At 41.5% G+C, this 72,089-nt stretch overlaps 2 protein-coding genes across 2 annotated transcripts; both read left to right on the top strand.

Annotated features, from left to right (window-relative positions):
* Nucleotides 1–7,909: 7,909 nt before the first annotated feature.
* Nucleotides 7,910–14,295, top strand: LOC147901504 (pentatricopeptide repeat-containing protein At4g39530-like). The gene has a single exon (XM_087375244.1). The coding sequence runs from the start codon at nt 8,786–8,788 to the stop codon at nt 12,959–12,961; it is 4,176 nt and encodes a 1,391-aa protein (XP_087231370.1). The 5' UTR covers nt 7,910–8,785; the 3' UTR covers nt 12,962–14,295.
* A 16,164-nt stretch (nt 14,296–30,459) lies between these two features.
* LOC147901505 (pentatricopeptide repeat-containing protein At3g16610-like) lies at nt 30,460–33,297 on the top strand. The gene is made up of 2 exons (XM_087375153.1): nt 30,460–30,495; nt 30,591–33,297. The coding sequence occupies exons 1-2, from the start codon at nt 30,460–30,462 to the stop codon at nt 32,703–32,705; spliced, it is 2,151 nt and encodes a 716-aa protein (XP_087231279.1). The 3' UTR covers nt 32,706–33,297.
* Nucleotides 33,298–72,089: the final 38,792 nt, after the last annotated feature.

Raw genomic sequence — 72,089 nt, forward strand, 5'->3', positions numbered from 1 at the left:
AACCAAGTTTTGTCGACTTATCAGGATTACTGGACCTACCACATTAATAAATGTTTATGGATAGAAATGGCTTACCAAATCTTTTTGCTTGTCCGAAGTGGATAAGTTCACAATGTTCAATGCTCCAGAAGTGAAGCCATGAAATGGGTTCAGTTTGTTACTTGGTCTTGCTACGCCTTAAGGTACTACATATGATTGTTTTTGTGCTAGCCTCTCCTTTTGCCTTTGTTCAGCCTAATCTAGCTTTTCGTGGAGGGTAATGGTTTCAGTTCATCCTTGGGTTGACACTAGATTCGGATACCATAAACTACTATGGGTATTGCTAAACTATTGATTGTTGTTGGATTCTTTAGCTACTACCGCCTCAGCTATGGGTTCCAATCCCTCTACAACTGTCATATGATTTTCCTCGTCTTCAAATTATATGGTGGTTGGATTCTTTTGTCCAGTCCTTTATACTTGAAGGAGATCATACCATAATTGATGATTGGTTTGCCACTGAGCCAATGCCACTATTTGGTTGAGCTATATCATGTCGCCTCACTTTGCTCATGCCTCATGACTATTTTGTTCATGCCTCATAACTATATTATGTTGCATCACTTTGTTCATGCCTCATAATTTTTTTTGTTGTTTCAACTCTCTTTGTAAGTGAGCACAAACACACTTTGTCAAGGCTCCTTGTTGTTGTGTATGTTCTTAAAAATGTGTCATACATACGAGCAAAGAACACCCTAGGTGTTAGATTTTACCAACTTGGCATAAATTCTAGACAAAAATACGAGTTGACTTAAAGTAGGCCTTTCTCAACCATTTATCCAAACTTGGCTATAATGGGTATAACATGCTTTTGTATCGTTTAACAAAAAAGAGTGTTTTCATGTGAAGTTGCTAGTCTTGAATTGGTTCTTGCTAGCAGGTCTCCCATGCCTTGCACTTAATGAACTTGAATGCATAGCTGACAGAACACCAAACTTGTTTGTCTCTCATGATAGTTGGTGGGATCTTGCATGGCATTTATGCTATTCATGCAATGGAGTACAAAACATCATGCATGTTTCCTTGAAGGGGATGCATCTTTCTAGGTGAGGGGAGAGAGGTTTCTATTCAAATCCATAAAAATCATGCCAACAATTTGCTTGGCCTGATTCCCCATTTTTCCATCTCCATGGTGAAAGTGCATTTTGTGTCCGCTCTAGGCTCCTAGACACAAAGCCAAACAGAAGCTTCACCATAAACAGTTTTGGTCTTATGATCGTGTTTGAACATAATTCTTGACGTAGAATCTATATTCTGATGATAATGTTGTTTTTCCACTTTTTGAAAGAAGGTTTTGTTTTGTTTAAAATGGAGGATATTTGAACAAGTTGACATTGAAGGCATCATACACACTCAACGAGAAAGCTTATACACTAGGTTAAGTCCCAAATATCTATTTCACAATTTCATGGGGCTAGCTACAAGACAAGTGATTCAAGACGTGCCTTGATAATCTCCCCCATGATACAATTATCTCTATACTAAAAAGTGCCAAAATAGTGCTAGAAAAGCACCCAAAAAGTGCTAAACTTATCATGGTCAAATAGTTTAAAGAGTGGTCAAATAGTGCTAGAAAAGCGGTACAAACGTGCTCAAAAAAATCTTAAGTAACCTTGAATCCAAGCGCTAAACAAGTTCTCCAAAAAAGTCTTAGATAACCCTAAATTCTAGTGAATCACTTAACTTGTACAACTATCATGCTGGCTGTAGTTAGTCCTAGACCACTTATATTTTACAACCATAATGATGGTTGGAGTGGATCCTAAAACAACTTGTATAAAGGATTTATTGTTGTAAGGTTACATTGTATGTACTTTCCTCACTTCATATTAAGATTGCCTTACTACATTTGCAAAAAACTTTCACATTCAATGGCTTGATTGCATTGTATGCATTTGTTGTTTTCTCATTAAACCTATCATAGCCACATTTGCACGTATGTCCATACACAATTAGGACATGACATCTTATGATTGAGAATGATGGATCCAAATGGGCATCTGCATGTTCACAAGAAGATTTGATTTGATTAAAAAAATGCATGAAATGCAAGGTCTTGAAATGCCTCTTGAAATTTTACCCGACTTTTACTTTATGACTCAATGTTTCAAGCCTTTGCCATCCTAATTTCAATGGGCCCAGACCTTAATGGTGCACCTTGACACCTCCTTGCTTCAAGATCTAGCCACATGCAATGCCATGCACTATCAGAAGAGCAACTCATTAATAGTGCTTCCATTTCTCGTTAAACAATACACTCTCCAAGAGATTGCTAACAAGATATATAGAATGAGTGCTTCAATGAGAGACTCCCATCTCTTGAAATTGATCTTGCTGTTCTCACACCATCACAAATATCTACTAGAGGACACAGTAGTTCATGAGAGGGAATCAACCAAGCTAAAATTAGAGTGAGTGCTACAATGAGAGAATGGTGCTATTATATACAATTAGAATTAGTGCTTCAATGAGAGAATCCATCTCATGAAACTGCTATTGCTGTCCTCACAATAGCATAAATATCTGCTAGAGGACACATCGATTCACAAGAGGCAATTGACCAAGCATAACAAACAACAAGGTCTTCCAAAAGAAAAAGACTTACAAACTCCACACAAGTGTTTTATGCAAGGAAAATTGAGGACTCTCTAAAATATCCATATCTCTGTTGTGGTTTCTTGATAGTCTCTTAAAGACATCAAATCTTACAACCAAGCTCTGTTTACACCAACATGGTCTCATCCCTCATAACATATCATTAAAACAAAGAAGTGAGTTTTCTCTTTGCTTGAAATAGATAAGAAACACCAAGCTACCAATACTTTCCACCAAGAACATGGCAATGCCAACAAAAAACACCTATGGACTTTATGACATTGAATCTAGCTAGTAGCAATCAGTATCCCTTTCTCTCAAATCTAGGAATTGACCTATGAAGGCCAACCAGGTTGCACAATAGTGTTGTGAATGTGCTTGCGGATGTTGATAGGGCCTAATGAGTGCTCCCATTATTGTTGTTAGAAGATGCAATGGTCACGATTGTGATAAAGTGTAGACTTCAATATGCACACAATTACATGAGTAGTCTTGTGCATCTTATCTTGACATTGCGAGCATTGCATCAACTACTTGATAGCCCTCTTTACAAGAAAAACAAGGTAGAGCTAAATCCAATTTGGATAGAGCATATTTTGCAAGCATTAAAACAAGACCAACATATGCACACTTAAACTAAGTCCACAGACACCTCACAAGAAGACTTGCAAATAGATACATTAGTGCATGGAATATGCACCAGTCAATAAGTTGTTGATGTTGAGGACATACCCATATTTGTTGCTCCTTTTGAAGGGTTCTCCCCATTGAGCATATTCAAAAGAGATTCTACAAAGAATTAGCATTCCCCACACTATTCTATAGACAACCACATAGCTACAATATACCTGCATGAATGTCTTACCAAGAAATAGTACATGGGAGTTGACCAACAAGATAGATGATTTGCTATGTCTATAGAAAATATATTCTCCAAAACAATGAAATTTTGGCTCGACAAGGGTTGTCATCCACATGGGTACATGTACAAAAGGGTCAATCGAGAGGTAGGGTGCTTCAAGTGAAAGATGCATTGACACAAACTTTGAGAAACTTTCACAATCCAAAATTGTTATCACAACTTTACTTACCTTAAAAAATCTACAGATTACAAGCAAATATTAAAGAAAAATTATCTTTGCTATGGTCAAATAATTAGGTCCCCACTCTTTGAAACTTTTTCATGTTCGCCATTAAAAAATTATGGCAGCTCTTGCTAGATTGCTTGCATTATCTTCAAATGACTCTGAGCATTGCTAAGGCAGCCAACCTCTCCATTAACATTCAAAACCTAATTAAAACGTTGGCCAACCCCTCCACGTGTTGTTGAGGTAGCCAACCCCTCCATCAACATTCAAAACTGATTCACTCCGATCTAGTTACCACAACACAATACTATGTCCACGAATTCCAATGTCTCAAAAACTTACTCAAGAAAGATGCTAATATTCTAGGTAATATTATTGATGTCTTCATTTTTTTTTGAGTTCCAAAATAGAGGAAGCCAACATGACCATGGATTGCTTTGGGTCAAAGAGGATGTCTTTGAACTAAGAGATAGGAGAACTTAATGATCAATACATCACAATGGTCATCTCACATCTTGAACTCATGTATAAGGACATCCAAACCCATAAAAATAAGAAAACATGCAAGAAAAAGATTTAAGATTTGGCTTCCTATGCCCACCTATGGGTAGAACTCAAATCTTGCTGCCCATACATAGTGTGATAGGTAGCAAAGCTTGTAAAGACAACTTGAAGTGAGTATCCTCTTTCCTCCCCCAATAGTCCATGTTGATACTAGAATTTTACAAGCTCTTTTAGCAACTTGGATTATCTAAAGAGGAGTGCATACTGTTTTAATGCACATGTACTCCTTAGCCAATGTAAAAAATTTTAATCCAACATTGTCAAAACATTGAGGAGCAAACAGAGATGTTCAATTTGTTTGAGCCCATTTGGAGTAGCATCTTATTGCACTTAGAAATCAACAAAGGCACAACCAAAGCAGTTAAAGCTTGCAAACGAATGCCTCTACCCAATGAGCATATATATAAATTGAACAATGCAATACTAAAATGCAACACTTCAAACACACAGCAACCTATTTACTTATCTTTTTCATTGCCTCTTACAAGTAGTAATGGAGGATTTCCCTCTTACAAGTAGTAATGGAGGATTTCTATATATCAACATAAGCCCATGAGATGAACACACTTTGCTATTGAAACAATGCACACAATTAGAGATGACCAAGTACTAACATTTTCTTTTGGTGAGATTATTAGCAAATACCTCCAGTTCAAATAAATCTTGCAAAACATATACCTGGCATCCTTTGCTAGCAAATATGCAATTACCAATGCACAAAAAAGAAAAAGAAAGCACGTGAAGATTATACACTTCAAAACTACAACAAGTCTAAAGACCCTGGGAAACATTACATAGAGCTTTGCTTCCTTTTTTTGTCTTTCATTTCTAAAGAGCACTTCTCAATGATGACTTTGGCATGACATTTACAAGCATGAAGAGGACATAATAGTGACCAATAGAACACACTTCAACAAGCTTATTTCTCCTCCAATTGCATCAAGAAGCACACGTGTCAATGCTTCCACATCATCCACTAATTCAAAACAAAAAATAGAATTGATGCATTGAATCTTGGGAGGGAAATGGACTTGCGAACCAAAGCAAATCAATTCCATCATCCTTAGTAGCTTACATACAACTGCATGCCCAACGCAAAGTACTACACCTTGCTTCAAAGACTAAACTTAGAGCACCGTATTATCTTGAAGGACATTATGCTAAAAACATGCATGGATAACAAACTAGCATTTGCACTTCTTCTTGTTTGGCAATGTAGGAATGGGAAAAAGTTTCACCTTATTGCTTTTAGTTTAGGTGCTACTTTTGACATTACTCGCACAAACTTTAGACATAGACTTGCCTAGGGCACTCCTACTAGCATACATTGGAAAATCAACCTATAACATTGGAGCCACAACTGTACACTTAGTCCTCCATTTCCCCCTCATGATATCCAATAACACAAGCCTCTCAATAGACAAACCTCAAGCACTATCTATACTACACTTAGAGCTAGTGGTCTTTGACAAGGCATCATTGATCATCCATTACCAAAGAAAAACTTAGAGGCTTTTGGAGATGTGGATGTTCTCCTCTATGGTGACTCTACAAAAGACTCATGGATTTTCTTAGAATGGCCTACATCCTTGACAATGCTACCTTCTTTTTGGAGGACCATGTGTGTTACTCTGAGCTCAAAAAACCCATGCACCAAAATAATGGATTCTTCATTGAAGTTCTAAATAGGATCGAGAAGTCCAAATTCCCATGGCAAGTGGACCAAGTGGACTTTGCATTGCAACAATGCACACACCAATCGACATGTTTCATAGTAGTGACAACATTCTTGTCATAATAGTACTTTGTCTCCAAGAAATCATTACTTCTAGTATTCTACAACATCTCGCAAGATCAGGGCTAGAGATTGCCACTTATACAAGCAACAATGCCAGTTTATGAAAGAAACTTACTCCTTCTAGCAAGGATGTAAATGCTTACTCTCCACATTTGACTCCCCAAATCTCAACAGCTAGCAATACTCAATGTGTACAAGTCACGAAGGAAAAAAATGAAAATCCTAATTCAAATGTGACAAACAATTCTACTAAAATTCCCACTGATGACTCCAACGTACATCCTGGGAGACTTCAACATACATTACAACACATCAACCCTTGCATGTCACGACTCCACCAATTTATGTAAAATCAAAAAAGGATCAACTCTCAAGCTACTTGCGAAACCAAAAAAAAAACATGGAATAAAATTCATATATTGGTGCGACCATTCCCTAGTCTACACTGGAGTAACCAACACAGACTCAAACCAACAATGACATAGATTCAAATTAACAATGACACACTCAAACCAATGATGACATAGACCTTAGAGGTGGTTGTTTTGTGTGGTAAAAGAGGCAAATTTGCTTCTTTTTGCCACCCCTGCAATGTTCCTGTGTGTGCCTTCGGTGCCAACCTATGGCAAATGCCTGGCATGGTGGAGACGGAGTTTCGGACTCTCCACCTGACCAGTTCTTGGTTTGAGTTAAGGCTATGATTCTCCTTCTGAAGCCTCATTTATGGCGCTTCTTCCCACGATTCCCACCTTCCCTTCATGGCTACAAAGATAAGGGTCACTGTTCAACCTTGTTTTCCTACATGTTTTGAGACCTCCTCTTCGATCGTTGTTGCCTTCATCGAGGCTTGGTGTGAGTCTTGCTATTCATTAGCCTCAAACCATGAGGCCTCATCTTCGATCCTCAAGGTAACTACTCCTTTGACTTGTGATTCCATGCCACATCTCCCTCTCTCTTCATTTGTTCAAGCCTTCTTTGATGTATTCATTTGCTTGGAAGCGTGCAAGTTTGTTGTGTTGCATGCAAGTCTGTAAGCTCGTTTGGAAGCTTGCAGGTTTGGAAGGTCATTTGCATGCACATTTGCAAGTGAAAGCTAAAGTTTGCAGGTTCATGGACATCTTCTTAGGGTGGCTAGGGTGCAACAAGATAAGAGAGTCCTTTGAAATAGCGTGTTCTTTAGGCAGTGCCAAGCGGGAGAGTGTTTGAGTGATGCTCCCCTCACCATTTGAAGGCACTGTTTTAGAGAGCACATAATTGGTGACGGCGTTTTAGAGAGTACATTGTTGGTGATCAGCATATGACAATGGTAGCTAGCACGTATGATAGTCCCTTTGCTACCGTGGTTGATGATACTGTTTAGGTGAGACTACTTGCATGGAGATGGATAGTGTGCATAGTTTAATTTTCTCCTTTCATTAACATGCATTATGGTGGAGCATGCTTTTGGATGGTTGAAGAACACTTGGAAGGTGTTAATGTGCCGAATCAAGAATGTAGATGTGCCTTGGTTGCCAAAGATCTTGCACAACTTGACTCTAGATTTTGATGAGGAGTGCAATCAAGCTCCAAGAGTTGGATACGAAGGATCCTTTGATTGATTGCATGGAGAAGCGTTTCAAATGCGAGATGAGTTGATGCAGTATGTGCTAGGATTGGCACACTAAGTATGTGTTGGGATGGGCATCTAAGAGATGTGTTGGATTAAAAGGAGCCGTATTTCATTTGTATACTAGTGGTCAATTTGTGTGAATGAGCGGTTAAGGTGGGCAATTTGTGTTAATTTGTACGAAGACGACGGTGGATTTCGTTTCCAACGACAGTTTCGAAATTGATTCCTGGAAAGTTGAGCGATGGCTGCAGCTGAGCTCCACAGGTCCTCGTCGCCACCACGCTGCTTCCTCCTGCCTTTTCCGTCCTCGCGAAGCAAGGTTTTGCCTCTCCCTCCACACCATAGCATAGCTTCTTTGGCTGCACTCATCCATCTTTCAATCCCTCTAATTACACTGCAGGTTGCAACACCTGAGAAACTGTTGACTGCTTCTTTTTGTTTTATCCAATGCGCAAGACTATCAATAGGACCTGAACACAGTTTCGAGAAATCGCGCGTAGGCCATACCGGGATCCCTTCTACCGCTTTTGCAGGCGTAGGCCCTTCGCAGGGACGACTGCCATACGAAGCTTGTCCACGCCAGCCAGGGCGTACGCGGGAATCGACTCTTTCAAAGAAATTCAACACGATCCCCTTTCCTTCACGCATGCCATTCATTATTACAACCAGTGAATATCATTCATCTTATGAAACATGCGAGAAAAGGTGGCTGAGCAACGGTTCGAGCCTTACAAGCTCAAATTGAGCAACGTAGAAAGAAAGCAAGTAATCAGAGTTACCGTCCATGAAGGTGGAGGGGAGCTCAGCCGTTTTGAGCCCTCCATGTTTCGGAAACGAGTTTCTGGTCCGACTTGAACCCTCAACAGCTGACTTGTTAGCACGTGAGTCGGATCCGTTGTCCATCAGCACAGAGACAGTCCTCTGGGTAGATGACGGCATGGAATAATCGTTTTTGTCACTACCGCTTGCTTTCCCATCCTTTCACTCATGTGCTAAGACCCTAAGTCGTAATGCTTACTAGATTAGGACTTCCTGAGGAGATGCGGGATGGGAGATGTACAATATTAAATTTCGGCTGCTCTGTGCTTGGTTATGGGCCCACAGCTGAGGCTGCCTCTCTGCCGCCAATCGTTTGGTGCCGTCAGAGCTGGAAATTCAGTCCATAACAGGCTGCCTCAGTTGAATCAAGTTGAAGAAATATATGCCCATGGGGTAGAACATTTAAATGAGCTTCCAGTATCCGATATAAACAATTTGATGCAAATGTATGTCAAGCGCGGGAACATGGTGGATGCTCGCCATGTATTTGACAATATGCCAAACCGGACTGTCGTCTCATGGAACATCATGATCCTGGGCTATGCCAATCAGGACGAGGGTGAACGGGCTTTGGAATTGTATGCACGGATGAGCATTCGACCGAGTGACCGAACCTTTGTTGCCGCGTTGAAGGCTTGTAGTAGCATGGTAGCAATAGAAGGAGAGAAACAAATTGATGGGAAATATGTAAAGCTAGGATGCTTAGAGAAAGGTAGAGCCATACACTCCCAAGCAATAAAGTGTGGTTTTGAATCAGATGTTTACGTGGGAACCACCTCGGTGGATATGTATGCTAAGTGTGGGAGCTTAAGGGATGCACAGCGTGTCTTTGAGGAATTGCCTTATCGAAATGTAGTTTCTTGGAATGCCATGATCCTTGGTTATGCACAGCGAGAAGAGGGTGCACATGCTTTGGAATTATATGCACGGATGTTCCAGGAAGCTGTCCAACCGAACGACCGAACCTTCATTGTCGCATTGAAGTCTTGCAGTAGCCTGGCGGCACTGGACGAGGGGAAGCAATTTGATCAGAAGTTCATGAAAAGTGGATGGCTGGATAAAGGTAGAGCCATCCATGCCCAAGTAGTAAAGAATGATTATGTTTCAGATCTATTTGTGGCGACTACATTGGTGGATATGTACTTGAAATGTGGAAGCCAGGAGGATGCATGGCGTGTCTTTGATAAATTGCCTCAGCGTGATGTGGTTTCTTGGAATGCCATAATCCTGGGGTGTGCCAATCAGGAGGGTGGCAAACTAGCTTTGGACTCATATGAACAGATGTGTCAAGAAGGTTTCCAGCCAGATGAGCGGACCTTTGTGGGCATATTGAAGGCTTGCAGTAGCCCGGCAGCATTGGAAGGCGGGAATGAAGTTGATAGGGACTTTTCAAAGGTAGAATGCCTGAAGAAAGGTAGAGCCATCCACGACCAAATAGTTAAGCGGGGCTTTGAGTCAGATATATTTGTGGGAAACACATTGGTGGATATGTACACAAAATCTGGGAGATTGGGGGATGCGCAGCATGTCTTTGATGAATTGCCTCATCGTGATGTGGTCTCCTGGAATGCCATGATCCAGGGGTATACCAAGCAGGAAGACTGTCTCCTGGCTTTGGACTTGTATGTGCAAATGTGCAAGGAAGGTGTCCAACCTGATGATCGGACCTTTATTGGGGCATTGAAGGCTTGCAGTACCCTGGCAGCACTCGAAGATGGGAAGCAATTTGATGAGAAATTTGCAAAAGCAGGATGCCTGCATATAGGCAGAGCCATCCACTCACAGGTAGTAAAAACCTGTTTCGAGTTGGATGTGTTTGTGGGAAATATCTTAATTGATATGTACTCAAAAAGTGGGAGCCTAGAGGATGCCCTGTGTGTCTTTGATCATTTGCCTTATCGCGATGTGGTTTCTTGGAATGCCATGATCCTGGGTTATTTGCAGCAGGAAGAGGGTGCACGAGCTTTGGAGTCATATGCACAAATGCACCAGGAAGGCATCCAACCTTGTGAACGAACCTTTGTTGGAGCATTGAAGGCTTGCAGTAGCCTGGCAGCACTGGAGGAGGGGAAGCAAGGTGGCACAAAACTTGACAAAAAGGGATGTTTGGAGAAAGGTAGAGCCATCCACTCCCAAGTAGTAAGATTGGAAATCGAGTCAGATGTATTTGTGTCAACTACTTTGGTGGACATGTATGCAAAATGTGGGAGCCTGGAGGATGCACGGTGTGTCTTTGATGAATTCCCTTATTGTGATGTCGTTTCATGGAATGCTATGATCCTGGGATACGCCAAGCAGGAAGAGGGTGTGCTGGCTTTGGACTTGTATGGGAAAATGTGTAAGGCAGGTGTCCAACTGTCTGAACTAACATTTGTTGGTGCACTAAAGGCTTGCATGAGCCTAGCAGCAATGGAAGAGGGGAAGCAAGTTGCTGGGATGTTTGAGAAAACAAGATGCCTGGAGAAAGGTAGAACCATCCACTCAAAAGTTATTAAGAGTGGCTTCGAGTCAGATTTATTTGTGGGAAACACCTTGGTGGATATGTACATGAAATGCAGGAGCCTGGAAGATGCACAGCGCGTGTTCGAGAAATTGCATCGTCATGATGTGGTTTCCTGGAATGCTATGGTCCTGGGATATGTCAAACAAGAAGAGGGTGATTTAGCTTTGGACTCATTCGCACGGATGTGTCAAGAAGGTATCCAACCAGATGACCAAACCTTTGTTGGTGCAATGAAGGCTTGCAGTAGCCTGGCAGTTCTGGAAGAGGGAAACCAAGTTAACATGAAATGCACAAAAACAGGATCATTAGAGAAAGGTAGAGCCATTCACTTCCATGTAGTAAAGGCTGGGTTTGAGTCAGATGTCTTCGTGGGAACCACCTTGGTGGATATGTATGCAAAATGTGGGAGCCTGGAGGATGCACAATCTGTCTTTCATGAATTGCCTCATCATGATGTGGTTTCATGGAATGCTATGATCCTAGGTTATGCTCAACAGGAAGAAGGTGACCTGGCTTTGTCCTTCTATACACAGATGCACCACGAAGGGGCTCAACCAGATCACCTGACCTTTGTTGGTGCATTAAAAGCTTGCAGTTTCCTGGCAGCACTAGAAGAGGGGAAGCGAGCTGAGGGAAATTTTCATAACTCAGGGTGCCCAGAGAAAGGTAGAGCTATCCACTTTAAAGTAATAAGGAGTGGCTTTGAGTCACATGTGTTTGTGAGAAACACCTTAGTCGATATGTACGCTAAATGTGGGTGCCTAGAGGATGCACAGCGTGTCTTTTACAAATTATCTTGTCCTGATGCGGTTGCCTGCAATGCCATGATTTTGGCGTATGCCCAGCAGGAAGAGGGTGCACGGGCTTTGGAGCTTTATGCATGGATGCAAGATGAAGGTGTTCAACTGTGTGAACGAACCTTTGTTGGTGCATTGAAGGCTTGCAGTAGCCTGGCAGCACTGGAGGAGGGAAATGAACTGGATGAGAAATCTGAGAAAACAATGTGCCTGGAGAAAGGTAGAGCCATCCACTCAAAAATACTAAAGAGCGGGTGTGAATCAGACGTATTTGTGGCAACCACGTTGGTGGATATGTATGCGAAGTGTGGGAGCCTGCAGGATGCTAGGCGTGTCTTTCATGGATTGCATCATCGTGATTTGGTGTCCTGGAATGCAATGATCCAGGGGTATGCTAAGCAAGAAGAAATTGAGGCGGCTTTCAGACTTTATTCACAAATGCAAGAGCAAGGTCTAGTACCAAACAGCTTTACCTTTGTTGCCATCCTGAGAGCATGTGGCAACACAGCTGCTCTTGGAACTGCAAAAAAACTACATTCACAAATTAGCAGGGATGATTTTGCAACTAATTCAATCGTAATGAACAGTCTTATTGACATTTATGGTAAATGTGGGAGCATGGTTGATGCCCAACAGGTGTTTGATGGATTGCTTACAAGGGATGTTGTGCCCTGGAATGCGTTGGTTGCTGGGTATGCCCACCAGGGGGAGACTGAGCTTGTGTTTCATTTGTTTGAGAGAATGAGGCAGGAAGGCATACAGCCCGACAAAGTCACCTTTCTTAGTGTTCTTACTGTATGCAGTCATGCCGGTCTTGTGGACAAGGGCCAGAAGTACTTTCACTGTATGAACAAAGAGTGTGGCATTGTCCCGATCATTGAGCACGTAGCTTGCATGGTTGATCTCCTGGGCCGTGCGGGGCAACTGGATGAGGCAGTGGCAATAGTTGAAAATATGCCTTTCCATCCCAATGTTGTTGTATGGTTGACCATTTTGGGTGCTTGTCAAAAGTGGAAGAATGTAAAGGTGGGATGGCATGCCTTTGAAAATTTGATTAAATTAGATGAAAATCTCCCTGCAGCATATGTCTTGATGGCAAACATATATGCAGATGCTGACCCACTTGAGATTTTGATGGGATTGAGGTAATGACAGTTAATACTCAGGCGTGGGAGAATCCAGGGGAGGGATTGGCTGAAGTTGGCGGACTGGTGCATAGAGTCGTGGTGGGGATAGGAGACACTCCATAGGCAAGGTATATGCCATGGAGTAAGATGCTTGCCTTGACTGTGGGCTCCATTTATTGAAGACGGTGAAAAGGAAAAAACATGTCTGGGATGACCATCATGATTCACGCGTACTCCTTGAGGCACTCGTTGGCACATGAGCCCGCCCTTCTTTCATCTAAGCAAAGTCATTATGCTTCTAACTCAGCAAATCAGCCCGTGTATGTATGAGATTAAGAAGATGGGTTGCATGCATGTTTACATCAGTATCAAAGTTTCAATGAAGGAGAGCAAGTAGGGAGGAGGCTAGAGGTGGAAGCCAGGCAGCCTCTCTCCACACTTCATCGTCAGATCTTTCAGTCACTGTCAAGGAGTTAGAATTGTCCCGCATGTTTTGGGATATTTATCAACACGACATGCCACAGAATAAATGGAGTGTTCTTGTAAGAACATCAAGATCCTTTACTGTTAGCTCTCCCAAAGATTCCTTTGGATGCCTCATATGCCAAGAATGATGATGGCCAGGGTGCAGTGCACAATGCAATTACAATCCCGATAAACTTAGGGTTTGTTCAACAACATGGTGCAGCTACACTGAGAGCAGGATTCCAGCCAGATTAGATGAGAAACTGAGTGCTTGGAAGTGGAAACTTAGCAACCAGTCCATGAAGAAAAATATTGGGACCGGTTGAGAAGAGAAGCTTCCAAGGACCTTGGGAGGAAGAGGAGGAATGAGACAGTGTGTCAAGGGAAGCTTGCAGAGAGTGAGACACAATCTGGCATGGAAAGCCAGAGATGCCCAGGATTGAAGTTTGTTGGTTTCCCTTGGAAGAAAGGGACGTAGGAGGACAAGTTCAGCCACATCATACATCCTTCATCTTAGAGAAAAATCAATTTACAAGATAAAATGGAATATCCAATCCTTTAAAGAACTACACACAAATGGCAACCTAACCACACCAGATTAGATTTACTTTGACTGGGATGGGCTCTAGAACGACATTTGCTCCTCCTTTCTGCCATCTCAACGAAAATCGCAAAGACTAAGAGCAACAGATCCATGGAGGAAAGGATTGAGACCGGCTAAGAAGGGAAGCCCACAAAGACAGAGACCAACATACTTGGGAAGAAAGGGATGAATGGCACCCGTCCAAAAGAGAACCTTGCAAAGAGTGAGACCCTCTGGCATGAGAATAGGAGGATGAGCCCTGTCACATTAGACATTATTCATCCTAGAGAAAAGTCATTTTAATGAAAAAATCCAATGTTTTGATTCTTTTTCATGGTTGAACTAACTTGAGAGGGTGTGTTCATTTGGCAGCAAACTAACTTGAGAGGGTGTGTTCATTTGGCAGCATTTTGTGATGAGTAGGGTGGAGAAAAATGAAGAGAGTGATGTCTCTCTCTTCAGCCTTTTTCTCTTCAAATCTTCTTTATCCGGTCCACTTTAAGGATGCCCCCCCTTCTCTCTGTCTCTGTCTCTCTCTCTCTCTCTCACCCCATCTCAGCCCTGAGCCCTGCGCTAGTAGCTTCTCTCAGCCATCAGTGCAATTTCATTCAACTCATCGCCCAGGCTTGAACGCATCGCCCAGGCCATCGTTCAAGCTAGGCTTGCTTCAGCCGCTGCTCATTAGGTTTGTTCAGGCCATCACTCAGGCTCTTGTGCTCTCGCTCAGGTTAGCTCAAACAACTCATCGTTCCCACAACCCTTCAAGGTGTGAGCTCAGCAGCATCAGCTTCCTTCCCCACTCTTTTCTCAGCCCTGAGCTGGGCTGAACCCCCAGCCCAAGCTCGGGGGTTAGTTCAGCCAGGGGGGTATCTCAGAAATGGCCAGCATGGGACAGCCAGCTTCCACTTCAAAATCCCCCCTCCCAGCCTCTCCAACCAGTAGGTTTCTCTACTCCACAATTGCAGCTAATCCCATGAAACCCAGGAAGCTCGTGAGCACAACGGAATCACAGGAACAGATCTACTATCTAAGGCAGGAAATTCGGGAGCTGAGACTTCACCTTGCAGTTCTGGAGAAGAAGGTTCATGACTTGGAGAGCAACGGAAATTATCTAGGAACTGCTGTTGGAGCATCAGTGGAAATATGGTGTGGACACAAGATGAAAAAAAAGCGTGTTTATTCATATGAGAGATGGCCAATATATAGGCATTGGTTACACTCCATGTATGACATCACATGGGAGCTCAATAGAGCATTTAGATCCACAAATTTCTCCCAGTATCTCTCAATCACACTTACTAGAACCTTCTACCACCTAACTTGGTCATACTAACCACCATGTGGTGACACACAAACTCACACAAACCTTGTACCCCTTGGTACACTCCATTACATGAATTTGTCCTTTATTCCCTCCCACAAATTGAGGACCTCATCCCTCAACAGTTGTACATGGGATGCTCCATGGCTTGCCCACCATCATGTGGCTAGCCCAACCTATGACTCACTCCTAGGACTCTTGGTTTACAGCTGAAGGATTGGACAATGACTATGTATGGAAATCCCCATGGGTCTAACAAGGTAAAACCTCAAACAAAGGACTAACAATCATTTAAGGATGGACTATCCATGGCAGAGAACCATTATTGACCACACACACACCCTAAACCTAATGTGGAATGTCTTCATTAATTTATTGAAGTTGAAAGGTATCCTTTGGGGATGCCTCTCTTGTCCTTTTCAAGAGAACCTGGAGTATCAAACTTGATCATCATCATATCTTCAGCATGTCCTTTGATCACCAGACCTTCTGATGTATTGTCCTTCATAATCTTCTTGTCATGCATCCAAGAACGTATCTCCATAAAAGAATCACTAGCTAGTATAGCTAGTATATCACCAATGAGGCACATAATGTCTTCCTTGATCTTCAGATCTATGCTCATCAAATCACTACTCAAGTGAAGCACATAACCTTTCACCATTACATGCATTTTAGGCAAAGCCAAGGCAGAGAATCTATGAAGAGTATCCATTATAAGATATATTGCATAGACCATTAAGTCATCTCCATAAATGCAAAGTACAATGACACCCATGAGTTCCATAACTGAGTTCTATTTCTCAAGAAGAGTCAATATACTGAAAACTTCTAGTCAAGGTCAAAAGCTCTCATGTTGGTAATCCCAAAGTCTCTTCGCTAGGGTCTTCTTCACTTAATATTTGGCTCTCCTCTTTGTCTTTGTTGTCTTCACATAGTCTTCATTGGAGGATCCACAAAGCAAACACCTCAAGTGAAAGTTTAGCGATGTGAAACTGAGTGGTAATTGACAGTGTGACTGAGTGTGGTTGACTAACAGTCAAACTTTGACTATCTCTTTCAAAAGACAACCAAGAGCACGAGAAGAAACTTGCAGCTCAGCTTTCACCACACACAGCAGCAAAATGAAATCTGAAAGCATCATTTGGAAGCCTAAACCAAGGACTATCAACACCAGGAAGCAAAAGCGCAGCCCTTACGTCGCCCACCATTGGAGCTTGGATTTGTTGGATTGGTTTTTCAATCACTATAGCTCGGGGTCAACACCAATGGCCACCAAACTTCATGGAGAGCTTAGCAGTAAGGTGGCCCAGCTCCTCGTGAAAGCATTTCACAAAAGGTTGAGACAGAGAGTAGAAGCTTGCCATGGCAAAATGGCGGCTTCTTTTCCACATCCCACCGATAAATAGAATCGCCCTAGGCTAAAGATCATGGGGCTGAAAGATCTAGGCAAACTACAAAGTGAAATGGAAGATCAAGCTATTGCAAACTCAAGCTTGAAGTGGGTGAGCATGGTAAGCTTGAGGAAGATGAAGAAGAAGACTGCCACATGGCACCATGTCCCTAGGTAGCTATGCAGGAGACTCTAGCTTTGATACCACATGTTGGAGCATCAATGGAAACATGGTGTGGACACAAGATGAAGAAAAAGCATGTTTATTCATATGAGAGATGGCCAATATATAGGCATTGGTTACACTCCATGTATGACATCATATGTGAGCTCAGTAGAGCATCTAGATCCACATTTCTCCTAGGATCTCTCAATCAGGTCCATGATTCTCTCAATCACACCTACTAGAACCTTCTACCACCTAACCTGGTCACACTAACCACCATGTGGTGACACACAAACTCACACAAACCTTGTACCCCTTGGTACACCCCATTACATCAATTTGTCCTTCAACTGTTACACAAATGTACTTCATATGATCACTATTCAAGTAAGTTCCATCAAGCAGGAGATGAGTGCAAATGTTAGCAGTAAAGTCAATAAAGTTGACCTATATGTGGAGGCCAAAGAGTAGGAAAGTAGAGTACATAATAAGAAAATACTACGCATTGGGGGGCTAGCAGAAGATTGCCTTGGCTGCTTTGATGACGATGAAGGATACAAGAGAAGAGAATCGCAAGGAGATAGCACAAGTTGGATGCAAATGACATTTGTTTCACTAACAAGGAAAACAGATACAAGTTTATTTCAATGAGAGGGCAGGAAGAGTAAAATTCTTGGCTAGACAGACAAGCTAAAGGGTACACGGGTATGGATATCTATGGAGCTCACTCAACTCAGCTCAAACAAAGGAATATCGGACTTCCTAATGTGAAGGATGCACATAAATATGGAGAGTGGGTAGTTTATAGAGATGGATTGGCATTAATTAGAGATTTCAAATCTAAATCTAAAGACCCCCAGTCTTAAATTGATGTAAGGAAGGCCATTGTATGATAGGACTAGAACTTAGATGTGCGCTAGCTATAATAACCTCAAGCTGAGATGCCATGTGCACTCCTTGACTCTGGTTTATCCAGATGTTGCAAGTCATTTTGACATTTTGCATTTTGTCCCATAGGCTCGTGAGGCCTACTGCAGACGTTAAAATGACTTTCTTTTGTTCTTCTCTCTATTGCCCCACCCATAGGGGCTTCACATAGTGCCATTGTATACAATTATACATGTAGAAATGTTATCTTATACAAGGGCTATTATCCCTTTAGTCACCCTCTCCAATCATCCGTGTGTGTGTATCTCTACTCCCTCTCTCTCTCTCTGTCTCTCTCTCTGTGTCTCTGTCTCTCTCTCTCTCTCTCTCACACACACACACACACACACACACACACACACACACACACACACACACACACATTTTTTCCATTTATCATTATATTACAAAAAGCAGTACCAAAGAAGGGGACATCCAGATACAAACATCCAAAAATTTCATCGTCTGACAAGAAGGCATGATAATCCCGATCTCGCACACATAGACAATCATAAAGCGATTGCCTTAAAGCCATTTGGAATAATGGACTTAGCCAGAGAGGGATCACCAAAGACGATTGTGATCTTTCCATAGGATCCACATTGCCTAATAACGAACCCAATAAAGAGGAGATCATATCCTTTCCTTTGAGGATAAAAACCAAACACCCAAAAGTGCTAGCTGGAGGAAGCACTTGGGAAATGAGCCTGTAGCCATGGCTGTAGTAAGAGCAAGAAATCACAAGAGTCAGAGAAATGGTAGAACAATGAGGCATAGACTCTCGTAAGGACAGACATCGTCAACAAGTGGTAGGAGCAATATGACGATGAGCTAAGATCTGTCCAAATGGAAGAACCCCAAGTAAAACTCACCATAAGAAAACTTTTGCCTAAGAGGAAGCTTAGAAAATCCCAAATATGCTGCAATCTTTTTCGCTACCACTAAGAAGAGCCTGTCATGGACTAGATGCGATTGGCATGAAGGAAAATGCAGGGACGAGACAACAAAACCTTAAAGATGCAACCGTGATGTCAGCTAATGTCTAACATGATCATGTGATTGTAGAACCCAATCTTTAAAGTAGTCAAGAGTCTCAAACCAAGGTACTGGATTATAGTCACGGAGCATCTATGACAATACATACCATGGAGGCCTATAATGTTGTCCCAAGGCATACTGTCTGACAATAGCAGGAAAAGAGGTGACCATTTTAGGTGAATCAAGCACATCATCCACAAGAAAGATTCCCTACGACCAACGAAAATAAGAGCCGTGAGGTTCCTGTAAGCCAACGAAGCATGAATGCCTTTGACCCATGAAGGCTCTCAGCACGCAAAGAGTTTCATGCAAGAGTATCCTTGGCTTCTAGTAAAAAAGCAAGCGAGTATCCTTGGGAAAGGATGTGTTACTAGTAAAAAAGCAGGCGAGTAACAAAAGGGCCAATGACCAAAAGTCGGAGAAGATAAGTGCAAAATCAAATGTCGCATCATACATATCCATGGTTGATCACTATGCATAATTTGTAGCATCATATATATTCCACTTGTGAGCTTAAATATGCATGTGAATGTTGAGATATTCAGTCCTCCATGCATTTTAGGAGAGCACACTACTCAGGCGATCCACTGAAACCAACCTAAGGGATTTTCGGTAGCGTGATTCTCGGCAAAAGCGTGATGTCCAGAAAAGCTTCATAATAATACACATCAAACAAGCGATGTCTTGCTTGGCAAACACCATCAAGGGTAAACTAGATTTGTGGCAAGTAGCCTTTTTGTCATCAAGCACGTAATCACTACTCGAAATTGAAGTTGAATCCCAGTATTTTATCGAAATTTTAAGGAAAAAGCGAATGAGTAAATTGGTGGACATGAGACGCAACACATGGTCTATTAGGACCCAATCTTCCCTGCAAATGTCAGGGGTGGTGATTTATTATTTATTTTGTGATGTCCATGTTTTGGAAGATGAAGTCCAACAAATACGTGAATAAGGTGATACAATAACTGATCCTCGTTGAAATCTATATAATATTCTCACATGGACTACAACCATATAATAAAGGTGTCATCATCCTTTGATCTTGCATCCATCTTAGATTTCCTTGCTCCTTCGCATCAATAATATGCATTAAAAGAGAGGAATGTTGTAAGAATTCAGATTGAAAACAAGTAATTTTGAATGGACGAGCAATTAAAAATATTTATATGATAATATGTAATATATAATTATCATAACCATATAGTGTAGGTGAGGAGGCGGCGTGCTTCCTTTTCTAAAGAGTTATAATCCGAGGGAACGGGCCCGTCACTCGGTGTGGAGATAATGCCTAGAATATTAGCACTGAGGATAAGTCTCACGAATGGATAAGATATTTTGCATGGTGACATGGCAATAGGCAGCCCATGTTTTCCCTTTCCAGCACACCTTCCAACACTCCTCCTGCATAGTGGATCTACTGAGGTAGATTTGTAAGTGCTTTTCTTTATATGTTACTATGCCATATTTATTTCTCCAACTCTCTGCTTTTATATGATGTTATGAATTGACAAATGTATTATGTCATAGCAGGTGTTGGTAAGAAGGATTTTAGCTTCTCAAAATGACTACCTAGTCCTTTTGACTGCAAGAAGTTGTAAGCATCAGGTGACATGGCGAACGCTGGGACTCATGGCCATACAAGCTGTATTGTTCCATATGTTGCTAGCTCTTTGGTAAAATCACTACGAGCAGCACGCTTTCAAAATTCAAATTCTCATCGTCTTTTGGCGATTTCTTTGATCTTAGAGACAATATCCCGAAAACTTGCCCATGTGAGCCTGAGAGGATCTATGTGTGTCCTTGAGTGGGATGATTCCAACATTCTTAGATCATTCAGTAGAGTGTGACAGCACAAAAAGAAAACTATCATTAGAGGAAGTCCGAAGTGAAGCACATAACATTCTCACTCTCCACTTAGCCAGCATTACATACCTCTCTAACCTCGAGAAAATGGTAGTTTGAACATTGTAGTAAGTCGATCTTTCAGGCTTGTGAGAACAGAGCATAAGGTCGTCGTCATGAGGCTCTTCAAAGATTCACATGCCAAGGCTATGCCACATTGGACTTTCTCTTCCACTTGTGCCACGTTTGTAGCTTTTTTAATGAAGAGAGAGAGAGAGAGCTCCGCAATTACTGGATTACGTTGGCGACTTGCCAAGGACTTTGGAACATTCACTTCGTCGGAAGCCCGGAATTTCATTGTCTATTTGTTTACCATTCACATGCTTTACCACCTCAACCCTGTGGTCTAACAGCTTATCTTCAAAGATCAACTTGACGGGTTCTTGAGCTGGCAGTTAAGGTTCAGTGCTCAACAATGGAGTCTTGGAGTTTACAACCGACCCTTCGATAGCTTTGATACAGGGGTTGTAATTGATTTATCCCGCAGCTCAAGGGGAGGTTCGTTCTTATCATCTGGCCCTGTTTCTATATGTAAGTCATTTCCTTTACTGTTTGCTCTTCAAGACTCAACGATAGAGAGGATTGATTATCAGTTGAGGTTCTCTGGGATGCAACTGCAACCTAAAGTGCAACATCTTGAGCATCCTTGACTATTGGTTCTGCTTCTGCTTCTTGCTTGATTGCCTCTTCATTGTTGATTGGAACCTCATCCCATACGACCAAACTACCTTTTATGGAGAAGGTTAGGCTAGGACGAAGGGAGATGGGCAGTCTTGGATCATGTTAGTGCAGCGTTGGGAGAACTAGAGCTAGAACACTCATACCATTGGAAACTCCTTTCACGTAAACATGATAGACCTTGACCACATCTGACGACAAGAGTGTTTGGAGAATTGGATGGTGGCAAAAATGGGTTGTGGAGTCGTAGATGGCAACCTGTTGGCCTCTGAGGAAGGGCAGGATACATGTATCTGTGTTCGAGCATCTCTTCTAGGTGTTGCGATGTGCCGCAGGTGCCTTTTTTTGTCCGATGTGAAAACTCCCAATAGTTACTCAGCAAGATGGATAGAGAGATTAATAGGCCTGTGAATTGCTTGCTGCAATCCCTCCAATGCTAACCATCCATATTTTTCACTCAGCAAATATTTGTAGTTTTCCTCTTGTAATGCAAGCCCTTAAGAACTCTTTTGAAGAGCAGCCTTTATCAATGAAAGCTCTCTGTTTGGCTCTAGTTTGCCATTTCTCTATGTTTTTATGATCATTTCATTGAAGAAATGAGTAGCCGACACAAGAAAGCAGCCTTAGCTTGAGATAAGCCGCAAAAATGACTAAATTCTGTCAATTCTTGATTGGTGTTTTTTAGCTTTGGCAACATTCACCTTGAGATTGTTGCATATAATTTAGACATAATCACGAATGACATGTACATATGGATAACAAAAGCTATCCAAGCATAATCAGCACCAATGTGCCCATGTACCCAAATAACATCCCGCACCATGTTTTTATATGCCTCACGGTGCAAATAACCATTATTTATCAAAAGCAACCTTTTATGTGGCAATCTGTCCTCCTAGATATCATAAAAGTACAACTACAACCAAAGAGGAGCATGATCTAAATGTAGGAAAGCATAATCACTCCATATTTTACAATGGAAAGCTCCATATTGATGCACATTAAGCACATACCAATTATCTAAATGGCATGATAGGCGGATTGTGCATTATGTTGAAATGTATACCTACAAAGGAAAGGCCATGTCTCTTTCTAGAGATCAACAAGACCAAACTGAGATGATAGCTAAATCCATTGCAATATCTCACAGAGGAACGCAATATTGGAGTCCCCATAGAGAAAGGCATTTTGCCTCCAAGGATATTACAACATGTTTTGCCAAATCAAGGCTCTATGATGTGCAAATTGAGGAACATAGACTGAAGAAATTTCAAAAATATCTCCTTACATGAGGAATTGGATAATCAACCAACCATGTCATTCAAAGCCACACCTAGCTAAAGGGTGTGTTTCACAAGAAGAACTATTCTAGAAAAAGAGTTATCATCCTCATAGAAAATATCATAGCCCGCAAAATGGCCTGTTTGGCCCTGCAAAGCCATGTTGGTTATGCTCTTGCAAGGCCACTATATCAAACTGCAATTTTTTAACACATGCCTAGAGAGTCTTCCATTTCCCTAGATCACATGTCAAACATATAGTTTGGGCAATATATTTATAGATTTTACAAGTATGTACATATCATCACACCCCAAATAGAAATCGTGATTGCGTATCTGCCTCATGATCCAAAGCATGATCATGAGGGCTATGCAATAAGAGAGCAACTTCATCTTTAGGGAACAGAGTGCGACTAGTAGTCATAGCTGCCCAAGTAATACCCACATCAGAGTTTTGTGTAGAGGTGTGCCATTGGAGGATGAACTTGTCCATGTACAAAAGAGAAATGTTCTCCTAGCTGAGATAATTTTCCTCATGGTTTTCCAACTTTGAGTATTACCATTTTTTAGTAGCAGGAACCTTGACCTTTCCCTTATCTTAGACCATATTAAATGGCTTACTTTTTTTTTTTAATGCCCAAAGTCCCAGGGGCATCCTTATTTTGTATGGAAGCAGGATCTTCTACAAGGCTAGAGGACATTGCAAATACATATGACCCAATTTCTTGCATTTAAAACAAGCTCCTGCAAAAAGACCCCATTTGAGATTGTAGAATGTGTTGCTAATTGCCACATTAGTCACAGCGACGACGATTGAATATGCTTTTGGCATAGGGACCTCCATGCCCTGCAAAATGCAAAACCTATTTGAGTTTCCATTTTGCCTAGGTGGACATACCACCTTTCTCACTGAGGTTACAATTTTTGGAAACAATTTTTCCAGGCATTGTGGGAAGTCCACCACCTCAACCCACACTATGCAATGATGCATAATCAAAGAAAGATAGTCTCGTGTGTGAGACCATGGCGAAACATGCACCATTTATTGCCCATAATAAAGTGGGAAATGCTATGGAAGCATTTGTTTATGATGTTCATCTATCATAGTCACTTCAAAGAAGCCTGTGCTGCATGATGAACTTTTTAAACAAAGCATCCACCCAAAGTACACGTCTTAGTTTCCCAAATTCAGCAGTAACTGGCATGCATCTCGGGAAAAAGATCATCACAGCATTCTTAGCATATATCCTAATAGGGTCAACAATATCATCCACCTCTATGGTTATACCAATTGTGGGAACAAGTTCTTTCCATTCCTTTCAGATGTCTTCAAACCCTTCATGCATAACTTCATATATAAGTTGTGCCTCATGAGAGACATTAAGAGGGTCTTCTTGACCCATAACATGCTTTTTCTAAGCCAACCTCTCTTTGTTGTAGGTTGTATCATACTGATATGCAACCATCTCCACATAGTAAGAAAGACTTCGAAATTTGAGCTCTCTTTCTCACACTTAGGGCCATATATAGCAAGGCTTGTGGCCCACAGAAAAGGGGATAAAAACAACAATGAACAATAAAAGAAAACCTTTCAAAGGATGAGAGATGAAGTAATAAGTAGTAAGAGAGGGAAAAAGAGCACCAAAAGTAGGAGATGTACATAGCAGGAGTAGCCTTGACACCCAAATCATTGAAAAATAGCAAGGGAAAAGGCTTCAAATATTAGGGTCTAAGGACAACTAGAAGAAACTCACAAACCAGAGTGAAAGAAAGGTATAGGATAGAGGTATGAACAACCACAACACATGAAGTAAAGAGAGCCTATGCGGAGGTGAAATAGATGGAGATGATAGGGAAAAAGAAAAGGAAAGGAAAGAGAAGTGTATATGCAAGTGTGAAAGGCAACAAAAAATGTAGAGATTGAAGATAGAGAAAATCCCCAAAGTCCATACAAAACACACCCACATCCAGCCAAAAGCATATAGCAGAGAATTATGGTGACAAAAAGAGGGAAGAGGGAAAGAGCTTCTTATTACAAAAGGGAGATGATAGCTAGGCAACCTATGTGTAGGGTATAGAATCCCCCAAAAGAGATCGTAAAAGGTGCAGCACATGCACAAACTAGTATGGTAGATCCTGTCCGATAAAAGAAGCTCCAGAAGAAGTCTAAAGAGGTCGACTTGCACCCAACAAGACATCAAGCTCCTCTCTCTCTGAAATTCTCAAGCTCTCTCTCTCTCCCCTCCCTCCCTCTGTCCCCCCCCTCTCTCTCTCTCTCTCTTTCTCTCTCTCTCTCTCTCTCACGCACACGCACACGCACAACCACATGCACAGGCACACATGCATGCGCACATGCACACTCATAGAGAGGCATCCCTTGGGGACATCTATGTTCCTTGAGTTTATCACACTTTGATGACCCTTTCACTTATTTTAGCAATTGCTTGTTGTCTTCAAGAAAGGTAAGACTAAAAGAATTCCACACGTGGCACTCTTTAATGGTGTACCCAAATGATTTATAACTGGGATGGCATAGTCACACCATGCATATGACCATTGTACCCTTCCCTTGTAATGATGATACAATAAGAAAAAGATATGCCTCTATCGACCACCACCTCTATGATCCACCATTATGGAACATAGATTAAGATCACTACATGCCTTTATTATCAATAGAAGAAGGGCATCATGGCCATTTCATACACTGGAAAGAATGAGAGATTTTTGTGGCGCGTTGCTCTTTGAAAGGGAAGGAGAATGAGGGCAGATTATAGAACACCTAGCACAAGTCCCGAAGTGTAGCCCAACACTCTCGAGGAGCTCTAGTTTTCATATAAGCACATGTCATTAGACCTTATGATATACAATGCCAAATTTAAACTTAAATGTTTTTCTCACCAATCTTCTATGTTGAATATGTTAGTCAAGTTCTAAATACAAATGCGATAATAGCTGTCTCCTATGGTCTTTTGACATGATTGTTGAGAATGGTATTTTGACATGATTGTCAATAATAGTGTAAATTGCACCATTGAGATAGGGTCCATGGGACAAACCCTACCCCTAAGAGGTGAACATAAATATATCTCTTTTTCTTTGGAATATAACTTAATGTGCAATTATTCATCTCTTGTGCACTCCTCTCTCTCTTCAAGAGGTATCATAGCCTATGGTGCTCTATCCTTTTGTAAAGAGAGCAAATAGCCCTTGCTTTAATCAAGACACAAGACCTCCCCTTGGTGCGTGCTCATCTTTTGTTAAGGTCACTTTATAGAACTCCATCTCCCCTTTGTTTTGAGATAGAAAGCTTGTCAATTTGAGTTTTGGTGAATGTGAGATATGGTTCTTTGGACATTCATGTGTCTTGTAAGTTTACTTTGAATGCTTCTCCTTCTTTGAGTGAGTCCAAAACACATGATTAGTTCCTACCAAAGCTAGTTTTCTCAGATGTACCATCAATCCTCACATTCATCTGTCTGACACCACCTCAGTACCTTCAACATAAGAAAATATACCATGTCAGCGATTTACTTAGTAGCATGATATTTTCTTTTTGGATATAGGATAGTTGCACTCTTTTGCACTCCACATGCCACCCTTGTAAAGTCAATTTATTGGCTATTTTTAGCATTGGTCCCTACACAAAAAATAAATTTGTAATGTCTCTTTTCTATTTTTGGCATGTTGTTGCCATTATCTTATATAGATTTTTACCTTCTATATTCAACTGTTTGGATCAGACAATTGCTAAGATCCCCTCTCATATCCATGCAGGTTGGCCTATGTTTTTTAAAATAGTTTGTCCTATGTGAAAAAAAGAGGCCCAAAGATCCCTTTCTTCGACGAAAGGGGTTTTTGCGCTGCGTTTATGTGAAAAAGAGCAGCCCAAAACTGCTTTCATCAAAGAAACTGTTACAAAATTATATTTCCAATATTCTCTTGCTATGGAAATTATTTTATTTTAGTCAAGTGTGATTATGGCAAAGTATTCCATAGGAGCACACCAGATGCGGCGGGTGTCCTAGTGGATGCTTTGTGGGGTTTAGTTAGGGACACCTAACTATTTGTGTTTTGCTAGGCTAGATGGTTAGTATTGTGGGTGATTCCATGTTAATACTAATGTCACTAGTGTTATTGGTGTGATTGCAATTGGTTGTAAGGTGTGTTTTGATGTCTGTATATCAAGCGTACAAATGTGTTGGGATTAGTTGGTGTGATGATTCATCAATTGATTGTAACAACTAACACAATTGGTGGCTTGAGTACAGATGATGAGTTGAATAATGAGGGATGGAGATGGTGAAGGTGATTTGGATTGATTAAAGTATCGAATGGTTGCCAAAGGCCATGGGCCATATTGTAAAGAAATGAATATTAAGCCATGGGCTAATTTATTTTATTAATTGTGGATGAGGGCATATTAAGACTTGTGATATTTTGAGCTCATGGAGCTATGTTGAGCAGTCCCTCTAAATTGTGGATAAGGGATGCTTTTGGATGTACTATTATTGGCTCTTTTGCTTTTTGGAATTACAATTATAAATACTCTAGACGGGAAGCAAGAGCCACCATCTAGCGGGGGAGATTGGACCCCATGCAATGTCACTCTCTCTTTCTCTTCTCTCTCCCACTTGTTTCCTTGTTCTTGGTTTCTATGGTTTTGGTAAATCATGAATTTGTGAGCATGTTTGATTTTCAATTTTTCATAACAAAAATGGGTCTTTGGGCCTATTTTTTTAGATAGACCATGTGAAAAAAAGAGGCCTTAATACCCTTTTCTTCAATGAATGAGACTTTTGGGCCTCTTTTTTTCACATGGGCCATGTAAACAAACATGCCCAAAGACCTCTTTCTTCAATGAAAGGAATATCTGGGCTTCTTTTTTTCAAATGGGCCTTCTAGTAACTATGCATGAGCATATGTTTTAGTGGAGAGGATGCTAAAATTAAGTACAGGTGTAGGATAGGGTAGTTTTGTGAATAAAGGTGTCTTATAAACAATATTTCTATTTGGAACAACAACAAAACCTTACATATTTGTAAGCCCAAAAACCTAGGTACTATTTGCATCTTTGTGGTGTGGTTTTGTGACTCAAGGGTCCTACAATGCTGCAACAAAATTATCTATCTAAAGATAATACATGCCATTCTCCAAAAATTTTGATGAGAGAAAAAGCTCAAAGAAAAGAGACACTCCACCCAGACCGATGGTTTTTTGTCATTTAGTGGCTAGCTAGGTCATTCTCTGATGCTTTCAAGACACCCATGATGTTCTCGTGAGTGTCTACACCCTTTTTAAAGATGCTTTTACACTTCTTTCCTATAGACACAACTTGCATTTGAAACTTAATAGCTCTAACTAGATGAGAGTGGACAAATGTGTGTGGACTCCTATCTAACAATCTATATCTATGGCCTTTCTTGATTTCTTGTACACTACAACAAAAAGAATGGGTCATCTTCCTCATTCTCTTTAGAAGCAATGAGGATTGTGAAGTTAACTCCCTCTTGTAGTGGATCCGTGTGGTCATTGAATCCCTAGCAAATCTACGATACAGTATTCATCTCTTTGAGAAATTGTCCATGTAGAGGAAATACATGAAATAGCTCCCATTATTTCAAATTTACAATGTCCTTACATTCTCATAATCTTCCATGATGCATGCACTCCAAAGATAGGAAAGCTATCATGTTTTAAGATAAAGTTGGTTGTTTGAAAAGACCATATGCTATACAAACTTCACCTATGTTGACTTAATCTAGTTTTGCTTTATGGAATACTCTATGCACTAAATTATTGTTGAGGCTATATTTAATATTTATTGGAACTATATTCAAATTCAAGAGTGATACCTAGAGGGTTTTATTTCTGGCTATATCTTGGTTTTCTTGAACTATTATTTTACATGGTCCCTAGATTTTGTTGAGTTGTTATTATGAACCTAACTTGAAGAAGGATTTCCTTAGGAAGATTTCTTTAGATGTTTATAAATGTAACATCTATGTAGTTTAGATTGGTTTTTCATGTATTTCAAGTCTTGTGTAGTAATGACAATAAACGTTAAGCTTCAGCATTTCTAAAAATGGGTTGCAAGTGTGGGGTCAGTTGTATGACAAAGATGAGTTAAAGTACAAGGAATGGCCAACCATAAGGAAAATTTTAGTCTTAACAATAGAGACACAGACTTAGAGTCATGAGAGTCGAAGGTTGAGTCTATGTGCAAGAAAAGACATATGGAGGAGGGGCTCCTAGCTTATTCTTAGCAGAGAGTTTAGTAGGGTAAGCAGTAATTCTCTTTACCTGCTCCCAAAGAGGATGCTTTTGATTGATTAGAACTCCCAATGTCAGTGGTCTAGATTAGATTCCACATTTTCCTAGCACAACAAGTTTGAAGACATAGGCTGAAAAGCATACAAAGAAGTTTGGACGAACTCTAGGAGCTTGAGGATAGGCAAGTCAACTAGGAAGTGCAAGAGATGCCAAGGGTCATTGGAAGATGTCTTCCAACTTTTTATTGTCTACCCACCTAGAAGGAGAGCATGGAAGAAAGTTCACTTGCTTGTTGGAGAGCCACTCATCTAGAGTGCTATTTTGCTTGGTAATTCTTGCAAAACTAGGAGGGAAGAATAGATAGAAATCAGAGCACATGCACTATGACTAGCAAAAAATGATTTCTTTGTTAATGATGTTGATGTCAATCCTCAAGTTTCTTTTCTATTTTGGTCTAACAAAATAATGCGATAAGGAACACCAACATACCATTAATTGAAGACTTAATGCTAACTCATAGCATCACCCTTTTTAAAAAAAGGGAATGAACACAACATACACTATTTCTATGATAGTATTGGCTAACTTATTCAATGACATTTAATACGGCTTGAATCTTTTATAATTTCAATGATGTAGAAAGGAACACCAACATAACATTAATTGAATACATAATGCTAAGTCATGGCATCGTTCTTTTAAAATAAAGGGAATGAGAACAACATACTAGTTGTGTGATAATATTGGCCAACTTATTCAATGGCAGTAAATTCACCTCCTGATGTTACTTTAGGCAAGCTAGGTAAATGCCCTCATAATTATGTAACTTAGTAAAATGTGCAACCACAGGCATTAATGACTGTGATTAGTTATATACGCTATATAAATAATAAACCTCGCACTAGCATTGGTGGCCAAAAGAGTCAACTTATATTCACTTTAAGGATAACATAGTCTGTATTTTTATGTAAAGACTAGAAGAAAGTGAATATGCAAAACACTTGACTACATTGCTCTAGTAGACAAATTTGACTCTAGAATGAAGGATACAATTTCTTTTCTATGAATAAGGAAGCCAAACTCATTTCTTTTCTAGCATTGCCCTAATACATATATATGTGTATGTATGTAGTTATATCGCTACGACAATCGTTCTATGATTGTCTGGGATCTAGATTATCCTGCTTTCTTGTCACATAATGATATCTTTTGATGCTTGTACTCGAGGTCCTTGCTTTTGGGACTGTTTATTCTAATATAACAGTCAACGTATTTCACAAAAAAGAAAAGTGTGTGTATGTATGTAGATAGATAACAAACACACACAGATATGCATCTGTTCCTCTACAGAAGCTATTAGAGCTATGTTCAATTTTTAACAGCAGTCAATAATAATGGTACAAATGCAGTAGCAGATAGGACAAGTGCAGGAGCCGGATGGAGACGAATTTAGTCTTGTTGTCGTGCGATTGGTGATTTTAAGGAAAGGAGATGGAGGTGAGGTCACCACGGAATACAAGCTTCAAGGTGAATGCAAGCTCAAGATCTTCATACTCCGACTTGTTTAAGCTATTGGTTCTCGGATCGTGTCTTGTGTCTGCTTGGTTATGGGCTCCTCACAGCTTAGGTTGCCCCCCGGCAGCCATTCCACAGGTGCAGGCAGGGGTAGAAAATCAATCCACAAGAGACTGCCTCAGCTGAATGAGCCTGAGGGAATTCATGGCCGCATTGTAAAACGTTTATATGACCTTCCGGTGATCAAGACAAATAATTTGATGCAAATGTGTGTGAAGCGTGGAAGCATGGTGGAAGCTCGTCAAGTATTTGATAACATGCCCACTCGCAATGTTGTCTCATGGAATATTATGATCCTGGGTTATGCTAACCAGGACGAGGGTGTCTGGGCTTTGGAGTTATATGCACGGATGCACCAGGAAGGTGTCAAACCCAGTGACCGAACCTTTGTTAGTGCATTGAAGGCTTGCAGTAGCCTCAAAGCAGTGGAAGAGAGGAAGCAGGTTGACAAAAAATCTGCGGAATTTATGAAAACAGGAGGCCAAGAGAGAGTTAGAGCAATCCACTCCCAAGTAGTAAATAGTGCCTTTGAGTCAGATGTGTTTGTGGCAACCACCTTGATGGATACATACACGAAATGTGGAAACTTGGAGGACGCGCAGCGAGTCTTTGATGAATTGTCTCATCGTGATGTGGTTGCATGGAATTCTATGATCCTGGGGTATGTCAAGCAGGAAAAGGGTGTCCTAGCTTTGGATACATATGCACAGATGCACAAAGATGGCGTTCAACCAAATGAACGAACATTTGTTGGCACATTAAAGGCTTGCAGTGTTCTGGCAGCACTAGAAGAGGGGAGGCAAATTGAAGGATGCTTGGAGAAAGGTAGAGGGATCCATATCCAAGTAGTAAACCGTGGATTTGAGTCTGATGTGTATGTGGGAAATACCTTGGTGGACATGTATGCAAAATGTGGGAGCCTGGAGGATGCACAGAGCATCTTTAAAAATTTGCCTCAACGTGATGTAGTTTCGTGGAATGCCATGATTCTAGGGTATGCCCAGCAGGAGAAGGGCGCATGGGCTTTGGAGTTGTACACACGGATGTGTCAGGAAGGTGTCCAACCAAATGACCGGACTTATGTCGGTGCATTGAAGGCTTGCAGTAGCGTTGCAGCACTGGAAGAGGAGAAGCCAGTGGATGGAAGATGTTCAAACATAGGATTCCTGGAAGAAGGTAGAGGCATTCACTCGGCAGTAGTCAAGAGTGACTTTGAGACAGATGTATTTGTTGCAACGACCTTGGTTGATTTGTACACGAAATGTTGGAGCCTGGAGGATGCACATCAAGTCTTTGAAAAATTGCCTCGTCGTGATGTGTTTGCCTGGAATACCATGATCTTGGGGTATGCCAAGCAAGAAGAAAGTGAGGAGGCTTTTAGACTTTATGCACAGATGCAAGAGCAAGGTCAATCACCAAATATGTTTACCTTTATTGTCATCTTGAAAGCATGTGGCAACACAGCAGCTCTTGGAACTGCAAAGGAACTCCACACTCAAATAAGCAGGGTTGGTTTCCTGACTACTCCTATTGTGGCAATCAGTCTTATTGATGTTTATGCTAAATGTGGGAGCATGCTTGATGCCCAATGTTTGTTTGATGCATTGCCCACACGGGATATTGTCTCATGGAATGCATTGGTTGCAGGATATGCCCGCCAGGGAAAGAGTGAAGTTGTGTTTCATTTGTTTCGTAGAATGAGGCATGAAGGCATACAGCCAGACGAGGTCACCTTTCTTAGTGTTCTTACTGTATGCAGTCATGTTGGGCTAGTGGACAAGGGCCAGAAGTACTTCCACGCCATGACCCAACAGTATGGCATTATCCCAAATATTGATCTTTTTACTTGCATGGTTGATCTCCTTGGCCGTGCAGGCCAACTGGATGAGGCAGTGGTGATGGTGGAGAGGTTACCGATCCAGCCTAATGTTGTTTTATGGTTGACACTATTGTGTGCTTGTCAAAAATGGAAAAATGTAAAGTTTGGAAGGCATGCCTTTGAAAATGTGGTGAGATTAGATGAAAAAGTTCCTGCAGCATATATCTTCATGGCAAACCTATACGGAGGTGCTCACATGCATGAGGACTGTGATAGGATCGATGTAATGAGAAAGAATACTCTAGCATGGAATGAAGCCAGGTGCTTAAAGTGTAGTGCATAGATTTGTGGTGGGGATGTCTTCATCCCCAAGGTGAAGGCATATATGCAAATATGAAAGATCTTTGAAAATGGACAAGGAAGGATATGACCCCCATTTGGACCACTTGATACAGGAAACACGTGACAATGAAAGGGAACAATGTGTAGTAATAGGAAAAGCTAGCTGTTGTAGGTGCCTGATCAATACACCTGAGAGGACATGGTTATATATCATAAAAAGTCTTTGGTCTTTGATGATTGCTGCAAGGCAACTGCCCTTGTGTTTGAGACAGAGCGGCGAAATATTATTTGCAGAGATGCAAGTCCCGTTGAGGATACAAGGTGGAAAGTGTTCTCATGGGGACTATTGGTAACCAATTTGGACCATGTGCTATAGGAAACATGTGAAATGAAAAGGGAACACTGTGGTAACAGGGAAAAGCTTGCTGTTGCATGCACCCTAACCAATACACTTGAGGGGACACTGTTACATATTGTAAAAGCTTTTGATAATTGCTGCAAGGCAACTGCTCTTATTTTCAAAAGACAGAGCAGCGGCATATTATTTGCAATGATGCGAGTCACATTCAGGATACAACATTGAAATGTGTTCTTGTGGGGGCTATTGGTAGTAAATAGTGCATCTGTAGCAAACTGGGCCATGGCAAAGTTCTATGCTAATATGAACCCCTCTGGAACCACACACACATTTTTTTTTTAGTGAGAGCTTTGATTGATTATATTACAAGAATAGTCACCTCAGAAAAGAGGCGCTAGAAAATACATCAACTAAAGATCTTAGTATAAGCCAAATATACATCCTAATCTATCTGGCGAGTTTGCAAGCAATCAAAGAAAGATTGCTGCAGAGAACGCTTAAAGAAAGCATACAAAGAAAAATCGGGATCACTAAAGACTTTACAATTGTGGTCTATCCATAAAGTCCAAAGTGCCCAATAGCGAGCCCAAACAAAACACACACACACACACAGTGATGAGTGATGCAGCTAATTAACATTAACATGTTAGCTTCATTATGTTAGTAGAACATGTCATTTCATTTCTCTTGTGGATTGCTGATTGTGTGTTGTGGTGTCAAAAGTTTCTTCTTTCCTCCCCCTACAATTCAGCCATCTCTTACCTTATCTCCACCCTCTTCTCTCTCTTCTCTGTTTTTTTCTTATTCTCTCGCTTGATTAGCATTCAACTATCATGTTTGTCATCAAAACCATGGGTTCTCAGTGATCAGTAGAAGCCATGACTGTGTTTATAAGGGTTAAGAATTAACTTAGTCGTCAGTTCTCTATTGGTGGTGAAACCTTATTCTCAATCCAAGGTGTGTTGTATGCACCTATCTTGATTATCAACCTAAGATCCAATTCCATCACACAAACAATCTAGTATCTTGGACCTCTTCTTTTAACCCTCTATTTGTTTTCGAGGTGTTCCCATTTCGCTTTGTATATCCTTGCATGGTCAAATCCTTGGCCCCTAATTATGTCGAGCATGTTACATCATACCAAAGTCTCCAATATTGAAGTTTCGTTTCTCTTATGTCACGTCCAATCTATTGATATACATCTTTTTTTTTCCCAAACTTATATTATAAATAAGGGTAGAGTGAGAGACAAAACATAAGTAAGCACACACCACAAAAAGTGATCTCAATTGCTGAACTATGAATATTTATATGTAGCCCTATAATGGATCATTTGCATTTAATAGTGTCTTGTATCTTTTAGCATTCTTTTGCATATATACCATATATATATGAAAGAGCATATTTTAGTACTCGTTTGTGTATATATAGTAGAGCATGTTCTAGTGCTCATATATATAAAGATATGAAGTGCTCTCTCTCTCTCTCTCTCTCTCTCTCACACACACACACACACACACACACACTTCTCCCTTCCCCTTGCCTAGCTGGGCTTATAGGGGACTACACTATTACTTACTCCCCGTCCTTTTGGAGAGCTCTGGTAATTCAGCAGTAAGAGAAATGGGAGAGTAACTGTCGGGGTAAAGTAGATCCCTCTGGATACTTTTGGCTTTGATGTTCCCCGATGGTATAGGGCCCTTTGTGAACCTATAATTGTATTATTGGCCTTTACATTGACTTGATTGGGGTACAAGACCGAGAGCATTAAGTTAATGACAGAGAGCACTTGCCCATTAGGCATAATATTATACGAGCAACACCATAACCCGATGGGTAGAAAGGCATACTAGTGCCAAGGGATATGCTAATATGCCCTTGAGTATGAATAGAACATACAAAATAATTCGTGGGCCTTATGGACAAGTAATTGGAGATTTGTTGTGCAGGTTATATATATTACGTGTCAACCTATTGTGGTCAATTTACTATGTGAAATTTCTTGGAGGGGTGCTATGGTAGTTGGTACCAAAAGAGCTAACTAGTGATTTGGCAATGTTGATATTAGGAGGAATAATTTGTTTTTTGATTGAAGTTCAAAACGAAGGGGTTGGAGTGTGAAAAAATCCCATGAGATGATTCACGGCACTGTGACCCTCATGGAATGTCGATTGACTATTGAACATGTGGCACATCCTTATGGTTTGCAGGGGTTAGGAGTGATGACTATAGCATCCACCATCGGGATTCGACATACCACTGACCCATTGGCCACATAGAGTGAGTTATTGTACAGGTGGCATGAAGAGACATCTTACTATATATTAAGGATGGTGAACTTCACGAGAGGTTGACACGTGGCGTCCAATCCATCGTGGCATGCAAGTGGAGGTTTGGAGAGAGGTTCGGGAAGAGAGGAGGGATGAGAGGCCACGGCTCGCTACATGAGGCACACCAAGCTCAGCTGACGAGAGGTGACACGTGGTGAGGCATCGCCCTATACATATATTAACATATATTATAATATATATATTTATATTTATAAGTACATAAATATAAATATAAATAAGTAGATATATATATATAATTATAGGGCAACTGCCCCACCATAGAGAGAGGGAGGAGGAAAGAGAGAGAGAGATAAGAGAGAGAGGGGAAGATAAGAGAGAGAGAGAGAGAGAGAGAGAGAGAGAGAGAGAAGGAAGAGAGATAAGAGAGGAGGGGGGGGGGAGAGAGAGAGAGAGAGAGAGAGAGAGAGATGAGGGAGAGAGAGAGATATGAGCGAGAGAGAGATAAGAGCAGGAGGAGAGAGAGAGAGAGAGAGAGAGAGAGAGACGGGCAGGAGGAGAGAGTGAAGAGAGAGAGATAAGAAAGAGAGGGGGAGATATGAGAGAGAGAGAGAGAGAGAGAGAGAGAGAGAGAGAGAGATGAGCGGGAGGAGAGAGAGATAAGAAAGAGAAGGGGAGATGAGAAAGAGAGAGAGAGAGAGAGAGAGAGAGAGAGAGAGAGAGAGAGAGAGAGAGAGAGATTTTATAAGATATTTATCTATATTTTAAGATGTAGTGTTTTGTGTGTGTGTGTTTCACAAATTTTCTTAAAATTCCTCAATGTTTGACATTTATAACTGAAGCCTTAAATTTTATTAAACGCAATAGACTCGTGTTTCCTATGGCCTCAACTTAATACCTGGCTATGCACAAAATTCAATAGGTGACTATGGCCTAGTAGAGAAGTAGAGTACTCACTATACGATACTTGACAGACTTAGTGCCGCAACTACTAGAAGAGATTGGGAACCGAGACGAGCAAAGGTCCTAATTTTTGCACTACTCTAGAGTCCATGCACCGAGAAGCATTGGATGCTTGTAGCCTTCAATACTACCTGATCTCCAAGGAGCCTGGGTTCCCTTCTATGTTTCTAGGATACATTGAGAAGGAGCTGAGTTGGCACCATGGCACGTCTGCGGTACATGGCCTTCAGTACCCTTGCATTCAACAAATGGAGATTATCCACTCTTGCCAACCAGTAAGAACACGCTGCAGTACTTATTGGAAAGAGTGCATCTAGGGTCATGACATGCAAACTCTGCCACCTGCAGAGACATGGAGCTTTCTCAGGTAAGACCCTGATAATGGATGCAAAAATACTTATGTATGTCTATACTGGTTTACATGCATCAGTCCCCGCACTCACTACTATGGTGTGTTTTAGGCGTGAGAGTGTTGAGGACCAAATAAGTCCCTACCGAGTGTCTCTGGGAGACACAGTGATGTGTTTGCCCTTCACTTCTCTTAGAGCCAATGCACATGCACACGCTGGAGTGCAACCTGTGTGCGACCTAGACACGGGCTGGAGGCGAATTGTAGGTGTGAAGTTTGAGACACAATTTGTTCACGCGCATTTGAATTTTAAAGTGTAAGGTGGATGCCCATTTTTGGTCACCGACTGCTCTACTGGCTGTACAGTTGTATTCGAAAACTAGGCCTCTCCCTCCATCAAACCATTTTTATAAATCTCCTGCCATTTTTGTGAAGATGGGCCCTTCTGTATTTTTTGTATGAAAAAATATTCCCCCCTTCCTCATTTTCTATTAAAAAAACATAGCTGTCCCTCCATTTCTTTTTGAAAAAGGGGTTTTTTTCACATCCCCTCCTTTTTTTTCATGAAAAAGCACAAGTCTCCCTCCTTTTTTTCATGAAAAAACAAAATTCACCTTCCCTTTTTTGAGAACACTCCCTCCACCTCCTCCTTCTCCACCTACTTCTCCTTCTTTCCACTCTTTCACACTACACTTCATCCTTCACCTACTCCTCCTTCCACTCTTTCCCACTCCACTCCATCCCTCCACAAAGATTTTCAATAAGTTTGTGACAGCCCTCCTGAAACATCAAGACCGATTCTTGCATTGGCCAAGAACTCCATCTGAAGTTGCCCGAGTGAAGTAGAGCTTCTATCGCCAACGTGGCCTCCCCAACGTTTGTGGCACCATGGATGTAACCCACATAGAGATGGAGCCACATGGATGTAACCCACATAGAGATGGAGGTGCCTAAGGACGAGTGTAGTGCCGATTGGTACAACAAAGACAAGAACATCAGGGTGGTTGACTCCAACATGCGCTTTCTTGATGTCTTTGCTGGGCGGCCAGGGAGCTCGAACAACAATAGTGTGCTTCACAATTCCACTTTGTTCCATTGTGTGCATCGAGGTGCATATCTTGGTGGGGAGGACTGCATGGATGGTACCTTTCGAATATAGGAGTACATCATTTCCAATGGTGGATATGGCCTGAAGCCATGGCTTATGGTGCCATACGAGTTGCCATCCACCATCAAGCAGAAGAACTATAATTTTTGGCTTTCTTGATCTCGCATTGTGGTTGAACGAGCGTTTGGTCATCTCAAGATGAAGTGGCACTACTTGTTGAGGAAGATATCCCATCCAATGCCAAAGTACATAGCCCACAAAATAGTTGCATGTTGCATCATGCACAACATGATACTTGGTGAGGATATGGACCTTGCCACCAGCAAGTCACCCATGTATGGTGCAAGGTGTGGTTGTAGACGCCAGGTGCAATATCCACGTATGTTGACATGGAAGGTTACATGGGAGCTCCTTACCGACTACTTGGTAGGGGACTTGGATGCTTTGGATGTCAATCAACAGAGTGGGGGGGGTCTTCCACATGAGGCCACAACCATCGAAGACATGGATGTCGATGGTGCTTCGCATGACTTCGAGGAAAGAGACAACATGGAGTTATAATTTTGGAACTATTCTCTTTACCTCTTTAGCATGATGTATTCGATGATGATTTATCCTCTAACTTTGATCTTGATCTCCTATTATTGATTAAGATATGTTGTGTTAGATATATCAATATGTGGGCAAAAATGAAGGAGCCAATTCTTGTTTGAAGAATCTGTCTCCCTCTCTCTTTCATGCAAATTTAGTTGAACGTTGCCGGGTTTGCACTTTGTAAAAGGCTCATAGAGCATTCCACTTTGAACATTCCTCAACACATTCTTCAATGCTCTCTCTTTCAGGCAAATTTAGTTGAACGTTCCCGGGTTTGCACTTTGTAAAAGCCTCATAGAGCATTCCACTTTGAACATTCCTCAACACATTCTTCAATGGGCAAGCAGACTACTTATTGTAAGTTTGATTTGAATATGTTTTAGTTTAATTTGTTTTACATTAAATTGCAAGCATTCATTTCATTCTTGGTGGAAAAGATCTCCTTATGGACTACTTGATTGGGGACTTGGATGCTTTCGATGTCAATCAAGGGAATGGGGGGTGTCTTCTACATGAGGCCACAACCATCCAAGACATGGATGTCATGATGGTTTGCATGACTCCAGGAAAAAAACAATATGGAGTTGTAATTTTGGAACTATCCTCTTTAAACCTCTTAAGCACGATCGTTGCTGGGTGTGCACTTTGTGATAAGGTCATAGAGCATTCCACTTTGAACATTCCTCAACATAGTGCCAATGCATTCCTTCTGTAGTTCAAAACATTGGAATTCCCAACCTTACTTGAAACCAAGCTGTTGCTTCCATCTTGAAGAACATGGCGACTTACTTGATTCTCTACTTTTCATATTCAAAACATTGGAATTCCCAACCTTACTTGAAACCAAGCTATTGCTTTCATCTTGAAGAACATGGCGACTTAATTGATTTTTATCTAAATTTGGAGGCTATCTTTTCATCATGGATACTATTTCTAGCATATAGGACTAATTGAGGATATCCAAAATCTACTTCAATGAATATGTTCTGGGAGAATGCACTTGGTCCTCCAATAATTCACAAGCTTCAATTGTATTTATATTTATAGGTTTTCTAAAGGTTTCGCTCCATACTTTAATTACTTTTGTATTTTCAATGGGACTAAGGGAATATACTAGGGTTTTGCATAGTAACCCTCGACAATATGAATTCACTCTTGGTAAGCCTTTGACCACATAGTTGAATATTGAGCATGCATTTATATCGTTTCAAATCATAAAGACTATGTATAATTCATGCACATGCACATTTTATCACCTACTAGCCATGAAGCCCACCAAAATTTTATAACGAAAGCATCTTGTGTGTTTTATAAAAGTGGATGTTAACAAGACTCATGGGCGGTATATTTAAACGTACCATTAAATTAGTTTATTGAATTAACCAAACATGTTATATGTAATGAACATTAAACGCTTCAAAGTCTTAAGAATTAAAAATATTGAAAGTTTAAAATTTGTGTCACATGTCAATAAATGAAGAGATGAATAGTAATATTTTAACTCTTGTAACTTGATTCTAGTATTATAGTTGTTTATGTATGTAATACATATGGGTTGTTAGACTTATAAATGTATACCAAATAGCATAGGCATTATGAAAATGAGATTTCATAAGGACTTCACCATAAAAACAGTTAGAAAGCAAGCTATATATAAAGTATTAAGGAGTGAATCTTTCATGTTTATATTTTAGCTCACGTATCCATTGGAAATAGTAAAATCTAAGATCTCTTAACTTCTAGCTAATGTGACTTTTCTAAATATAATTCCATTAAAATATAGCAAATCTATCAAATAAAAATTCAATTTTATGAATGAACACGCTATTTTACATATCTATTTGCAATAGGCTAGAGATAATTATGGCTCATATAAGGTCCTGCATCTTGTGTTGTAATTTCAAGAATCCTGCAATTCTTAATTCCAACTTTGCCAGAGAGTCTTATCATGCGCGTAAGAGCAATTGTTGAGGGATATGGAGTTGATTTTTGAAAAAACTTGGAGTTTTTCTCACGAGGAAAAGGTAATGCATAGCATTGTGTAGCATACACTTAAATGAAACGTGAAGTCGAAAAGTGATGCCTCATTGCTCTCTTACTCTGCTTTGAGGTGCGCTTGTACCACATGCACACCTTGTTCGAAGGTTCGAACTCCTCCTGAGTTATCTCAATGAGATCCCATTGAGAAAAGCTAAGTCTTGCTACTGCTTGGATCGAGATGACTCCACATCTGTGAAACCCTTCCCAGACATTTCCTTTTATGGCCACTTGTGTTGGCAGGGTCTTCATCATCCGTCAAACTCTTGGGAGGTGGGAGAGGGAGGTTTGAGCTCCATTGTGAGGTTGCTGAGTCTGTTTTGCAGGTCCAACCTTGTCATAAGAGGAGGGCTAATAGAAAAAGACTAAAGAATTAAAAAGGATTAAAAGAAGTACCAAATACATTAGTTGAGGAATCGATGAGGATGTCACTCCGGTCAACAATCCTCTCACCTCCAAACGTGGAGGCCATCTTCATGTAGACCTGCTTGTCTTCATTCCGGGGTAATCTTGCAGCTCACCTCTCATGCTGGCCCATATTCCAGTAAGAGCTTTTGCCTGATGGGATATTCATTTCAAAGTCGTTGATGGCCTTGAAAGCGCCTCAAACCGTATTCCATCGGTAAAGGCACTACAGGCCAGTCTTGTAAACAAATTCTTTCTCACATAGCTTTGACATGTAGTCCCACTTCACATCCTTTTTCTTGATGGACACCATCAAGGAACCCTTGTCCATGAGCTGGTCAGGGGTCTTTTTAGCCTTTATGAGAAAAGAGGTTTTGTCCATGGACCAAAGAACATTTGCAACATTGGGAGCATCGAAGAGACTGTAGTCTAGTGAATCATGCAAATCAAGGCTATTTAAAACCTCAACCAACCCCATTTGTAGCATTTTTTGCTGCTGCAGTAGGAGTTGTTGCAGCAGCTGAGGAAGGGGCGGTAACATAAGGCACTACACTAGACTTGTGTCCCTATGAACCCTGCATAACATGGGGGCAAATAATAAATATGAGGGAGGTGCCAAATCAACCACTGGAAAGAACCCAAACGTTTGAAATATAGGTGCCTATTGCCCACACACTCTGCCAGAATCTGCCTTTTCTATTCTAGGGGACACTATGACAGGGTTAGGAGGCCAAAGTACCCTGTATAATATAGGAGGCAAGAGAATCAGGTGAGGGAGGTGCAGTGTACCCATGTACCCTTGGAAAAATTACTGCACCTTTACAAAATTCCAAAAAGTGTCTTCCTTACCCAAATAAAGCACTAGCATCCTACTTCCTTACACGAAGAGGGCAGAAAACATAATTGTTATAAAAATTTTAGAAGATTACCATAAAAAAGAGTTGCTACAGTAATTTTTTTAACATCCAACAATGTACTTTCACATAGGAGTCGTCGAAACTCTCTCTCTCCCTCTCTCAACTTTCCAAAAATTGAACACATTCAAGGTCGTAGTACGTCAAGTGCCAATAACTATTCACAAAAAAAATAAAAAACAGTATTGCTTTTAACATATTAAAAGTCAGCATGCCAAGATGAAGGTAGTTACTACACAAATATAGCATCACCCCCAAACTTGGTTGTTTTAGTAAAAGCCCCAACAAAAGTGCTATTCACAGCGGAAACACTACTTTATACAGTAGAGAAACAAAATAGTTCACCTCGAAACCAGGATTTCAGTAGAAAAAGCATAACCCTACAGAGAACCTAACCCTACATGGGTTTTGGTGAACACAAAGCATACCCCTCTGGCGATTTGATGGTCACCATCAGAACCCTACACGGGTTTTGATGAAGAAAAACATCCAACATGCAACAAAACGCGCCGAAAAATGAATAGTAGGGGACCTTCTTCCTGGGCACAACCACCTTGCGAGACGCAGTGACACATCCCAGCACTCCTGAAACCCCTGATCTGTAAAACAACCACACACAACATCAGAACTGAGCAGGCTGCTCACCACCCAACCGTGACATCTACGGGATGTGATCCCGAATCAGAAGATGTCCCCTCCGAGCCACGAGCTGAGCTACTGGCACGAACTCCTAATCAGATCCAAACCAGCCTAGTGTCCCATACCACCAGGTGGTGCTGTGAAGCCATGGATCTGCCACTGGGCCTTGGGCTACACTAAGATGCAGGCGCGCGTCCGCGACTCAATCCAGGATCAGACCTAGCACCTAGGAACGAAACTTGCTCCCAACTGCACACTGAGAACTGAACCCCCTGGGCCTCTTTTATAGACTCGGGCCCTGGCGCCAAAAATAGCGAAGACCTATAAATAGTTCGTACCCTTGCCACTCAACCCGAGAATCAAACCTGCCTAGCTCTAAGCCTCCCCAAGCTAACCTGAGCTAGTTCTGTGTACCTAGTACACGTCAGATACCAATCCGTGCACATGACACGCAGCAAGCTTCTTCTCGGTTTTCATCACGATGACAGTCGAGCCCTTGGCAGTTTCCTCTGGAAACGTAGAAGAATCCATAGGCATGGAGACATCACTCGATTTGGGAGGAGACGGGGTAGGTTCGCAGTGAAAACGCGCTTTCGAAACTTTCGCAGAGATGCAGGAGCAGTGAAAATGCGCTTTCCAAACTTTCGCATACATTAAGAGCATGAGAGGAGGCCATATGTTGTAGCTGAGATTAGCTGAGATGATGGCGCAAACTCTTTGTCGAGGTCAGAATCTTCCCAGACAGAGTTCAAGTCAAAGACTTCATCACGAGCCATGGCAGAGAGCACGGGGAGACCTGAAAGATTCAAAGTACAACCAGATTGGTTGAAAACACTGAAGAAACGCAGCACCACTATGTCAAATATATGGAGAGTCGACCAAAGGCCACAACAAAAGAGCATGCCAAGGCTTTGAATGCCCAAGGTAGCTGCTGCTGCAGGCGGTGAAATTCCATCTAAGCAAGTCGTGGAGGTCGATGGAGTCGTATACCAGGCGAGGGCAGTGTTCGTCGGCAGGACTGTCGTACCGGTTGCCATGGAGAAGGGGCAAAGTAGGGAAGGTGTAGAGTGGAGAAGGGTAGAGTGGGGGTCGGCAAAGCAGGGAGAGAGGAGGATGAGCAAAGGCGTGGGGAAGGTCGCACGGAGCCGAGTTGGGGACGAGTGGAGGGTGAGGCAAGGGAGAGCAGGGAGGGCGAAGAGGGTGTGAGGGAGGTCGCCAGAGGAGATCCGTTGCATAGTAGAGCGATAGAGACATCTTGGATAGAGCTCACCAAGAGCTCACCTGGTGCACCACCAAGCACGGTCCATGGCTCTTAGCTTTGTTGTTTTCATGAATAGAACCGCGATGCATTCCATCAGCTTTTGGTGAACACCACAAACAATGGTTTGGAACGACTTGTGCATATATGATGAGCCTACGGGTGTGAATGAGCCAGTTTTGGCTGTCCCTTGCCGTTTTCCTACCTTGGAAAAAGGAGCAGCCTACTGGTTGATCCATCAGTTGTTATAGCAATCTCAGCCTAGCAACATGCGCTTGATTACAACTTCCCTTGCTAAAGTGCAAGTTACACCATCGTGTTGCAATAGCTTACGTGGTAGGCATCGATATACTTGGTTGGAAAGATGGCGACAAGTGGTTTTATTTCATTTACACTTGCATGGTCATTGCATTGTAATTTTGCATGTGGACAGCCCGGAGTCACAAGTACAGAACACGAAAGCTTTGAGAGGGGGTAAGACAGTTTCTTATACAAGTACTAGGAGCAGTGATCTCCCAATTCGGCATTTGTCATATGATGATAAAGAGTGATGACCTAAAGGTATGTTCTTATTTTCAGAGATGCCAATCCTTGATGCCACATAGGAGATTCACATTGGAATGTAATAAAAGTGCCCCTGGCCTATTTATTCATGTGTTATTTGATAACCCGTTGTTAGAGATGTTCTCCATAAAGAAATTGATTGCTAATTTTCCCAAGAATGGGATTGCATGCACGGATGTGACTTATTGGATGAAGTGTCTTTTGGTTGGATGTTTATTAAACCACTATCAACAATACTCTGTAAACCTGAATCGACGTTCATGGATAGTGTGGATAACATTTGCGATTGTCACTCAAGGGATGTTTCTAGTTTCTTGCATGAAAAGTGGGGTCATGTGGTGACACTGGATAGCACTATTGTGAATGTGATGAGAGTGCTCTCAACGGAAGCAAGAACGGAAGAGGGAGAGAGAGAGACAGAGAGCCACACAAGTTTTGGTGGGTGTAGAACCACCCTAATCTTCTCTTTCATTCATTTATATATGTGTTTGAGTATTGTACATAACCGGGGTAAAGGCACAGTGACCTTTAACCCCCATAACCTCCCACTTAAAGGACAATGTGCCTTTAAGGGAGAACAACCAGTGAGCATACTATCCAATGCCCATCAATACACGACAATACTCAAACTGCTGACTAGGTAGACTCTTCGTCAGCATATCTGCAGGGTTATCATCTGTATGAACCTTGACAAGCTCTATGTGCTTGTCCTCAAGTACCTCCCTGATGAAATGCTACCTGACCTCAATGTGTTTGGTCTTTGCATGGAAGACCGGATTTTGTGCTAGCTGAATAGCACTCATGGAATCACTATGCAATGTCGGTACACCTGTATGAATCCCCAAATCTCCCACTAGCTGATCAAGCCATATAGCCTCCTTGCAACCCTCTGTGGCTGCAACATACTCAGCCTCTATGGTAGACAAAGCAACGCACTTCTGTGCGCGAGACATCCACGACACTGCACCACCTGCAAAGGTGAACACATAACCAGAAGTGGATCTCCTACTATCCATATGCCCTGCATAGTCTGAATCTGTGTACCCAAGTACACGCATGTCTCCTCTACCAAAGCAGATGCACATCTCCTTGGTACCCTTCATGTACCTCATGATGCACTTAACTACCTCCCAATGCCTCTTTCCTGGATTAGCCATATACCGGCTAACAACTCCCACTACAAATGCAATGTCTGGTCTAGTAGCTATCATAGCATACATAAGACTCCCAACCGCTGATGCATAAGGAACCTTGGCCATCATGGCCCTTTCCTCATCTGATTTGGGACTATATGTATGACTCAGTTTCACATATGGAGGCAATGGAGTACTCACTACCTTCTATGCTCTCAACGGAAGCAAGAACGGAAGAGGGAGAGAGAGAGAGACAGAGAGCCACACAAGTTTTGGTGGGTGCAGAACCACCCTAATCTTCTCTTTCATTCATTTATATATGTGTTTGAGTATTGTACATAATCGGGGTAAAGGCACAGTGACCTTTAACCCCCACATGTGAGGTCTTTACGAACTGAAATCCAAAAAGAATTGGGCCATATAGTTTGGAGGAATTATAGCATTGAGGGAGCCTTGAATGCATTGCTTGAAGTATGGCATAAACTAGGAGCATTAAATACAACCCTTGGGATACCCTTTGGGGATTTGGAACCACACTTTATTGGTTTCTACACGGATAAAATGTATGACTTGGCTATGAAAAGGATTAATAATTTCAAAGAAACCCCTTTCTTCATGGAACAAGGGGATGTGATTGAATAAATCGAACGTCTTACATCATGCTTACGTATCACTCCTACGGATAAGTCTTCCAACACATCGGCCTTTGTGTGTAGAAGCTTTTTATAAACCCAAGCAAGGGAAAGATTAGGAAGTAATGATTTCCAATTGGTAAAGGATCCAATGATCCTCAACCAATTGGTTAGAGAGATCAGTCACTTTGACTTACACTTCTCATTACATTGTTTATCACTACCTTATTTGATGGCCACATACAAGGCCCATAAGGAGTCATTTCATTGGATCACCAATGCCCATTCATGCATTTTTTGGGAATTGGTGTCAACTATGACATTGATCCTACAAGGGTGTATTGACCCGATTTTGAGGTTCTCATGTGATCTCTACAAAGAGATTTGGAATAGTACACGTATTTCACTTAGCACCTTTTGGATAGTGAATTCAATCTATGAAGTCAAGCTTAACTTGCCTAAAAAGATTTACTCCGTGTTCACAGCGGACATTGGAAAATGTTATGAGCTAGCAATATATTTACATGCAATTTGAAAAGAAGCAGGTTACTTGGAAGGACAAAATAGCTAGAGCTAGGATCCACCTTACACTAGAGAGCTGCATTGATGATTGAACTAAATAATTGGCTATTGGGGAACATGCATATCCAGTTGGGAGGGGAAGTGTCTTGACAAGTAGCTGGTATCCCAATGGGTTTTTTATGCTCACCTCTTTGGTGCAATTTGTACCTGTTCTGGCTTGAATTTAAAGCTATGCTTCGAATGTGGAAATTGGACCAATGGGACTTGCTCATGAGTTTTAGGAGAGTCCACATATTTATGGTCAATGTGGATTCACCTCTATCATGCACATAGAGGTGTTTATCACCCATTGGGTGGATCTACCCCCTCAAGTTTTTGGAGATAAAAGAAACAACACAAACTAAGACCTTGTGTCCAAATGGCCAGATGACTGGCACAAGGGCCAACTTTCTTAATATGACAATCAAACGGTCACACAAAGGGACAATGGGATTGCAGTTACAACCAAATATGACAAAATAGACTCCCTTCCATATCCAATGTGTAAGTACATTTGGGCTAATGGCAATAGACCCAAATCCTTTGCAGAAAAAGTGATACTCTCACAAGTGATGCCCATATTATACACAAAAAAGGGAGAGTTCAATGCCTTCCTACAATGAAGGGTTTAATTGAGGCCTTTGGGAAGAATGGGTTTGATATGAAGAGGAGCTAGAAGCTAGTGAGGAGGTTCCTGGACCAACCCTTCTTGGGTTGCGACCTCAACTTAAAAAGGATTACAAGATGGATCGGTAAGGATTATCGTCATTCATTGTGTTTATAAGATATTTGATGTGAACACACTTATGGGTAGTAGTTTGACCATTGCTATGTGGGGGGTGGACTACTGCCCCCACTAGGATTGTGTGTCACACCTATGAGATTGTGGTCGGAGGGAACACACACACACACACACGCACATACTCGTTGGAAACAGAGCATCCAGGGTCATGAAATGCAAACTGTGCCACCTGCAGAGACATGGACCTTTCTCAAGTAAGACCCTGATAATGGATGCAAAAAACCTATGTATGCCTGCACTGGTTTATGTGCATCTAGTCCCTACACTCACAACCATGGCATATTTCAGGTGCATGGGAGTGTTGAGGACCAAACAAGTCCCTGCTGAGTGTTGAGCTCCACCATGCACACTACTCCACCATAGAAAGGTGCCCTTAGCTTTGTTGTTTTCACTAATAGAACCTCGATGCATTCCATCAGCGTTTGGTGAATACCAATAGAATAGTTTCCCTCAGTTGGGATGAAAATCTTGGTGTATGCGGGGAGAAACAGTGGTTTGGATGACTGGCACATATACGATGAGCCTGCAGGTTTGAATGAGCCGGGTCTGGCTGGCCCTTACTGTCCGCCTACCTTGTGTTGAGAGTTCACGCTCAACATCATGTGATCATGTGTGCATAGCACCATCACGTGATCATATGTGCATAGCACTAACCTTATGGAGTGCTATAAAGGAAAGGGTTAGATCCCCTAACCCTAACCCTAAATGGGTTTGTATATATTCTATTTTTTCAATTAAATCTAGTGTACAGTTAGTCTTTTGTGGTGTGCTCTCTAGCTGTGCTCTCTCTCCTCATCTCCACTTTTCTCCTCTCCCCTCTTCATATTTTGTTATGGTATCAGAGCTCCCTTGCCTTCCGCTAAGGCATTGAGATCATTGTGAGAGAGATTGAGCAATCGACTGTTTTTTTCATTCTTTCATTCCGTTGATGAGAGAAATTTCTGTCCACTTGGAAGAATTTTCATCCATAGGATTTCCGTTCATCTCCTTCGAGATTTTGTGAGAGATCTAGTGATAGAGAAAGAGATTTGTGAGTTCTTTTTCATTCATTTCTGTGAGAATTCCGTTCAATTTATTCCGTCCATGAGAGAGAGAGACCTTTATTCCATGAGAGTGAGAACTTTTGTCCATTTGTTCTCCGAGAGACACTGAAAGAGATAAGCTATGTCCTCTACTACAAGCTGCTCCAAAGCTCAACAAGAGATATCCAATGTCTATTGCGAACCTCTACTCTAGAGGCTAAGGCGGGTAGGAGCACAAGGCAGTGGCTCCTTCACCATAAATGACTTCAAGCAACTAAGCAGTCGGCCTTCTACAACCTTAGCTAGCAAGGTAGCTCTCGTATATTAAGGTGAGCTCTTAATCAAAGGCAACTCATCTACGACTAAGGCAGTTGCAAGCTCGAATGAGAGACTCCATGCACTTTGACCTGCCAACTCCAACACAAGCCATCTCCAACTTCCATCACACCTACAACTACAGCAGCTTCCATCTCTAGTGCCTCTAGCCTCAACTACAATAGCGCATTGAGACTCCAAAGCCTCTCCATCGAAGTTTGATCGACAACGCGGGTACTACACCTCACTTTCGATCAGCACACGGGCTCTGACTATCGGGATACCAGCAGCAGCGCTCCAACCATCTAGCTTCTCCAAAGCTTCAACCTAGCGCAAGCGACACCCTAGACAGCTCGAGACGGCTCCTCATCTCGCCAGCAGTAGCTCTTGCACATGGCTATCCCAAACTCCAAGGACCTCCAAGGCTCCAGTCTCCAGCAAATGAATGCGGTATCTCAAAGGCTTCCAGCGCGTCTCCTGCTCAGTCACCACAACGACCAGCGCATCTCTTTCTCAGCTCACGAGTAGCACAAGTGAGCCGATGCTCACGAGCTTCTCCACCGAACTGTGCCTCCAAGCTCTACAACAGCAAAGGCTCCCACCGATGAAGGTTCAACGACTCGCAAACTCCAACAAAGGCTCCCATCGAGCGACGAGCCAAGCTCCTGAGAGCTTCAGCTGCTCTATGCGGCCATTCTCTAGCAAACTCTGCACGTCGACCATCCCGACTGCTCCACATACGGCAGCCATAGTTGCGACCTCGCTTCAATTCGACAGTAATGGAGAAGACAACAGAATCTCAAAGATTCTGTCGGTATCCGTCATCTTATCCTTACGTGTCATCACACCTTACCTGCCATGTGTCACCCCTATCCTTGTGCCACATCAATAGAAAACCCTATACTATTGCCACATCAGCACCTTATCTACCACATCATCATAGCCATGTAAGCGGGCCACATCACCCTGCCAGCTCATCAACCACATCAGCAATCCATGTCATCAATGCCATGTCACCACTGCCACATCATCAAGGACATGTCATCACTACCATGTTACCACTGCCATGTCATCAGGGACATGTCATCACTACCACATCATCACTACCACGTCATCTATTATGTCATCATTACCACATCATCTGCTGACATCATCATCTGTGCCACCTCAGCAATGCCACCTCAGCTGTCTAATCAGCACTAACCCTTGCAAGTATAGTTACCTCTTCATAATCACTGCATGTGACCACTCCTACCACCTCAGCACAGGACTCCACTGGAACACCTCTTGCTAGGCACAGTGCCACATCATCACTACACGTGACCCATAGTGACACATCATCATTGAGCACATTTGCACTCCTTTTGACCCTCCACCTAGATCAAGTTGTATCTCTTGATCTAGGAAGAATTTGAGGGTGCTCCAATAAGGAAAGTCGCTCGTTTTTTCGTGCTACATTTCGGTGCAAGTTACACTCACATTTGAGCTTCGCTCCGACAAAACCACTTCCTTCACGCACATTCGCCTCTACATCGACGCATCTATCCCAGCACTCAAAAAGAACAAAAGACAAGGAATTATTTGCTATTCTTTCATCGATCGATGGTTGGTATAGATCTAGATCAGAGTAGACTAGATCGCCATAGAGGGGACGCTTTGAATTTTCCCAAGTTGCCAATCTAAGCCATGCTCGAAATTCTCGACTAGTACCTACTCGGAGTCCAGTCCATACGCTCACATACGGTTTCACATCATTACATTGCCTAAAACCTTATGTTCATCAGTTCAGTGGAGCATGTTGGGGTAAAGGCACTGGCCACCCTATGTAACAGTTTTTAGTCTAGTACTGCTAAGTACACTGAGTATGCATTGTACTTAGTGCCTAGTGGTCCTAGCCTTATCCAAAGATATATATACTACTGTGTGTACTTGGGGAGGTACCACTCATTGTTTATCCCCACCTATTGGTGTCTACTGTGGGTGTGTCTCCTCTCCTCACTCCCAAACTCCTACTCTCTCCCTCTTATACGTCAACTGGTATCAGAGCCACTGCTCTACTACTCCTCTCCCGATCCCCTCCATCCTCTCCATCCTCACGGGTCACGCTTGTTCTCAGCCAGCCAACGTGCAGTAGCAGAACATCACGAAAGTACAACCGTACCCGCTCCCACATACTTTTGGAGTAGCTACAGCAGCTTCAGCTGTACTTTTCCTTGGAAAATGTGCAACAGGCACATTACGCAGGTGGTATAGGCGCAGCGTGCACGCAAATCGTGCAAGTACAGCGCCACAACTTCAACATTGAGTGCCCATAGGCACCTATTCCTGTGTTTTCCAGCGGGCACACTGTTGTGCTTCTACAATAGCAATTTCTTGTTTATTTCAGCACTTGGCACGCTTTCTTGTGCAGAAAATTCTGCGATGCAGCAAGGTACGCAGGTACAACTGTACTTGCTGTACTTTTCCTGTTTTACACAGGTTTTGTCAAGCTGAAAATTGCAAGTTATCTTCACTACTCTTGAAAAGAGGGACGCACTACTGTGCAAGCCCTATTTTGTAACTGCCAGGTACTTTGCTTTCTTATGCACTGTATCCTGTGATTTTCTGTCATTTCAATACGCATCTTGTACTGCAAAGGCATGTACAGGTGTTCTACAATGGCAGGGCATCACTCAACTCTGAGGCTTAGCTTATGCCGCAAACAGAGTTGAGACAGGTTATTCACTTGGCCAGTGAAGGGTTACACAATGTATGCATTGACAGATTTGCAGTGTGTATGCCTATTACCTGAGCAGAAGTCTATGCCATCTTGATGCGGTGTATGCATTGTCACTTGCAGTGTGTATGCTTATTCGTTGACAGAGACAGATGCATTAGTCAGGGGTGTTACCCACACATGCAGTAAATGCAGGCAGTCTACAAAATGTTGTAAAAAATGCCATTCTAGAGCACAGCAGCACTCTAAAATTTGGGGCTTTGCACCTGCTCCAGTGTATTACTGTTTGGGGGGAAGCTAATGCTCTTCTCATTCTACATTGGAACCCGTGCATTTCTAAAATTGTGACAAAATCCCTCAAAATCCCTGTTCAAAGAAGGGGCTTTTGTTGGCTTCCAGTCCTATACTGTATAATTGCAGTAGAAGGACTGCTCCAAGTCAATACGGGTCACTTTACAGCAGTTTTTTTTGGGCAACCGTGCCATAATGCAGGTTTGAATATTAAATGACAGTTTTGGGACTGTTATGACAGTCAAATCAGTTCTGTAATCACTGTTATAACAGTGTCATTTGCCTCCAAAATAATCCATAAAGTTGCTGGACTGTTCGAAGGCTGTTTTATTACAGCTGTACTATTTTTTGTACGCTCTGGACGTCAAAAACAGGCTGCTGTACTGTTTCTGCAGCACGGGGGAAGAGTGGTTTATGCCACAAAAACAGAGTTCTTTTCATTGAAGCTTCCGCTTGCGGGAGAGATCTTTTATTTGTGCTTCACTGCACATACATTCAAGGAGTTAGGCAGTTCCATTGAGGAACAAGCTCTTCTTTCTTTACCATGAGTTCCAGCAACGACGTGTCGTCCTTGTTTCAGATAAAGAAGCTCGAAGGAGCTAAAAACTACGACATATGGAGGACACAGTGCTACAATGTGTTGATGCAGAAGGACCAGTACAAACCTATAAAGGAGAAGGGTGTTAAGCCCTCCAACATTACTGATGAGCAGTGGGAGAAGATGGACAACTTGGCCATGTCAACCATAATGCTTACAGTTGTTGATTCACTGGTTGTAGGCATCAGAGATGAACCTACTGCATGGAGAATGTGGCAGCGTCTTGAGGATACATATGCCAAGAAAAGTGCCACGGGCAAAGCTTACTGGTTGAAGAAGCTTGTTGGGCTTCAGATGAAGGAGGGGACACCTATGTCCACTCATATTATTGAGTTCAACAGCATATTCAGCCAGGTGATCAACCAAGGGTTGAAGCTTGAGCTGAAAGCTACACTCATCCTATGTTCTCTACCTGAGTCATGGGATACATTCAGGACTTCTACTAGCAACTCGAATGCCATTCTGTTATTTGCTGATGTGGAGAGCGCTCTTCTATAGGAAGAGATGAACAGAAAGAACAATGCTGTTGGGAAGTCAAATGCTTTGAATGCACACAGCAGGTCCAAAACACGTGGAAAAGACAAAGAAAGAGAAAGGAGCAAGTCCCGCTCGAAGAAAGATCTTGTCTGCAATTATTGTGGCAAGAAGGGACATGTAGAGAAAAAATGTTTTCAGAAAAAGAACGACGAAAGAGCCAAAGAAGGCAAGGCTCAAGGCAAGTCAAAGGGCAAAGAAAAAGAGGAGCTGCATGTTACTTATGTTAGTGATAGTGACAGTGGACGTGAGGTATGCTTCACTTCATCACTGAAGGCTCATACACTTCATGCTGGAGATGGATCAGATATGCTTTCCTGGATTATAGATTCAGGTGCTTCCTTTCATGTGACACCCTACAGAGATCTGTTTGTCAGATATGCAGGTGGGCAAAAGGGAGTTGTTTTTCTTGGTGATAACCATGCATGTTCCATCACTGGCATAGGTGATGTCAGGCTTGTTCTTGAAAATGGCCAGTAGTTAATGCTCAAAGGGGTCAGGCATGTTCCTGAGGTGAAGAAGAACTTGATTTCCACAAGGTTGTTGGATGACGATGGTTATCATACCACCTTTGGTAATCAGAAGTGGAAAATCAGCAAAGGGGCAATGGCTGTAGCCAGAGATCCTAAACTTGATACTTTGTATTCACTTCATGCAGGACATTGTCCGCATTCCGATGTAAATGCTGCCGAGCTACCAAAGATTTCATTGTGGCATAGCCGGCTTGGCCATATGAGTGTTAAGGGAATGGAGCAATTGGCTCATTTTGGTTACTTGCCGAGTCTAAAATTTTCAGATTTAAAGAAATGTGAATTTTGTCTCTACGGTCGTCAAGTACAGATTCCTCATAAGAGGGCATCAAATCAGAAATTACAACTCTTGGAGCTTGTCCATACCGATGTATGTGAGATGCCTACTATATCTTTAGGAGGAGCAAAGTACATTTTGTCATTTATAGATGATGCCACCCGCAAAGTGTGGGTTTACACTCTTAAAAGAAAGAGTGATACCTTTACTGCTTTCACTAAATTTGTTGCACTGGTCGAAAATGAGACAAGCAAGAAACTGAAAGCTTTGAGGTCTGACAATGGTGGAGAGTATTTGTCCAAAGAGTTCTAGGAATTCTGTGAGACAAAGGGCATTCAAAGGGTGTTATCTGCACTATGATCCTCCACAGAATGGTACCGCTGAGAAAATATTCAGGACCATTCAAGAAAAGGTCAGATCTATGTTGTCACATGCTGCATTGCCCCACATTTTTTGGGCTAAAGCTGTAAAGACAGCTGTGCACCTTATAAATAGGTCACCGAATAAGAGATTATGTGGTGGTGTGCCTGAAGAGGCATGGACGGGTAAGCCTCCGTCTTACAAACACCTACGGGTCTTTGGTTGTGTCGCGTATGTGCATGTACGCAGGGAAGACAGGACTAAATTGGATCCAAAGTCTCTGAAATGCATTTTCCTAGGGTATGGTGACAAAGGTGAGATGGGCTACAAACTATGGGATCCCACAAACAGAAAACTTATACGCAGCAATGATGTCGTGTTTGATGAAACCATCATGTTCAAGGAACCTGTTGTACAACAGGGACCTTTAAAAGTAACTATTGATGATGACAGGCATCATGGGCAACACAGACCAGCTGTAAATCAGCCACAACAGCAGCATAATCAGCCATTAAATGATGCTGTAGCAGGTCCAAATGGACAGCCAGATATGGCAGATGATATCCCAATGGATGTACCACAGTTAGATGATCTTCCTGACATGCAAATGCAGCCAGAACTGGGTAATGAATAGGCTGGACAGCCACCTCTTGATGATGGTCATCAGGTTAGAAGGTCAACCAAACCGACACGGCAGCCAGACAGATTTATTCCTGGCTTTGATTATCTAATGCTCACTGATTGTGGAGAGCCTTCATGCTACAGAGAGGCTAGGCAGAGGGCAGACAAGGTTCAATGGGATCTTGCCATGAAGTCTGAAATGGACAGTCTTCACAAAAATGGCACTTGGGAATTGGTACCCTTGCCTACTGGTAAGAAAGTACTGCCATGCAAATGGGTTTATCGACTTAAAGTCACACCTAGTGAAAAGCCAAGGCATAAAGCCAGACTGGTTGCCAAGGGGTTCAAGCAGGAATATGGTGTTGACTTTGATGAGATATTCTCTCCTGTCATTAAGATGACAACTCTCAGAACTGTATTAGCATTGGTTGCACATGCAAATATGGACTTGGTCCAAATGGATGTCAAGACGGCATTTCTTCATGGTGATTTACATGAAGAGATTTTTATGTAGCAGCCAGAGTAGCAGCCAGAAGGTTTTACAGTGAAGGGAAAGGAGAAGCTTGTGTGCAGACTGAAGAAAAGTCTTTATGGTCTTAAGCAGGCACCCAGAGAATGGTATCATAAGTTTGATACATTCATGCGAACCCAAGGTTATAGGAGAAGTGACATTGATCACTGCTTGTATACCAAGAAAGCTTCAGATGGCAGTTTACTGATCCTCATCTTGTATGTGGATGACATGTTAATTGCTGGAAAATCTCATAAAGAGATGAATGCCTTAAAAAAGAGATTGCATCAGACCTTTGATATGAAGGATCTTGGTGATGCCAACCATATACTGGGCATGCGGATACTTCGGGATAGGGAAAAGCGGTTGCTATACTTGTCTCAGAAGGAATACATTGGCAAGGTCTTGCAGAGATTTCACATGGAAGGGGGGAAGAGTATTGGTACTCCATTGCCTCCTTATGTGAAAATCAGTGCTTTGGACAGCCCTCATTCAGATGCTGAAAGAGCTGAGATGTCAAAGATTCCGTATGCATCAGCTTGTGGCAGTCTTATGTATGCTATGGTTGCAACCAGGCCTGATATTGCGTTTGCAGTGGGAGTGGTTAGTAGATACATGGCAAACCCCGGCAAGAAGCATTGGAATGCAGTGAAAGGTGTCATGAGATACCTGAAGGGTATACAAGATTTGTGTATATGTTTCGGCAGTCAAGATGCAAAAGTGCAGGGTTATACAGACTCTGATTATGCCGGTCACCCTGATACCCGGAAGTCTACTACCGGATATGTTTTCACTTTCACTGGAGGTGCAGTGTCGTGGGTATCTAGAATGCAGCAGTGCATTGCTCTGTCTACTACAGAAGCTGAATATATTGCAGCCACTGAGGCATGCAAGGAAGCTATATGGCTATCTCGGCTAGTGGCAGATTTGGGCTACTCAAGTGATACTCCATTGTTGCATTGTGACAGTCAGAGTGCCATACAGTTGGCACGAAATCCTGTTTTTCATGCAAAGACGAAGCACATTGACGTGAAGTATCATTTTATCAGGGAGGTGCTTGAGAACAAGCAACTTCAGCTTGTGAAAGTTCACACTGATGACAATCTAGCAGATCTGTTGACCAAAGGATTGGCTGCTGAGCGGTTTGCACATTGCAGACGGCTAATGGGTATAGGTTAAGGCCAGTCTACTGGTCTTGTACATTATGATATATATGATGTTCTTTCTTTTCTTTCTCTTGAGGGCACATTGCCTTTAAGTGGGAGGTTGTTGGGGTAAAGGCACTGGCCACCCTATGTAATAGTTTTTAGTCTAGTACTGCTAAGTACACTGAGTATGCATTGTACTTAGTGCCTAGTGGTCCTAGCCTTATCCAAAGATATATATACTACTGTGTGTACTTGGGGAGGTACCACTCATTGTTTATCCCCACCTATTGGTGTCTACTATGGGTGTGTCTCCTCTCCTCACTCCCAAACTCCTACTCTCTCCCTCTTATATGTCAGAGCAGACTTCAGAGAGTACAGAGGCATTTCAGATTGATTTAGTGGGTAGATAGCATTTGATTTCACACACACATGCCACCATTGTAAAGCCTATTTGGCTATCTCACAGCATCGTGCACATCATTTCAGCCTTGTAAAGCCTCTTAACTATTCCTGGCATCATTGCCACAAGCCTTGTAATACAAATCAGATTTTATATATTGCAGTTCTATCTTCACCTACGGTTCAGAGATTTCACTTGGTACAGTCAGTGTATTTGTAGTTGATTCATATAGAGATTTTCATGACACTTTTGAGTACATTTCTTGCACCATGTCTATGACTAGCAACCTCAATCTGGAGGCATCTCTAAGTTAGACAACTCCAATTACGGTACATGGAAATACCAAATGGAGACCATTCTTGTACTTCTAGACAAATGGGAGTATGTTGATGGGTCTACACCTAGACCATTGGACGATCTAGCCACAAGTAGCTTTACTCCATCTGTTGTCACACAACACTAGTAATGGGATCTACAACAGGATCTATAGCTACACAAATGGTTTTTGCACCAGTTTCAGATCCTGCCATTGCCCGAGCTCGGGCAGAATGGGATAAGAAAGACAAGTATGCCTATCATCTGATCAAGTAGAATGTGCAAGATGTCATGCTAGGACAGCTCAACATAGTTAAGACATCGAAAGAAGCATGGGATATGTTCGCAACTCTCTATGAGTCCAAGAACACATCCAGGATTCTCACCCTGAGAAATCAAATCAACTAGAGTTTTTGCAACAACAGTGAAACCGGTCATGCTTATGCACTCCGCATAAAAGACTACAACAATCAACTTGCAGCAGTAGGAGAGACTATGAACCCCGCAGAAATGGTTCAAGTCATCTTGAATGGACTAGGAGAGGGATACAAGAATCTAGTCTAGAGTATTGCCATTCAACGGCAAATTCTGACATTGGAAGAACTTCAGTTAGTCCTACTCGGTGAAGAACTCAGGACTCAGGCAATTCAAGCACATAAAGGTCATTCTAATGATTAGGCATTCACAGCTTCAGACAGAAGCAGAGGCAGAGGCAAAGGCAAAGGTAGATCATATTAGAAAAGTGGTCATCATCAACAACAAAATCAAAATCAACATCAACATCAGCATCAGCATATCCTCAGCAGCATTAGAATCAGCAAAGAGGAAATCATTCCAATCCAGGAAGATTTCAAGGACGAGGGAATGCATCCACCAACGTGTCAAACATCCAGTGCAACTACTATTACAAGTTTGGACACTGTGAAAGAGATTGCCGCAAGAAGTAGTATGACCAAGGTGATCAATCCAGCAGTATAATCGAGGGAATTTCCGAGGCAGAGGAAATCATCATGATGGACATTCTAGTCACAATCATTTTTCAAATGAACATGGAAATATGTTTCTTGCAAGCAAGGAAATGCATTAGACTGATACAGTGTATCCAAACTCTGATTTCAATCCCAAAGAGGATTATAGCTATCAAGTCGACCAAGCGAAACAGGACCCTTGGTATATTGACAATGGTGCATCATCTCACATGACAAATCATCAGGAATGGTTCACAGAGCCATTAGAGGGTCAGAAAAATGTCTACACAGCAGACAATACACCGACTCCGGTTCAAGGGACAGGCATTATCCCTATGAACAATTTCACTAGTACGAAAGGATTGGTGAAAGATGTGCTCTATGTTTCGAAGCTCAGCAAGAACCTTTTGTCATCAGTAGGTCAAATGACGGAACACAATTATTGAGACATCTTCGACAGTGATGAATGCACTATCAGAGATAAATCCAAAAGATGTTAGCTAGTAGCAAAAGGTGTCAAGGTAGGACGCTTATACAGAATGCTAGCTACAATACCAGATAAGTATGCCATGTCAGCTCAACTAAAATACATGCTACTATCTGCAAAATGGCACAAAAGATATGGTCATGTCAACTTCAGGTACTTGTTAGATCTCAAGAATTAGAATATGGCAATTGGGATTCCGAAGCTACAGTTTCTTGGAAAAGTTTACAAAGCATGCTACTTCGGCAAACAAAAGCGGACCAACTTTGGTAGAAGCACCTCTCGTGCACGAGGTATTCTTGATTTGATACATACAGATGTATGGGGTTATGCCCAGACCTGTAGCATCAATGGTTCACTTTACTACTTGACTTTCATCGATGACTACAGCAGATATTGTTGGGTCTACTTTCTGAAAGAGAAATCTGAAGTGTTTTCCAGATTTCAAGAATTCAAAGCCATGGTAGAAAACCAAGTAGGCAGAAAGATCAAAGTCATGAGATCAGATAGAGGAGGTGAATACATGTCTTCAACATTCATGAACTTTTGCAAAAATCATGGCATTCAAAGACAATTCACATGTGCAGATACTCGTCAGCAGAATGCAAGAGCTGAAAGGAAGAATGGGACTTTAGCGGACAGTGCTAGAGCAATGCTTAGTGAAAAGCATCTTCCAAATCAGTATTGGGCAGAAGCAATAGCTACAGTAAACTACTTGCTTAATCAGCTTCCTACCAAATCGATACAGGGTATGACTCCTTATGAAGCATTCACTAGACACAAGCCACACATTGGGCACCTCCGCATATTTGGTTGCATAGCATATCCCATATACATGATGATCATTGTAGGAAATTGGATGCGAAGTCACACAATGCATCATGGTTGACTACAGTGAAGAAAGCAAAGCATACAAATTGTATGATTCCATCAACCGCAAGGTCATTATCTCCAGAGATGTAATCTTTGATGAGGAATCAGAATGGAAAACCTCACCTACACAAGAGATAGAAGCATCAACTTCACAGTCATCTACAGAACAGGTTGATGAAGAAGAGCGAGAATTGCCAGCAACACCCCAAGCAAAGCCACAGCAACTCAAACGGTCTATTAGGGAAAGCAGACCTCTAGCCATATTGACATATGCTCAGAAAGGCAAAGCAATTCAGGTGGAAACCACCAACTATGCTCTTATGACTACCATCATGGCTTCTACCGAAGCGCCAGTGTACTTTAAAGACGCAGTAGACAAGCCAGAATGGCAAACTGCTATGAATGAAGAAATGGATGCTTTGTATAAGAATAATACTTGGGAATTATGTAACCTTCCACCAGGAAAGAAGGCCATAACAAACAAATGGGTATGCAAAGTGAAGTACAATCCATATGGAAGTATTCAAAGATACAAAGCCAAACTAGTTGCAAAAGGATTTGCACAACAATATGGTCAGGACTATGATGAGGCTTATGCTCCAGTAGCAAAGATGGATTCCATATGGTTCTTGATATCCCTAGCAACACTCAACAAATAGAATGTGTATCAACTTGATGTCAAGAATGCATGTCTCAATGGTTATCTAGACGAGGAAGTCTACATGCAATAACTAGTAGGTTATGTTGAACCAGGAAAGGAGAATAAGTTTTGCCATCTCAAGAAAAGTCTCTATGGCTTAAAGCAAGCACCCAGAAGTTGGTATTGCAGAATTGATAAATATTTTGCTAATCTGGGATACATGAAATCCAATGCAGATCATATACTCTACTACAAAGTTCAAGGGGAAGACATTACTATTGCACTTTTGTATGTAGATGATCTGATTATGACAAGAAGCAAGGATAGCTTTATTAAAAAATTGAAACAAGACTTATCTACAGAGTTTGACATGAAAGATCTTGGACTTATGCACTATTGTCTTGGAATTGACTTCTAGAGAGATTTAGATAGCACATTCATGAGTCAGCTCAAGTATGTTGAACAGTCTCCTAAAGAAGTTTCATATGGCAGATTACAAGATTGCAGCCACTCCCATGGAACAGAGTTTGAAACTTACTAAAGATTCAAAAAAGCCTATAGTCAATGACAGATACTACAGGCAACTCATTGGATCTCTTATATATCTGACAATCACATGGCCAGATATTTGTTATGCAGTAAGCTCACTAGCACAGTTTATGGCAAATCCAAAACAGTCGCATTGGAATGCAGCCAAAAGAGTCTTAAGATACATCAGAGGTACAAGACAATTTGGGATAGAATACAGAGGAAGTCATCCATGGTTACATGGGATACTGTGACAATGACTATGCCGAAGATCATATGTCGGAGATCATGAGACCAAGAGATCGACACATGGATATGCATTTTTCCTTGGCCAAGGTGCTATATCATGGTTTTCAAACAAACAACCAACTGTTTCTTTGTCTTCGACTGAAGCAGAATATAGGGCACTCACTATAGGTGCATGTGAGGCTATATGGCTCAAAAGACTATTGTCAGAAATAGATTACTTTGATGAGTCAAAGCCAACAACAATATACTGCGATAATCAATTGGCTCAAGCATTGGCCAAGAATCCAGTATATCACTTCAGGACAAAGCACATTGATGTCAAAGAGCACTTCATCAGAGAGAGTATTACTTGGTGACATCACATTGCAGCATTGTGATAGCAAAGAGAATGTTGCAGACATCTTTACCAAACCACTTGGTAAAGAGCTATTCAAGAAACACTGACTAGAGCTCTTGGTTTGACGCAAAGGAAGGACATTCCCATTAAGGGGTGTGATGGAATGTAATGCTTAGTCCTTCTTCAATTCCCCATTGAAATTTCACGCTCAACATCATGTGATCATGTGTGCATAGCACCATCACGTGATCACATGTGCATAGCACTAACCTTATAGAGTGCTATAAAGGAAAGGGTTAGATCCCCTAACCCTAAATGGGTTTGTATATATTCTACTTTTTCAACTAAATCTAGTGTACGGTTAGTCATTTGTGGTGTGCTCTATAGCTGTGCCCTCTCTCCTCATCTCCACTCTTCTCCTCTCCCCTCTTCATATTTTGTCACCTTGGTGTTGATTATTGGAAAAAATATTAGCCTATTGGTTGATCTACCACTTGTTACAGCAATCTCCACCTAGCTACATGTGCTTGATTACAACTATATTCTACAACATGGCTTTTTGGTATAGGAGATCAATTATAAACTATTTTTAATAACAAATTATGGGTATATTTTTGACAAAAATTGGTAGTTTATCAATTTTGGTTTGTTTACTAACTGAAAACATTGCAGATTACTTCTAGAATGGATGAAAATTGCAAAAAGAAGTAGGACAGAGAGAAGAAATTTCATTAGTGGCTTTGTATATATAACTTATGAGACAGTGTATTTATAATGAAATTCATCATACTCTATGACTTGGTTTCTAAAAGAGAAATTAAGAGCACCTAGGTTATTTTGGATAACTTTTGTGGATCGACATGGATAACAACTGTGCAGTGGTTGTGAAGCCTACCTTCCCATTGGAATCTAAGCATAGTTGTTTTATTCAGATGGTGGCTAGTGAGTCCCTACACTTCTTTACAAGGTTTTCTAAGAATGCCTTTGGTAGCTCTTGTGGGAAGATAAAAACAGAGCACTGGCACAAAGATTCCTACCTTGGGATAGCATATGAATGAATGAGTATTTTGCTATTGGTGTAGGGTCCATGACAGGGCTTTTGTGGGTTATCTTTGGATATCCATAGAGAACAGTTTTGATATTGTGAGGTTTATGTTTTTGGGACCTTATGTAGGCAAAAAAATCATTTAAACATGTGAAATATATTATCCCTTCCTACTTTTTTGGTATGGACAAGTACAATTTTGAATAATGTACTAAATTCTATAGTATGTAAGCAGTTAACAACATACTTTGACAGGAGGGATGTTCTTATGGAATGGAATCTAGTTTTGGAACATGGGAGTATTGGGTTTCATTCTTATTAATTATGTTTCCCTTGCATTAAATATGATGGATAAGGTCTAGTGATGATGGTGGCTTCTACATGTGACTAATATTGATAATATACTTATGCAGCATGGTGATGTTGTATACCCTAAAATGAGAAAAGGAAATGGGGATGAAAGTTAAATTATTGTGAATGTAGTAATGGTTAGGACAAATAGACAAACACACACACAGACAAAATAAATTTGATTAGTAAATGTATCTCACACACACAGACACTTATTTCTTTACACACACACACATGAATACTTCCCTCACTATAAATTATTCTTTTATGTACCCTTGTGAAATCTTTCCTTTACATTTTCTTTTTTAACCACCCCACATACCAAGCCCACTTGAATGTGCTTAGTTCTTTTGTGAAAAGAGCCATTTCTTGAGAGTCATAAGTAATGTAGCTATCTAATAATAGTCACCATGAGAACTTTTTATTTCTCTCACTAATAAAGCTCATGGACTTGATGTTTCAAAATTATACACTCTAATTATGAACTGAACAGATCCACTTATTTTACTTCTTTGAAGACCTTCAAATAGATCCTCCTCTTGATGTGTATTTCTAGTATTACCAATAACCACCTCAACATCTGAGTAGCATTTAATCTCTAACTCATTGTGGCAATAATAGTCTTGGCATTTGAAGTGACCCACACATATCTCATAATTGGACTCAATGCTACTTCATGCAAACCATACAAGAGAATATGAATACATACTAGAATATACAATTGTGAATTGCAAGCCAGGGTATGTAGAAAACATGATAGAGATCAACAGAGTTTTCATGTACAAGGTCATTGTTTGGATATAAACACGTATATACAATGTAACATATTGTAGACATGGGACAAGGGTTAGTATTTGAGAAGCCCTAAAGAGGACTATGTCACAAAATAGTCCCTTATTATCCCACAATTAGGGTTAAGTCTACATTGTATTATGTTCTTTGTGAATGTAGAGAAACTATACATTTTTTATGGTAGATAGCTATTGTCTCCTCTCTTGTATGCTTGTTAAGTGGCTACCTCATTTCACCATGGTGTCAAAGTTGATGGTTTAACCTAGAGTGGGCATAAAGGAGAGTGAGCTGGGAGGGGTGGCACCACGGTATCTTACTCGGCGACTACTCAGAAAGCTAGAGGAGGGTTCTTTTCCCTCCCAACAAGAAAGGAGCATACTATTCACTTTACCAGCTCAAGAAGGACAGACGAGGTCAAAGAAGGATGCTCTACCTCTGCCTCTGCCCCCAAGCCACAAGAAATCAAAGAACCCCAGAGCAATTCAAAGCCCTTTGACCGTAGCGAAGGAGGTGAAAGAGGAACCTTTGGAAGCCCTCAAGGAAGTAAAGAAGGAGATAGAGGAACTCCAAGAGCCAAAGCCCACTGAAGCGGGAGCGATGGACCCCAAGGAGGAGAAGAAGAAGGAAACAAGGAGGCCCTTCACTGCGAGAAGGAAAAGGATGACTCACAGACCCCAGAAGATAGCGCCAAACCTGCTGAAGAAGAAGAGGCTACTTGTGGTGAGGGCCAAGAATCTCCAAGAGGTAAGTAGATTGGTTCCTTCATTAATGAAGACTTGCTTTTTGATTCCATTGAATGGCTTAGTACCCACGCATTGATTGGATTCCTCCCAGGGCCTAGACCTCCTCTAGCCTTCATTGAAAATTGGGTGAGAGAAAACTGGGTTAGACAAGGCATTAGTGTCACCAATGTTAGATTTTTAAGGAAGGGTTCTTTGTCTTCCTATTTGAGTCTCCCAGCATGGCCTCCAAGGCTCTCAGTTGCACCCTCTAGACTGTTAGACACCAACCTTGCTACTTAGAGAAGTGGAAGTAGAACTTTAACCCTGATCTCCCTAGATCCACTATTAATCCTGTGTGGGTTGAGCTCCCAGATTTGCCCCTCTCTCTCTACAACCAATTAGCTTCTTTGTGTAGTGGTCTAGGTGAGGTAGTTGGAGTTGAGAAGGAAAACATCATTAATCCTAGAGCTAACCCTCAAGTTTGTATTACCCTCAAGCAAGCACCTTATCTGTCAGCAGTTTGCTGATGATACAAACTTAACCCTCAAGAATGAGTCACAATATATCAAGGTGGCCATGGAGTCTTTAGAGATATTTTGCAAAGCCTCTAGGTCCAAAATCAACCACTCTAAAACTAGATATGCAACCCTCAAAGGGGATGAACAGCAAGTTTTGGAAGAGATGGGATGCCAAAGGATCAACATGGCTCAGTCTTCAGGCTTCTCGGTATCCCCATGGAGTTTGATATTTCCCTCAAGCAAAGGTGGGATTGGTTCATGAATAGATTCCAAAACAAGAAGGAGAAATGGAGAGGATTTTAGGCTAGTCTGGCAGGAAGAAGTACTACTCTTAACCGTTGCATATACCCTATTATTATCTTCTACCTCACAACATGGTCCCCCTCCAAACCTGGAATTAACAGATTCATAAAAACTTGCAGATCTTTTCTATGGAGAGGTAAGATACCCAAGGTCAGGTGGGACTTCTGTATCAAACCCAAGCAGGAGGGTGGATTAGGGGTTATTGACATAGAACAGGCTGCTCTGAAACTCTCCTCTTCTCCTTAGGAATGTTAGCTCCCTAAGACCCCTCATAGTCCTTAGGTGGAAAAACTACACCATATTGTCAGCTATTTGTAACCCAGAGCCCTAGAAACCTAAAGGCAGCTAGCTTTGGGTCTCTCTTTGGACAGCTTTTGAAGGGATCAAAAGCCAAATTGTCTTTTCAGGTAAAGGAGCTTTTATGACCTTGTACTTTCTGTTATTTTCAAAGAAGAAGTGCTTTCTGATGAAGAAATAGCTAAGGCAGCTCTTCTCTTTAAAAAGGTGTTGCAAAGCTGGGGGCAGCTGTGGAACAAAGCTGAACTAAGGTGGAAAACATGGGCAGAGATTAGGAGAGAGTTCAGCCTAAATAATCAAAGCCAGTCACTTGTTATGGGTAGAATACAGCTTTGGAGTGGAAGTCAATAGTGGAAGGGTTGATCTTTCCTAGTTTATAGTAGAGAGTTCAGCTGGGTGGAGAGTACCTCTTTCTTCCCTATACCCACACCAAGTAGGGACATGGGAGATCTCTAGAGGGTTCTTAATGACAGGTGGAAACTTCATGACTCTAAAGAGAAATGGAAATTCAAGTTCTGTGCCATTTTGTCTCCTTCAATTTTAGACAAAATGGCTCATATTGCATAAAGCTATGTGGACCAATGTCAGAGGACTCAGAATTGGGAAGGGTAATGGTAAATGTATGAACTGCCCCTCTATGAAGATATCTTCCATCTCTTTGTGAGGTTTCATTATTAGACAATAAGGACCATTTCACCATTAGAGATGGAGAGATTCAAGTACATCAAGAAATTGGGATTGGATCTTGCTTACAATGAGCTCATTGGTTTAGTAAATGAAACATAGTGGAAAGATAAGCTAAAGAAGACACCCTCTGTAGGGCCACTTAGCAAGGAGATAGGAACATTATTTTGCAAGCATTGTGGTGAGACACTAGAGTGTATGGAACCATGTGCTGCAATCTTATACTAATGTCTCTTGCATGACCATGATAGTGTAAGAAAACAATACAACATCTATGCTCAACGGATAACAGGATCTCATATGCAAGAGAAAAAAACACATAGTATGGAGAATCAAAAATTTGATTACTGTAGAACTGATACGATAGATCGTGCTGCCTCCTAGTTGTGCGCTCCTATGTGAGGAGCTTCGATGGCATGCTAGAAACAGTAGAGGACGGATGCTGGATGCTAAGGAATCAGGGTTGCTATAGCCAGTGATGATTATGGGCTTCACGGGCTTGCTCTTATATAGCCACCAGTCATAGTCGGTTAGCCTTGATTGGGAGACTGACCCAGTCTGCTCAAAACGGTCGACTGGAGGTTGGTCTTAAAATAGGCCACCGACCACACGATAGAACCGTGGCGTAGAATAGAGCAACTAACTTACAGTTACCGTTTGGCCCAAAGCCATCCGGGATCATCTAGGGCTCCAAACAGCAACCCAAGAGTGGGCTACCCCAGGAAATGCTCCATCTACCCTCAGTGCGGTCAGTCATGGGATGCCTTCCCACACTTGCATGTAGCCTAGTTGGTAGTGTGCCAACTCTATCTGAAGCCATCCACAACTAGGACCTACCGGATAACCTAGCTACTCAAATGCCTTCTCCTCATATGGGGGGCTTACAAGTAGAGTTAGCTGGTTCCCACGTAGTTACATGCACGTAGTTACACGAGAGTGGAGCATTGATATCTAACACCCCCACTCAATGTCCACCTACAAGTGAACTTACTTTTTTGGCCCAATGCCAAGTCGATGAAGATGCCTCTCTAGCAAGTCTCTTCCAAGAGTCTTCATGAAGATGTCCGCAGCATTCTCTGTAGTCGGACAATACACCAAGTCGACCTCTCCATCCATGATGAGCTCACATACAAAGTGATATTGAATCTCAATTTGTTTTGTGCGAGCATGGAACATAGGGTTCTTTGTAATTGCCATGCAACTCTGATTGTCACATGATAACTGTGTAGGCTTGTTCTGCACTGCACCCATGTCCCTTAAAGTCCTCCTCAACCACACTACCTCACAAGAAGCAAAACATGCTGATTTGTACTCAACCTCGGTAGAAGAAAGAGCAACGGTGGGTTGCTTAACATGCTAATATATAAACTATTTTGAGATTTTGTTTTTCACATTCAGAAAACAAAGTTAATGGTGGCCAAACATTGCACGCATAGGTAATCATAAACCTGGTAATGTACAAAGTATTTTGAGATTTCATAGCTTGCAATGAATTACAATGTAAACAAGGACATTTGCTCTAGCAACCACTCCCAAACTTGTGTAAATGTAGTAATAATGTTGTCATAGGGTTCATTGGTTGGATAGGCATATCAATATCCTTGTTCTTGTGATGCCTCTCTCTTTTCTCAACCATACATTCAAGAAAAACATTTATGGTACTTCTAGCCTTAATGTTTAATCTTCATTGTGTAAGATTTTCATCATTGAACAAACATGCAAGATGGCCTCAAATGAAGTCAAATGGCTAACTCAACTCTAATTCAAGGCAAGGAAAGGAAAGTCACAAGATCAATTTACCTCCAGCGTAGGCCTATTGAGCAACAACTTGTAATGATCTCTTTGGAGTCTGCGAATTTTTCAGCAAGTCTCCATCTTTATTCGGTCCAGCTGTAGTAGCTATAACCAAAAGAGAAGTTGTCGATGATGCATATGGGCTTGGGTTCTTCTTGACAAAGGATGCCATCTTGACAAAGGATGTCATCAAACAACCCACAATACCTACATAGTGTACTTCAAAATTACCACCTATGGACTATACCAACTCATTCGATGCTCTGGCAATCAAAAAACCAAAAGCGGGCTTAGGATAGATTGATGTAGGTCTCCTTAGATGGACCTCACTCTCTATGAGGGCCGTGCCTTGTGGCCAAATGTTAAAAAATTATTATTCTTCTTATCTACCTAGATTGCTTGAAAGTGCTTTCATCGGATTCTAGCCAACAACAGTCTCGTAGGGTCTAGCACCACCACCAACCTACATAGCACGCTAGCAGTGATTGGCTATAGCACCTCCCATGATGAAGGCTAGACACTTTCCTTTAGCTGGTGTGTAGTTGGGACATGCTCACCCAAAAAACGGTGGAAATTTTCCTTTGTTGCACCATTTGGATGCTTCAACTGCACCAACAGAACTAATTTCCTTATGTTTGGAAGACGAATGGCTAGGTGAGGAAAGAGCAACACCTTTCAACAACCAAAACCCCTTTTAGTAGGAAAGAGAGTTATGCTCTACATGAGGATTATCTTGAGAATCACGATTGTCTCCTACTTCTTCAATTGGAGCTTTATGTCTACAATTGCTACAAAGGGCATAAATGGTAGGCTTTTGAGCTTGTATTATGCTAGTTAATGCCATGCTTCGTCTCTGCAGCTTGTAGTATAGCTGAAGACATAGTAGTTTTATTTGATGCAGTCGTGAGTTTCTCTACAAATTTTCAATACTCATCTCCCATAAAAGTGAGCCAATGTACACCTTGTATGTGATGGTAATTAAAATAGCTAGCTCAATGTCTATGTAGAAATCATCCTAGCATCTGTCCTTTTGCGTTGATGGTGCAAAGCCTTGTACAACTTCTGAAATTGTAGCAAGTCTCCAAATAGCTTACTAATGGTGATTGCACAAGCTCACATTTTGGAATGCCTACTGCCAGTCTTGCACTACATGGTAGAGCTATAAGGTGCTTCATCAACATGAACGGTGTTCTAAAACACCACCTTTTCTCTCAAATTTCTTAGAAATCTCCTCTCCTTGTGCCTCATCTCTCTACTTCCCCTGCAATGGCTAGTACCATTACTTGCAATGCAATTATTCTCTGTGTTTGTTTAATCATGTAGCATGCATCTTGTAATTAAAACCTACTTTGTCAAGCAAGGCTTCTATATAATTAGATCTTCATTATCTCCTCTTGATCTATGTCTTGACGCACATGTTTACTTCACACATTCAATGGAGCTATGCCACCATATCTTGTTTATATGTACCAATGTGGTGCAGCTTGTTTATATGTACCACTATTCACCCTCATGGTTGAGGTAAAGAGAACCAAGCACCCGTGGGTGTGTTTTTGGGTAATGTGTGAGATATTTGTAGTTCATTTGGTCTCCTTGTAGGTTGATGAAAGAGGCTTGGGTAGTTCATCAATTCCAATGCACTTTTGCATGCCCGATCCGCTAAAAGTGGAACAATTACGATTAGCATCTTTTCTTTTGCAAAGACATACAAAAATAAGCTATTATTCTAGACTATAAGTCTTCATGGGACGCTAATGCCTTCATGGTTGACGACGCACAAGCTGAGATTAATGCAATTGAGTAAATCCACCATCTCACTTATTTTGCTTTCATTGATTATTCTCTAATTTGGTTCTTTTATTACTAGCAAATATTGCATGTACGAAAATATTTGGGCTTCCAATTTAACTTTTCTCTTTACATGTAGAAAAATATTTAGGCTCCTAAGATACCTTTGCATTTCGCATGTAAGGCGATGTTGGCTAAAGAACTTGGTGATGTATTCACAAGACTCTCAATCAAGCGTAGACATGTTTAGGGTGTTGGGGATTTCGTCAAAAGCAACGTTTCTATCTTATATTAAGGAACACTGGCGACTAAAATTGGTATGTGCACTACTGTGCAATTACATTTCCTTTATTGTTTGTATACTTTTCTCCATTGCTTTATCATTCATGTAGTATCAATCTAGGCATGTGGGTACAAGCTACTTTCACATTATATCATGCCAACCAAGACACTAATGGGGAGTATCGAGTCATATCATGGCGTCCTTAAATCAAGGTTCTTGATATATCGTAAGACTATCCATAGTCATCGTGTGTCTTGGCCCCACCCTTACTATTGATACCAACAAACACTCAAAGAAGTTGGATTCAAGAAGAATTTCAACATTTGAAAAATTGTGCTTTCCTCCATCAAGCATGCTAAATCTATTCCTGATCGATTTGTGATTTTCATTGATGATGATCACGAGCTTGCTAAGGTCCAAAGCATGAGTCGACCAAAGTTGTGGTATACAATCCATCATGCAAATTGTGAATGGTCAAGTTGTAATTATCATTGGGCAATGAATAGAAATTTGTGCAAGCATCAAGTGAAAATAATAATGTAGAATGGCTTTGAGGTCCACACACTACAATCTCAAAGAGAGTGCATATTTTAGAGGAGCGAAAGGAGTTAATAATAACATCCCCTTATTGTCCTTGTGAATAAAGTTCTTTCACTTATAATCTAAGGTGTCATGTAGTCCCCCTGTGATAGTCAAATGGATGGGCTTGTCATTTATTTACTCTTGTAGACATTGATGGCCATACAAGTGAAGAGGAGCATCATGCCATACAAAGCAAAAACGTGCAACATGATGATGGTGAGTAATCTTAACAAACTTCATGTGCAACAATAAATTCTTTAATGATTAGATTACTCAATGACATGTTCATATTTGTAGGACTTGCTTTGCAACTTGCTCATCAAACATCTTGCTAAGCCTATGCCATAGCACGTATCTATATCCACCATAGATCTTTATAATCCATGCAATACCATCTCCATAACCTCATGTGCTTTATGTGTTGATGTTGGTGTGTAGAAGAGGACATACATTTGAAACCTCATCTTGAGAGGCTTTCATCTCAGCACTTGCTTTGATGAACCAGACCAAGGCAACTATGTCAATGCAATTACCAGTGATTACAAAGAAGTGAAAGAGTACAAATCCCCAAAAATCTAGCTTTCCATTACCATCTTGCAAGAAAAGATTGACAATGCAACAAAATTTAGAGAAACATGTAGAGAACTCTTGATGTTCAACAATAGGACTCCATGGCTTCACATCTTGATGAATGTATCCATGGCTAAGTGATACATGTTCTAACATTCATGCTTGTTGTCCCCTCAGCCTATGATGTTTCACATCAAATCATCATGCTGATGTTTTACTTTTTTTGTGTCCTCCTGGTAGTGGTAGTGTTTTGTTATTTTTCTCTCATGAAGCACTTTTGCTCCCATAGTTTTTTCCATCTCTTCTCTCTCTACATGCTTTCTTCCCATTGAAAGTATAGTGGTGTTTCTTCCTCTACATGCCTTTCTCTCTCTACATGCATTTCTTCCCATTGAAAGTATAGTGGTGTTTCTTCCTCTACATGCCTTTCTCTCTCTACATGCCTTTCGCTCCATATGCCTTTCTTCCCATTGAAAGTATAGTGGTGTTTTTGGTTCACAAGTGCAAGTGTTATGAAAGTTATCTATCCACTGACATTGATGCTAGGATGGAGGCATTCTTGCTTTAAATAAAAAAAATTAGTCTTGTCAACTTCATTGTCTCATATATGGCTGAATGGCTATTCAATTGCCCCATTTTTAACAATCGTAGATCAATTTCCAAGTGCTTCTAATCATGGTTGAGGAGTTGTTATTGTTCATGTTGTCCTTACTTATGGTAATTTGCAATACTGAAGGAAATAAAATGCTAAGGAGACGACGGTACAAAATAATCACCATAACGATAATTGCCATTAGGTAAAAGTTAAAAGTGTTCAGTAGGTCAGGTTGAGCTATCCTTTTGAGTTGGAGAAATTGCGGTAGAGATGCTTGGTAAAGGAAACGATTGTTGGGTTACAAAGCATTGTTGCATATTGATGGTTCTTGTATAGAGCTTCTATTGCTCAAGTTGATCAGCAAATGCTTTTGTTGGGGCAAATAGAACATCCAAATGGTGAAGCAAAGGAAACTATCCACTATTCATTCGGGAATGGGCACCAATGGTGCACGAGCCAAAGGAAAGTTTCCATCCTTCATTGTGGGGGGTGTTGAGGGGGTGATGTGGCCAATCGCTGACATCTTCTATGCATGTCAAAGGACCCTATATAGGTTGGTGGTGGTGCTGAACCCTATGGGGCTGGTGCTGGCTAGATTCTAACAAAAGCACTTTCAAGCAATCAGGATAGAGATGGAGGTGGAGCAAGGTCCATGTCATAAACAACAAGGAGACCCCCATGTCACTCTATGATGAGTCCTAAAAGAGCATTCATTTGACCAGTTATTATTGGGTGATCA

Source organism: Dipteris shenzhenensis, chromosome 5, assembly GCF_047967505.1.
Source record: "Dipteris shenzhenensis isolate YYH24624 ecotype China chromosome 5, Dip_SZ_1.0, whole genome shotgun sequence".
NCBI classification, from domain to species: Eukaryota; Viridiplantae; Streptophyta; class Polypodiopsida; order Gleicheniales; family Dipteridaceae; genus Dipteris; species Dipteris shenzhenensis.

What these genes read in the sequence shown, in the direction of transcription:
- LOC147901505 (XM_087375153.1), top strand. Translation starts at nt 30,460, where the DNA reads ATGGAGGTGAGGTCACCACGGAATACAAGCTTCAAG. An exon ending in CACGGAATACAAGCTTCAAG is followed by an intron (nt 30,496 to 30,590) that starts GTGAATGCAAGC and finishes GGCTCCTCACAG; the next exon opens with CTTAGGTTGCCCCCCGGCAG.
- LOC147901504 (XM_087375244.1), top strand. Translation starts at nt 8,786, where the DNA reads ATGGGCCCACAGCTGAGGCTGCCTCTCTGCCGCCAATCGTTTGGTGCC.